Here is a 72089-nt window from a genome sequence, read left to right as displayed (position 1 = left end):
ATTACCATACATCAAAGACATCTCTGAAATTACTACCAGACTACTCCAACCCCTGGAAGCCCGCAAACCTACCAACACACTTAAACAACAGCAGATGAACCTAAAAAACCCAATGCAAACAACCAGCAAAAAGAATGTCATTTACAAAATGCCATGCAAGGACTGTAACAAGTACGACATCGGACAGACAGGCAGAAAACTAGCCACCAAGATACATGAACACCAACTAGCCACCAAAAGACCGAACTGGTTATCACTAATATCCTTACATACTGCGCTGTAATGTTAAATGTTCGATGTTCTATATATGTGCGCACGCGAAGAAGGACACCACTTCAATTGGGACAACACATCCATCCTAAGACAGACTAAACAGAGAAATGTATGAGAATCCCCAGAGGCCTGGCACTCAAACTAGAGGTCTATCAATAAATACATCAATTTGGAGGCCATTTAACAACCTCTATGAAAAGAACCGGAAATATATCAGCCACCTTAAGAAACCAAGATACATAAATAGAAAGTGGGATGTAACAGCAGCACTTCACCAGAGGCTCACTGATGTTGCTACCTAGCATGATGAAGAAATGTCTGAGATCAAACCTACAGCTCAGCGAGCAAACTTAAAACCTGTTTTGTTCTTTGATTAGGATTTCTGTAGACTATGCATAACCATTTTTATTTCAAGTAGAATTAATCATGTTATATTCTGTACATGCCAGCTCTTTGATATAACTGCAATCATGTACAAACATTTTTCAAGATTGTTAACATCTGTAAGGTTGGATCTGCTGTTGCTTTAAGATGAGGCTAGTTTTAATTGTAAAAATGTTTCGACTGCGCACATTGAAAAATATGGATATACTAAAAAATATTGTATTAAGCAGTACTTTGATATGAGTGCTGCATGCAAACCTCATGAAAGTTGAAAATATTGTTTATCCATTCTACCTAAGTGGCCCAAAGTGATCATATGGATGACCTGTCTAAATGATACTTGATCATTTGGCCAAAGCTGCATTTTTTTTGCCTATGGGCATCATTGCATATAACTCTGCATCTGTAAACAATTAGTGACTACCATTTCCCACCCATTTTGACCGTCTTCTATTTTCTGTCCAAATGGAGTGCATGGTTCTTGACTTTGGTATATTGTCATGTATCATCTCTTTGGGTTGTAAAATCTTAACTCTTGGTTCATTTTGTATAACAATAAATTTACTGTTGTGATACGTGAGCATTTTCAAATCAATTTGTTCACTGATGTTATTATGCAACTCTGGAGAAGGTGGGACTTGAACTAAGGTCTTCTTGGTTCAGAGATCGGTCGCTACCACTGCACAAGGGCCCCTACTCTTATGAGAAATGTGCTATCTCATATTTTGTGAAATGTGTTATGAGATTTATGGTAAACAGTTATTTACAAAGTAAAATTTAGTCAGTGGAGACCATAGGCCAGACTATTAAATTGAACTACGGTCAAAATATTTTCATTTGTTGCACACAAGAGCAAAACATTGCAGATGATGAAAACCTTTGACGTCTGAAATCATCACTTTTCTTAAATCATGAAATAAAGTGTAAGACAATGTGTCGCTGCTCAACTTTGGGTTCTTCACAGACATACTGTCAAAATTAAACAAACTGAACTGTAGTGAAAGGACAGAAACGTAGTATATACGATCATTTCTTCAAATGTATTTAAATTGAAATTGTTTTGTGAAATTTCCAGCTACAATAAAAACACTGCAACACTTTTAAGTCTGGAGAAAATATTAGAAAAAAAATTAAAGGCACACACACCCAAGAACCCCACTGCCATGTGGCTGACCACTTCAACTCTCGCTCCCACTCAACCAAGGACATGCAAGTCCGGGGACTCCTCCACCACCAAACGCAAGCCACCCAACGCCTCAAGGAAGGACACTTCATCTGCCACTTTGGGACCTTCCAACCACACGGCATCACTGTCAATTTCATCAGTTTCCTCATCTTCCCTCTCTGCACCTTATCCCAGATCCAACCTTCCAACTCAGCACTGGCCTCTTGAATTGTCCTACCAGTCCATCTTAATTCCCACCTATCCGCTCCACTCTCACCTATCACATCATGTCCCACCTTCATGTACCTATCGCCTTCCAAGCTATCTTCACCCCAGCCCCACCCCTTCTATTAATCTCTCAGCCCCCTTGGCACCCACCTACACATTCCTGATGAAGAGCTTCTGCCTGAAATATTGACTTTCTTGCTCCTCAGATTCTGAGAGTGCTATGAGTGTTCCCAACCTAGAAATATTAAATCAGTCTTTCTCTGAAAGTGGTACTGTTATCATTGAGAGTTCTGCAGCCTGCCTGTGACAATTGACTGATCAAATTATATATGAAAACAGTGAATTAATCTACAGCAGCCAAAATCAAATTACACATTCCACCCAATCTGTTGGTTATGTCTTGTCCTCCAAGGTAGCCAATTAGAAATCTAATGCAACTAACTAAGTATTTGCAATCAAGAATGAAGAATGGCAGCTATCAACACTGCTTTCAACAATAACTTGCACTTATAGAATGCTTTGTATGAAGGGATCTTGGGGTCTATGTTCATAGATCTTTGAAAGTTGCCACTCAGGTGGATAGAGCTTGTAAGAAGGCCTCTGGTGTATTAGCGTTCATTAGCAGAGGGATTGAATTCAAGAGTCGTGAAGTGATGTTGCAACTGTACAGGACTTTGGTTAGGCCACATTTGGAGTACTGTGTGCAGTTCTGGTCGCCTCACTTTAGGAAAGATGTGGAAGCTTTGGAGAGGGTGCAGAGAAGATTTACCAGGATGTTGCCTGGAATGGAGAATAGCTCGTACGAGGATAGGTTGAGAGTGCTAGGCCTTTTCTCATTCGAACGGCGAAGGATGAGGGGTGACTTGATAGAGGTTTATAAGATGATCAGAGGAATAGATAGAGTAGACAGTCAGAAACTTTTTCCCCGGGTACAACAGAGTGTTACAAGGGGAGATAAATTTAAGGTGAAGGGTGGAAGGTATAGGGGAGATGTCAGGGATGGGTTCTTTACCCAGAGAGTGGTGGGGGCATGGAATGCGCTGCCTGTGGGAGTGGTAGAGTCAGAATCATTGGCGACCTTTAAGCGGCAATTGGATAGGTACATGGATGGGTGCTTAAGCTAGGACAAATGTTCGGCACAACATCGTGGGCCGAAGGGCCTGTTCTGTGCTGTATTGTTCTATTGTTCTATAAATTAGACATCTCAAGACACTCCGCAACAACATTTTAAAACAAATTTATACTGTGTCAGATAATACAAGATTAGGGGTAAATTATTTGTTCCTAAAGGAGAGGAGAGATGAAGAAGAGCGGTTTAGAATTGAAATTTCAGACCCTGAAGCTCAAGCAAGTAACAATGCCATCAGCTGTGGTGGAGTGACAAAAATCAAGGATTCTCAAGAAGCTACAATTGAGGAGCCAGCTTTCTCAGAGGTAGAATCAATAACTCAAAGAGAAAATATCAGGAAATCCTTTGGCATGGGGGAGAAGTCATACAATAGGTCAGAAGGGACTCTCCAAAGAGAGTTACTCTACAAAGGGATGCCTGAATATATGAATGCAGATAACTAGGAAGACAGCACAAAGAATATATTCATGAATCAATGATGAAAAGTGCAAGTCAAATTTCAGACAATTGAGGATGTAGGGTCACTGCCTCAAATCCTGTTGGGCTGGAGAAGAATACTGAGATAGGGAGGGGTATGGCCAATTGGAGAAAAGAAAAGAGTATGAAAATTTTAAAATCAGGTTATTGGTTATCTGGGAGCTAGTGAGCACAGGTGTGATCGGAGAATGGGACATAATACAAATTAGGGCATGGATTTTCATTGCAGCTAGAGCTAAAATCTATGGCTTTACTTTGCTGGCTGCATCTTTAGAATTCCCCTTTTCAAAAGGCAGTGGATACAGATTCCTGAAACATTTTTAAATAAGGGGTAGATAGGTTCTTGATCACAAAAGGGAAAGATTATTGATGTTATCCAGGAATATAGAATTGAGATTAAAATCAGATGCACTTACAATGATCTTAATGAATGGTAGAGTGAGCTTGAAGGGGCAAGTGGCCTACTCCTGTTTTCCGTTCATTTGTTTTACAAAAATGTAGAGGGAAGACTGCAAAGGAAGACAATAGTGATATTGTATTCTTTAATTTGGGAATTAATAGTTGTTATTGCAGCCACAAGAGTGACTCAATGATAACACGCTGCTGCTATAAATTTCTATAAGGTCATTCCTTACTCTACAATGCTCCAGGGAAAATAGCCCCATCTATTCAGTCTTTCCCTATAGCTCAAACCCTCCAGTCCTGGCAACATCCTTGCAAATCTTTTCTAAACCCTTTTAATTTTCACAACATCCTTCATATAGCAGGGAGACCAAAATTGCACACAGTATTCCAATAGTGGCCTAACTAATGTCCGGTACAGTTGCAAGTGACCTCCCAAGTCCTACATTTAATGCACTGACCAATAAAGGCAAGTATACCAAATGTCTTCTTTACTATCCTATGTACCTATGACTCAACTTTCAAGGAATTATGAACCTGCACTCCAAAGTCCCTTTGTTCATTAACACTACCCAGGACCTGACCATTAAGTGCATGAGTCTGCCCTGATTTGCCTCACCTCACATTTATCTAAATTAAAATCCATCTGCCACTCCTTGGCCCATTGGCCCACCTGATCAAGATCCCATTGTACTCTGAGGTAACTTTCTTCGCTGTCCACTACACCTCCAGTTTTGGGGTCCCAGCAGGTCAGGCAGCATCCGAGAAGCAGGAGAATCGATGTTTTGGGTATACGGCCTCATCAGGAATTCCTGATGAAGGTTTTATGCCCAAACCGTCAATTCTCCTGATCCTCTGATGCTGCCTGACTTGATGCGCTTTTCCAGTGCCACACTCTTGACTCTGACCTCCACCACCAGCCTCTGTTTTCTACCTTCGAACCAGTTCAGTATCCAAATGTCTAATTCTCCCTGTATTCATGTGGTCTAACCTTGCTAACCAGTCTACCATGAGGAAACTTGTCAAGTCTGAAGTCTACATAGATCATGTCCACCATTCTGGCCTCATCAACCCTCTTTATTACTTCAAAACACTGAATCAGGTTAGTGAGACATGATTTCCCACACACACAAAGTCATATTGACTACCCTTAATCAGTCTTTGCCTTCCTAAATATATCTGAACCCTGTCTCTTTGGTTTCCCTCCAATAACTTGCCCACCACTGATGTCAGGCTCAGCAATCTATGGTTCCCTGACGTTTCCTTACCACCTTTCTTAAATAGTGGCACCACGTTAGCCAATCTCCATTCTTCTGGTATCTTATCTGTGGATATGAATGTTACAAGCATCTCAGCAAGAGGCCCAGCAATCCCTAGCTTCCCACAGAGGCCTAGGGTACACTTGATCAGGTTCGGGGGTGTTATCCAACTTTATGCATTTTAAGATATCCAGCACCTCCTCCCCTGTAATATGGACATTTTTCAAGAGATCATTATTTATTTCCCAGGTTGTTGGTCTTCCGTTATCTTTCTCCACAGTAAACATTGATGCGAAATAGTCATTCAGTATCTCCCCCATCTCCTTTGGTTCCTCACATAAGTAGCCTTGCTGTTCTTTAATGGGCCTATTGTCTCCTTAGTTACCCTTTTGTCCTCAATATGTAGAACCCCTTTGGATTCTCCTTAACCCTATTTACCAAAGCTATCTTCCGTCTCCTTTTTGCCCTCCTGATTTCATTCTTAAATCTACTCCTACTGCCTTTATACTCTTTTAGGAATTCACCCAATCTCTGCTGTCTATACCTGACATGCTCAACTGAGCTCACATTAACAGACTTTATTAAATGTAACTGTGAAAGTGATGATGAAAGAAAGGCTGTCTGAGACCCTGCATACTCAGATCCTAGCTTCATCCTGTCTTGATATCATGATGACATGATTTCCTTTTGCATATGCTCAGCAGCTGTTCTATGAATTAAGGTGTAATTAACCCTTTTCTCCATAATGGAAAAATAGCACAGGATTGAGACTGAATATAATAATATTATCACTACAGTGTGGAAGGAGGCCATTTGGCAAGTACATATCAACCCTCCCAAAAAGTATACTACTCTATCCATGTAGTCTTGCATCTCTCATGACTAATCCACCAGGCCCAAGGGTGGAATTGAATTCAGGACTCCGGTGTTGTGAGGCAGCAGTGCTAATCACTGAGCCACCATACAGCTTTTTCACAGATTTAGCACGAGCTCAATGTCTCATGTTCTGTTGTATAATCTTATGATTTTAAAACAAGGTGAACCCATATGAAGAAGTAACATGACAAACAATTCACTAGTTTACTCCCACTACACAAAATTAAGAATTAGAATTAGCCTTTGTTGTCACATATACTCAATGACTATTGTGGGATTGTATTCAAATGATGACTGAAATCAGTGAGTGGCAAAAATAGCATCTTTATTCAGAAATCACAGGACAATTTTGAGGTGGCAATTGAATCCTAAAATACAGTTCTTACAACAGCCCCTTTATACACTATTCTTAAATGTCATTACTATAGTGTTACATTTTTCATCTTTAGTACTGGTCTGTGTAGCTAGCCTTTGAGGGGTTGGACATGGTCCATAACAGATTAGCGGTTCTTTGCAGGATTTAAAAAGCGAGCGGTAGGCGTTAATGTCTTTTATTTCGGGTGTTGATTTGGTTGATTAAACATAGCTTTGGATACCAATGGCTCTTTCAGTCACCAAGGAGGTTCTGGAGGTGGAAGAAGTGACCTTAGGGGTTTTACAAAAGGCAAATAAGACCAAGCTGTGGGAATTAGTAGACAAGCTGGAGTTGAAGTTACCTCCTAACATGAGGAAAGATGATTGCAGCAGTAGCTCAGCATTTAAATTTGCTGGAAACCCCAACATGATCTGTACAGATAGCTAAACTTCAATTGCAAATGAAGAAGCTTGAGTTAGAAGCAGAAATGAAACAGTTTGAGTTACAATTAAAATTAGAAGAGAAAAAAGAATGAAGTGCGTTAGCAGAAGAGAAAGAAAAAGAGAGAGTTTGAACTGCAGAATTGACACTGAGAAAGCCAGCTTAAAAGGATAGAGATGATGGCTGAAGGTAGGCTTAGTGAGGAACAGAGTGAGGATAAGCAAGCTCCTGGTAGTCAGAAGCCTAGTGAGAAACTGTTAAAGTATGTTCAAACATTGCGTAAATTAAATGAAAAGGATGTGTATGTCTTTTTCATCTCATTTGAAAAGGTGGCTAAACAAATGCAGTGGCCAGTGACCATGCAGGTTTTGTTGATCCAGACAAAACTTGTAGGTAGGGCTAGTGAGGTATTTGCATCACTATCAGAGGAGGTATCTAAGGTATATATGGAGGTGAAAAAGCTATCTTAAGCGCATATGAGTTTGTACCAGAAGCCGACAGACAATGTTTCAAGAATCTATGGAGGGACTCTGGTTAAACCTATACTGAGTTTGAAAGGATCAAACAAAGTAATTTTGATTGGTGGATAAGGGCATTAAAAATAGAACAAACTTATGATGCTCTTAGAGAGACAATTATTTTGGAGGAGTTCAAAAATTCACTGCCTGAAGTAATGTGAACTCGTGGAAAAGTAGAGAGTTATGGCACCACTGTGTCTCAGTGGTTAGCATTGCTGCCTCACAGCGCCAGGGTCCCGGCTTCAATTCCAGCCTCGGGCGATCGTCTGTGTGGAGTTTGCACATTCTGCCCGTGCCTGCGTGGGTTTCGTCCGGGTGCTCTGGTTTCCTCCCATAGTCCAAAAGATGTGCAGGTTATATGATTTGGCCATGCTAAATTGCCCCATAGTGTTAGGTGCATGAGTCAGAGGGAAATGGGTCTGGATGGGTTACTCTTTGAAGGGTCGGTGTGGACTGGTTGGGCTGAAGGGCCTGTTTCCACACTGTAGGGAATCTAATCTAAAAAAAAGGGAAGGTTGGCAGCTGAAGTGTTTGATGTTGATGAGTTGGTCCAGAATCAATTTTAGTCCATGAGGGATAGAAACTGGGGAAAAGAGAAATCCTCACATGGAACAAGAAAGGTGGATCTCGGTGAAGATCATAAGGATAGCTTACCACACGGTAAAAAGGAAACCTTTGAAGGGGACAAAGAAGTTAAAAAGCTGCAGTGTTTTCATTTAATAAAGTGGGCCACACAAAATCATAGTGCTGGTGGGCTAGGAAAAAAGCCACAGGTAGGAAAAACGAATAAGCCTGGGAGTTTTGTTGGAATGGTAAGAGATAACATAGTGGAAGCTAGAATGCTGCATCACAGTGGAGAAGCTGATCAGAGGTTGGTTAAGGAGGGAGTGCCAGATCTGCTTAGAAAATATACATGCAAGGGTAAAGTTTATTTACATTGGTCAGGAATAGCAGGTAAAAAGGTTGCAATATTAAGGGACACAGGACCCTCTCAGTCTGTGATGGTGAACAATGAGGAGATATGTACTCCTGAGGGACTATTGCCAGAAAAGGGAACAGGAATTTATGATGAGACAAAAAGTGCTCAATTATGTAAAGTGAGGTTAGAGAGTCCAGAAAAGAGTGGATAATTTGTGGTAGGAGTACTGGACAAACTCTCAGCGCCAGGCATACAATTTGTCCTTCGAATAATATTCACTGATTCACCGAAAGGCACACCACCTACTGTAGTTGAAAAGCCAATGCAGACTCAGGCAACTGAAGCTCTGCAGGATTTTATCTTGGAACCTTCACCGATTGTGTAGTAACGAGGTCACAGAGTCACCAGTTATAGAGTCATAGTCATAGAAATGTACAGCATGGAAACAGACCCTTCGGTCCAACCCGTCCATGCCAACCAGACATCCTAACCCAATCTAGTCCCACCTGCCTGCACCCGGCCCATATCCCTCCAAACCCTTCCTATTCATATACCCATCCAAATGCCTCTTAAATGTTGCAATTGTACCAATCTCCACCACATCCTCTGGCAGCTCATTCCATACACGTACCACCCTCTGCGTGAAAAAGCTGCCCCTTAGATCTCTTTTATATCTTTCCCCTCTCACCCTAAACCTACGCCCTCTAGTTCTGGACTCCCCGACACCAGGGAAAAGACTTTGTCTATTTATTCTATCCATGCCCATCATAATTTTGTAAACCTCTGTAAGGTCACCCTCAGCCTCCGACACTCCAGGGAAAGCAGCCCCAGCCTGTTTAGCCTCTCCCTGTAGCTCAGATCCTCCAACCCTGGCAACATCCTTGTAAATCTTTTCTGAACCCTTTCAAGTTTCAACAGTTGAAACAGGAGAGATCAAAAGATATAGATAAGTAAGCTGAACTGGCATTAGCAGAGACTATGTTTGATCAGATAGTTGAGACACAACAGGAGCAAATAGATAATCATGCAAATATCTTTAGCTCTGCTAAATTCATTGAGTTGCAGCAGAAAGATGAAAATAGTTGTATCAAAAGACATATAACAGAGATGGAATCTGAATGTATCCCTGAGTGGTATTACCTGAAAAATGATGTCTTAGTGAGTAAATGGAGGCCATCACATATTCAGTTAGATGAGAAATTCATCAAGTTGTCTTGCCAGTAGGGTATAGAAGGGAGGTGTTGCAAGTGGCGCATGAGCTACCACTTGGAGGTCATTTCAGAGTGAGGAAAACACAGGCTAAAATACAAAAACGTTTTTACTGGCCTGGACTGCACAAGGATGTAGTTGAATTTTGCCAGACGTCATGCATGTCAGGTAATTGGAAAACCACAGGCGTTAATAAAACCCGCACCTTCAATACCTATTCCAGCATTTGAGGATCATTTTCCAAGAGTCTTAATTGATTTTGTAGGTCCCCTAACTCACACAGAAAGTAGGAATCAGTATTTGTTAACAATAATGGATGTATCGATTAGATTTCCAGAGGCCATCCCATTGCCTAATATCACCACTAAAAGGACTGAAGAGGAATTATTCAAATTTTTTACTTGAAACGGATCAAGGGTCAAACTTCACATCCAAAGTATTCAGGGGAATTATGGACGGCTTTGGCATAAAACAATTCAAATCTACTGCATACCTAGAAAGGTGGCATCTAACACTAAAGACCATGCTTTTTTTAGATTCGATTCTCTACAGTGTGGAAACAGATCCTTCGAACCATGAAGTCCACATTGACCTTCCAAAGAGTTACCCTCCCCTCTGATTAATGCATCTATTTTAGAATTGGCAATTTAGTATGGCCAATTCACCTGACCTGCACATCTTTGGACTGTGGGAGGAAACCAGAGTACTCAGAGGAAACCCATGCAGACATGGGGAGAATGTGCAAACTCCACACAGACAGTTGCCCAAGGCTGGAATCGAACCTGGGATCTTGATGCTGTGAGGCAGCAGTGCTATCCACTGAGACAGTGTGCCAGCAATGAGGGCTTATAGTCAGGATTATCCAGATGACTGGAATAGGGGGTAACGTTTGTGCTTTTTGTGATCAGAGATGCACCAAATGAATCGACTAAACTTGAATTAGTTTTTGAGCATGATGTGAGAGGACCATTAAAATTGATTAAGGAGAAGTTAATAAGTCAGAATTCAGAGACCACACATTTGGACTATATGTCACATTTTAGAGAATGATTAAATAGAGCTGGAGAGTTGGCTTGACAGCATTTAAAAGTATCACAGTATACAATGAAACAGGAAGCAAACACAAAATCAAAATTGAAAATCGGGAATAAGGTGTCAGTGTTACTTCCACTGATAGGTGAACCTTTCGTGAAGCAAGGTTTCGTGGACCTTATTAAATCAAGAGGAAATTGAGTGAGGTCAACGATTTGATAGGGACTGCAGACAGGAGGAAATCTCAACCTATTTAGATGGAGCCTGTCGTTACAGCCATTCAATTTGACAAATGTGCATGTGGTAGGTCAAGAAAATGTGACTGCTAACACATTGTTAAGACTCGAATGAGATGCAGAAGCATTCGATGGTGGGAGTGCCACAGACTGAATCCGAGTGTCATTGTGCATGTTTGTGTGATTATAGTCAGTGAATGTATATGTGTGTTTTAGGATACTAACCACTATATTTGGGGTTTTCAAAAGTAAGGCCATCTTTGCTACACACATTGGGACATGGTTCACCCTCACTCTGCTCCCCACTCCGGGACATGGCTCACTCTCACTCTGCTCCACACTCTGGGACACGGCTCACTCTCGCTCTGCTCACCACTCCAGAAAGAAGTTCCAGCTTCTTTCTTTTCCAGTCCTTTATCAGTACAAAATCCCCTGACTCGGCAATGGGTTAGTCCCCTTCTAGTAGATCGTTGCTCCCTCTTGGTGTAGCTTGGTGTACCTGCAAATGCAAACTTTGGAGAATTGTGATTTGCCTCTGTAGGTATGTTCCCACCTCCTCCCCCAGATTGTTCACATCTCATCTTTCAGGGAAGGGAAGCCAGTCTATCCCAGGTCCCCATGGGGTCCTCATGTGCTTCATGTAAATGACCTCAGCGGGAGACAAACCTCTTTTACCTGAGGTGTTAAAGCTCATATGGAACAGAGCCAAGGTTCTGTTCAACCAGTTTAGGCCTGTCTCCTGTGATAGCTTGGCGAACTTGTTTATTAAGGTGCTATTTGCTCAGTCCACCACCCCTGCTGCCTTTGGGTGATGAGTGCAGTGGAATTGTTGTTTTATCGCCAGTTCCTTGCAGATCCCCTGGTTAATTTCACCCAGAAAGTGTGGCCCATCGTCTGACCTTATTGTCTCTGGGAGTCCATAATCAGGAATTATTTCTCTCAACAGTATTTGTACCCTGTTTGTAGCCGTGTTGTCTGTCGTCGGGATTGCCTCAATCCATCCGCTGAAGACACCTACCATTACCAAACAATACTTATAGCACTGTACTCTTGGTAATTCTATGAAATCTAGTTGTAGACAAATGAAACCTCCCCCCCCCCCCCCACCCAACACAAAGGGGCAATCCCAGAGCCGCAAGACATCCTTTTCCAGCATTTGTCTTTTTGCGGATTTAGCAGGATTTTGCTCGTTTCTCAGCCATTGTTTTGGGAATCAGGGTGCCATTTGGGAATCAGGGTGCCACCAGGTTTGGAGCAAAGTGCTGACTATTCCCTCCTTGCCTAGGTGTGTACAGTTATGGATATAATCTACCAAGATTGGTTAAAGCAAAGAAGGAACACAGACCTGTCCCACAGTTTGGAGTGAACATCAAGGGAGCACCCCATCTGAGACCCACAGTCTGTGCTCCTCTGCAGGGGTGTCCCCCTGTAAGTGATGTATCCCACACAGGTCTGGCATACCCGTCCTCATACCCCTTGTAACGAGGTGTTGCTGTGAGCCCAATGGGACCAGAAAAGTGGGGTGTGAGTGGTGGCGGCATTTACTTGCGTGTTGCCCTTGGAAATTCTGTCAGCGGCTCCAGTGTGAGCTGAACATTTGATCACCGCTAGGCTGGACAATTACTGTGAGGCCTCTAAGAGATTATGCAAAAAAGCTTTGTTACAAATTGGTTGCCCCATGGGGGTTAAAAGTCCCCTATCGTCCCATCATGGGCAACGCTGAAAGCATAGCGAAAGTCTGTATAAATATTGGCAGGTTTCCCTTCCTCCAAAGTGCAAACCCGAATGAGGGCAAACACTTCAGCCTTCTGTGCTGACAGTGGAGATTCAAACACTATGTGTTCAGCTATGTGTTGATGGGCGGCACGGTGGCACAGCAGTTAGCACTGCTGCCTCACAGCGCCAGAGACCCGGGTTCAATTCCTGCCTCAGTCAATTGTCTGTGTGGAGTTTGCACATTCTCCCTGTGTCTGCGTGGGCTCCCTCCGGTTTCCTCCCACAGTCCAAAAATGTGCAGTTTAGGCTAAATTGCCCGTAGTGTTAGGGGAATGGGTCTGGGTGGGTTGCTCTTTGGAGGGTCGGTGTGGACTTGTTGGACTGAAGGGCCTGTTTCAACACTGTAAGTAATCTATACTACTTCAGAATCTGTTGAATCGTGTACCTGGAACATCGCTGACTTGTAGGTGAAACATCCACATAAACAATGAAGTCGGCATGTTCAAGTGGCAGGCCAGGTGTGAGAAGAGGTGGAAAGGTGATTCTGTAATAGGCAGTCATGGTCAGGAGAGGAAGGTGCTGCAGGGGTTCTGTCAAGAATGTAGCAGGATTCAAGATGGTGCAGTGGGAGAAGCTCAGTAGCAAATTGTTAAGTAGGGCTGTCTTGGATTTGTTTTAGTGTGCCTGGGTTAGATGTGGTGTCTGCCTCATAGCTGGGCAAGCTGCTACATATTGGATGACTGCCAATCCCTGCGGGAGGTCCAGAGTCCATAACTGATCATGGAGGGCCCACAAGAATAGACTGGGCGAGTAGATAAAATCTTGGGGCAGGCGGGTCCAAGTGTATGCAGGCCCTGGTAGATCAAGGCAAACAATATTGAGAAACCAGACGCAGTGAAATGGCAAGAAATGGGTGCTATTCGTCAACAATGGTAAAAATGCAGGCATCAGCAGGTAGGTTTGGGACAAGGGGGTGTCAGGGCACAACAATATTATTCATCTTCCTCAGGTCCTGACCTCGTCACCAGCCCTGTCAACCTGGTCTGGGGACTGGAAACATTTGGGTGTTACAAAGTGACTTGTACGAGACCAGAATACCTTATGCCAGGAAAGAGTTAATAAGGGTGTGGATTCTTTGTCCTGCCTCTGGCTTAATAGGATGCTGTGGGATTGAGGGCAGAGTCTGATTATCTTTTAATTTTATCTGTACCAGAGCACAAGAGGTATGGCCAACCTAGTGGCTAGAGACAGGCCACAACCAGAGTTCAATTTCTCTGGTTGGGTCCACAGAGTATGTGTGGCGGGTCAGAGTGCTGATTTTCTGTTGTGGGGATTCCAGTATTTCAAATGGCCCCCTGTAAAGTGTAGCCACACTTGGTGTCTGCCCAGAGGCCAAATCTTGTTCTTGTCCCCTATGTAATGCTGCACTTAATTTTCACAAATCATTTTCCTGATCAGGTCATTTCTCGCACATGTTCTGAAATTGTTGGCGGGGGGGGGGGGGGGGGCGGGGGGGGGGGGGCGGGGGGGCTTCCCAGCCACATCAAGTAATTGTCCCATTATACCTCCCTGCTCTGATATGAGCAAATTTCCACCGGCTGTATGAGTACAGTGGGGTGAGAAAGTAACCGAGCCTGTCCTCTTTCCTTATTATGTATAAATTTCCACTGGCCATATCTGAATGAGGCAGCTCCCCAAAACTGAATCTGTCAGGTAGTGACGATCACTTCCCTGACCGAGGTCCCCAGTCCCAACCTTTTTCCTACAGGAACCATATAGAGCAATACAATGTCACCCCACAGCAATTTAGAGCAATCGGACATAACTGTTCCGACCTTAAATTCTGGCTTGGGGTAGTTCGTTTCATCTCTTCAAAGTACGTTCCACTGGCGAGGGTCAAAATGTCAGGCCGATCACAAGGAGTGGTCTGGGGTAAGATACCCAGGCGACCTTACCACTCTGTTCCATTCAATTCAGACTTCTGGGCCACTTACTCAGCCCAGAGAGACATTCCATATGTTGAGGTCCGAGTCACAGCACCACATGTTGACTCTTCACTCCGGACGACAAAAGTTTCAGTTCAAAGGTAAACACTTTATTACTGAACAGCCAGCGAGAGATTCTGTATGATATAAAGGAGTCTTGCAGCCTTCTTGTGATGACACCCCTCGATGAATCTCTGAACATTACACGCAAGCAGTATTTTTATATCTTGTCAGGTGTGACTCATGTAAAGGTCTTAATGTCACATGGCTGATTGCTATTAAAACAGGTACAGTAAAAACAAGTACTATATTTCTCAACCTTACAACCTTATTGGAAAAGTGTTTGGGAGCAGAATAAGTAGCGAGGTTTTTTCTCGAGAGGCATTGGTGAGTAGCAGGTTAGGAAAAGGTACAGGTGAGGTCAGATAAAGTCTTTTTAAGCTTTCCTGTTTAGCTGGAGAGCAGTTGAGACAGCAGTTAGGAAAGTGGCATGCTCCTGCAGGATGTGGAAGGTCAGGGAGATTTCCTTAGTCCCTGACAATTACACCTATGGGAAGTGCAATAACTGCAGCTTCTCGGAGGCCATGTTAGGGAGATAGATGCACTCAGGATTATCCGAGATTGAATTGAATTTATACTCATGTGTACTGAGACACAGTGAAAAGCTTTGTCTTGTGAGTAATAGAGGCAGATCACAGAGTTAAGTAGCATAGATAAGTAAATAATAGGTAAACAGAGGCAAAAACCAAGACACAGGTACGGGTGAATGTTAAGAGTTTGTGTGCCCATTCAATATTCTTAAAACAGTAGGGTAGAAACTGTTGCAAAATCGGCTGGTGCGTGTGTTCAGGCTTCTGTACACCTCCGCGATGGTAGAGGTTGTAGAAAAACATTACCAGGGTGGGTTGGATCTTTGTGAATGCTGGTTGCCTTTCCTTGACAGCGGGCCTGGTTGATGGATTCTATAGATGGGAGGTTGGCCTTTGTGATTGCCCGGGCCGAGTTCACCACTCTTCGTAACCGTCTCTGATCTTGAATGGTACAGTTGCCATACCAGGTAGTGATACATCCAGGAGAAAGTGAGGTCTGCAGATGCTGGAGATCAAAGTTGAAACTTTATTGCTGGAACAGCACAGCGGGTCAGGCAGCATCCAGGGAACAGGAGATTCGACGTTTCGGGCACAGGCCCTTCTTCAGTGATACATCCAGACAGTATGCGCACCTATAAAAGACAACAAGGGTATTCACCGTCATGCCAAATTTCTTCAGCTGCCTGAGGAAGAAGAGACGTTGTTGGACCTTTGTAACGAGTGCATCCACATGAAGAATCCAACAAAGCTTGTTGTGGATGATCACTCCCAGGAGCTTGACACTCTCCACTCTCCACTCGTACCACCTCTGTGATGTTAATGTATGGGGAGGGCATGAGTAACATCCTGCTGAAAGTCAATAATGAGTTCCTTGGTTTTGCTGTCATTGAGAGCTGGATTATAGAGAGTGGTGAACTTGGCCTGGACATTCACAAACCCCTTTCGGGTTCTCCTTTATTCTATTTGCTAAAGACTGCTCGTGTCCTCTCTTTGCTCTTCTTAACTCTCTCTTTAAATCCTTCCTAGCTGATCTGTAACTCTCCATCACTTCATCTGAACCATCTTGCCTCATCAACACGTAAGCCCCCTTCTTCTGCTCAACAAGAGATGTAATTTCTGTAGTAAACCATGGTTCCCTTACACTATTGCTTCCTCCCTGCCTGACAGGGACATACCTATCAAAGACACGCAATATCTGTTCCTGAAACCAGCTCCACATTTCCATTGTCTGTATCCCCTGCATTTTGCTACCCCATTCTATGCATCCTAATTCTTGCCTAATCGCATTATAATTGCCCTTGCCCCATCGTTAACTCTTGACCTGTGGCATGCACCTATCCCTTTCCATCACTAAACTAATCATAACTGAACTATGGTCACTCTCTCCAAAGTGCTCACCTACAACTCAATCAAACACCTGGCCTGGTTCATTACCAAGCACCAGATCCATTGTGGCCTTCCCTCTTGTCAGCCCTTCGACAAACTGTGACAGGAAACCCTCCTGTACACATTGGACAAAAACTGATCCATTTGACGTACTAGAGTTATCGATTTCCAGTCAATGTTGGAGAAATTAAAGTCCCCCATAATGACCACCCTGTTGCTTTCACTCCTACCCCAGAATAATTTTGCTAATTCTCTCATCCACATCCTTGGAACTCTGCAGAGGCCTATAAAAAACTCCAAGCTGTGTGACCTTTCCTCTCCTGTTTCTAACCTCAGCCCACACTTCCTCAGTAGACAAGTCCTTGTCAAAAGTTCTTTCAGCCACCATTATACTATCCTTGACTAACAAGGCCATGCCTCCCCATCTTTTACTGCCTTGCTTGTTCTTAATGAAAGATCTAAACCCTGGAACCTGCAACATCCATTCCTCACCCTGCTCTATCCATGTCTCCGAAATGGCCACAACATCGAAGTCCCACGTACCTATCCGTGCTGCAATCTCACCTACCTTATTTTGAATACTTATGGCATTGAAGCAGACACACTTCAAACCAGCTCGCTGTCTGCCAGCACATTCCTGTGACCGTGAAATCCTGTCCCTGTCCTTCCTACTCTCATCCTCTTGTGCACTGCAACTACACCTCCGGTTCCCACTCCCCTGCTGAGCTACTTTAAACCCACCCGAATAGCACCAGCAAATTTCCCACCCAGAATATTAGTATCCCTCTGGTTCAAGTGAAGACTGTCCTGTTTGTACAAGTCCCACCTTCCCCAGAATGAGCCCCAATTATCCAAGAACTTGAAACCTTCCCTCCTGCACCATCCTTGCAGCCACATGTTCAGCTGATATCTCTCCCTATTCCTTGCCTCACTATCACGTGGCACGGGTAACAAACCAGAGATAACAACTCTGTTTGTTGTAGCTCTCAGCTTCCACCCTGGCTTCCTGAAATCCTGCCTTACATCCCTATCCCTCTTTCTACCTGTGTCGTTGGTACCTACGTGGACAAGGACTTGAGGCTGGTCACCCTCTCCCTTCAGGACGATCTGAGACATCACAGACCCTGGCACCTGGGTGGTAACACACCAACCGTGAATCTCGTTCGCTCCCAACAAACCTATCTGAGCCTCTAACTATTGAGTTCCCAATGACTAACACTCTCCTCCTTTCTCTCCTTCACTTCTGTGCAACAGGGATTGGCTCTGTGCCAGAGACCTGGGCCCCACTGCATACCCCTGGTAAGTCATCCCCCTCAACAGTATCCAAAACGGTATACGTGTTTTTCCGGGGTACGACCACAGGGGATCCCTCCACTGACTGTTTTTCCCCTGACGCACAATCACTCTTGCATCTATTTCAATGCAAGAGGGCTGACAGGTAAGGTCGATGAACTCAGGGCGTGGATACCTCTGTGGGACTGGGATATTATAGCCATTACAGAAACATGGCTAAGGGAGTGACAGGACTGTCAGCTGAATGTGCCAGGGTACAGGAACTTTGAGGGGAACAGAGTTAGAGGAAAGGGGGAGGTGTTGCATTTGTGACTAAGCATCATAGAAGTAGTCAGAGATGAAATAACTGAGGAATCATTCAGTGAAGCTTTGTGGGTGGAGCTAAGAAAAGAGAAGAGGATTGTGATGTTATTGGGTTTGTACCATAGACCCCCAAATAGCCAACGGGAATGAGAGGCACAAATATGCAGAGAGAGTCGAGAGACTAGCAGGAGCAACAGAGTTTGCACAGTAGGGAATTTTAAAATGGGGCTGAGTCTGTTTCTCTTCAGTTCTGTTTTTTCAACACCAAGACAAGCAACAATATAGTTCACTCTGCTGCTTGGCAATTTTTAATGAGCACATTTATTATTAACAAATTGAAATTGTAATCCAGGAAATAACCAGCTGAGCCGTTGGTTCCATTGTTACTTAGATGGTGCTTTCTTTAAGATACAGAGAAGGCTGTGAGAGCCAACGATTCTCGATTGAGAGCTGAGGGCTATTGGCTATAATGGATGGCAGCTAGCTCTGGGGTCTTTGTCCAACTGCTCCCTTATTTTATATCCCTTTTAATACATCAACATTTCTTACAATACAATTGGTCCTATTTTGTCAAAACCATCAGACAAACACTTAAGAGGTTTTTGGTATCTAAGTACCTGTTTCAAACTGATTGGATAAATTCAAAATCCTATTGTCCTGGTAGAACAGTTACTTCTTGGTCTGTGAATTGACCAGCTTTTCAATACAAATGTTTCAATCCAAGTGCCTTCTGTGTACTTGCAAATATTCAAGCTGCTGCTCTTAGACATCCATTTTAAATTTCTCTGCATAGGAAATGCACATAATCATTTTAAGGGACCAAACAATGCTCTCCCCCAAGCACATCACAAATACCAAATTCTAACTTGCTGCTTTCCAATCAAAACGTACTCTGCCAAACTTATTGGTCCCTCTCACAATCTTATAAACTTCTGTTAGGTCACCTCTCACCATCCTACACGTTATCTGTATACTGGATTCAAAAACAGGCATTTAAAAATAAGCACTGCAAATTTCAAACAATGTTAAAAGCGACAGGTAAACAACACTCAGACCAAAGCTTCCTACTGTTATTGTTATTCTCCATATTACAGCACACTACAATGTTAAACTCTTACCAATGTCAATCAGAAATCAACTATCTGAATTTGTTTGCCTAAATGACATGATGAAATATATAACAAAAAAGTATCTCTGGACAGATTCATATAAAAAGGGGAAGGGTTGGTTCATAAGTTTGCCAATGACGCAGAGGTTGGTGGACTACACCTCCTTCTACCCTGCCTCCTCTAAAAATGCTATCCATTATTCCCAATTCCTTTGCCCCATCACATCTGCTCCCAGGAGGAGCAATTCCACCATAGAACATTCTAGACAGCCTCCTTCTTCAATGACTGCAATTTCCCCTCCCATGTGCTCCATGATGTCCTCCAGCACATTTCCTCCACTTCCTTCGCCTATACCCTTGAACCCCATCCCTCCAATCCCAACAAGGACAGAACCCTCCTGGCCCTCACCTTTCACTCCACCAACCTCCAGATACAATTGCATCATCCTCTGCCACTTCTGCCACCTACAAATGGACCCCACTACCAGAGATGCATTTCCCTCCCCACCCCTATCAGCATTCCGGAGACCCATTCCTTCCACGACTCCGTCAGGTCCACGCTCCCCAACAACCCACCGTCCTCTCCCAGCACCTTCCCCTGCCACCACAGGAACCTCAAAACCTGCATCCACACCTCCCCCCTCACCCCCATCCAAGGCCCCAAAAGAGCCTTCCACATCCATCAAAGTTTCACCTGCACTTCCACACGTCGTTTACTGTGTCTGTTGCTCCCGATACAGTCTCCTCTACATTGGGGAGACAGGACCCTACTCACAGAGCACTTCAGAGAACATCTCCAGGACACCAACCAACCCCAACGTCCCGTGGCTGAACACTTCAACTCCCGTGGCTGAACACTTCAACTCCCCCTCCCCCCCACTCTGCCAAGGACATGCAGGTGCTGGGCCTTTTCCATCGCCAAATCCTAACCACCCGATGCCTGAAGGAAGAAAGCCTCATCTGCCGCCTCGGGACCCTTCAACCACACACCATCAATGTGGATTTCCCCAGTTTCCTCATCTCGCCTCCCCATACCTTACCCCAGATCCAACCTTCCAACTCGCCACCGACCTCATGACCTGTGCTACCTATTTTCCTTCCCACCTGTCTGCTCCACCCTCCTCTCTGACCTATCATCTTCTCCCCCACTTTCATCTGTCTATCTCACTGTCAACTATCTTGCCTGTAACCCCACACCCTCCCATTTCTCTGTCCACCCCCTCGGCTCACAAACTTCATTCCTGATGAAGGGCTTTTGCCTGAAACGTCAATTCTCCTGCTCCTCGGATGCTGCCTGACCTGTTGTGGTTTTCCAGCACCGCACTCTCAACTCTTCATGGTACATTACCCATCAGGTCTGATTCTGTGGACATGATGATTTCAGACTATTTTTTAAACAGCCAAAATAAAAGCAACAATGGAACAGGGAATAATGTTCAAAACCTGAATGAAAGGATCGCTACCTGAATGTGTGTGGTATTCTCAAAAGAAATTGAGGAATTCACTGCATACATTGAGGGAAATGGATATGATCCAATGACATTAGAGAGACATGTCAGCAGAGTGACCAATATTAAGAATAGAATATCAGGAACATATTGCATTGAGCAGTGTTGAGCAAAAATGAAATGGTTTTGGGGGGGGGGGGAAGATCTCCAAATAAGAAATGATATCTCTTTGATTATTACAGAGGATCTGACATCAAATGATCAAGGTATTGGCTTAATCTTATTGTTTTCGTCTACAAAGCGACAAGTAAGTCGAGATGGGGAGACGTTCCCACTGTGAGGCGGTGTTGGTCTTACCAGACTTAATGGACTTAAGGGCCATGTGATGTTGATATTTATGACTGTCACATTCAATAATCTATATCCTCCGTACCATTCGATAATTGACATTCTCCAGAATGTTCTATAGCTGGCATCGCCTGGAACATTCCATGACCAACATTATTTGTGAGTGGCTGGTTGTCAGTTAATTGAACAAAAGCTAAGATATCGAGGGAAGACATCCCATTCCAGTCAGGGGGAGACACTGTTTGGAACTTCCCTCAGACAGTTAAAGATATGAATGCATTTTCCTGCACTTACATTTCTTCACGACAGAGATTTGACCATAATTTCCACTAAATAGCAGAAACTTCCAAGCTACTTGTCTTCAAGGAACTGGGAGAGAATCTTTCAGAATGGCAATGTTTTTACCCTTCGTGTTAGGGGGGAACTGTAAATAAGTGACCTGCTTCTGCAATCATGCAATTGAGTGTGTGGGAATGTTCTCGAAATCAGATTTTGCTTATCTGACTGCAATGTCTATCTTTTTAACAGTCATGTTTCTAACTAATACTATGAATCACTGTAAAATAATGCAACTACTCTCCTTTTCTAGTCCTCTTTTCGATGTAAGAGTTGTGCCTAGGTATTTTATATCTCAGATGGTTCCATGCAGGAATGACATTGTAAACTTTTCATTGTACTCCTGTTCTGGTGTATTTGGAGTACATGTGACAATAAAGGATTTTCTAATAAAGGACATTCTAATTTTAACAAGCTGTAAAGGTTGAATGGCTTCCTCCTGTCCCTTTGTAACAAGCTTGAGACATTAAATGACACAGAAAACTCTGGATCCTATGAGCCCTTCTTAAATGGTACTTTACGGAGATCCATCCCTTTTCAATTACAGAAACTCAAGCAAGGCTATGTACTGCAGGTGTCCTCTCAGTGAGACCTCATGCAGCTACATTAACGGTCAACCCCTTTGCAAAATGTACCAACATTCTGGCTTTACACCTCTTCAAGTGGTAGTAGGCTAGAGTGAGCTGAATGGTCAACTCCTATCCTTTTGTAGCAGTCACATGGGGACCGGATTGCTGCCCCTGTTCCTGAGCAGTTTCAATTCTTTGAACGATATCTCAAAGTTCTGAAAGTATTTAACTACAGGATTATGAGCAATAAATATTGTTATCCTGGTTTGTGGTCGCTAGAAATTTCCCCAGCCGCCATTTTCTGTAGCTGGTCTGTCGCTTTAGGAGTAGTGTTCTGGCACTACTCCTACATATAAGGAAGAATGATTAAAATATTTATGGTCCATGCCTCAGCATTATTATTCATTCCATTTGGACCGAGTAAATGTTCCCTGAAATGTGATATGAAAAGTGAGGTAAGAAAGGGGTTAATTGAATCTGTTTGGTTCGGTAACTGTAATTAACATCAGTCTCTATGGATTCTAATTAACCTACTGGAGGTTTTGCAACTTTGAATGATAAATGGGCCCTGGCAATGTGTTATCTATAGTATGTACTGAGCAGCTACAGGATGTGAGGGGGAGGAGAGATCAGAATCTGAAAATGTGAGCCTGGAATGTTCCAATAATGGATAAGAATCTAGAAACAATAGAGTGCAATGTTATAACAATGGATCGGAGTTTATCTGGACATGTTTGGTACCTTTCTACATATTATGATAGAATGCCATTATTACGGCGGATCGAATATGCTCTTACGATTATTCAATATTTTTATTATCCTCTCCTGGCTATCATTGGTGTCCCTGGTAAGTCTTACTATTCATTTATTTCTGTAACATATATGACTGTAATACTGTTCTTTTCATGCACTCTGCACTGCATGCCACTGTTATAGTTCCTTCTGAGAGCCTGAATCCAGATGTTCAGTCCACAAACCACTATGAACTGCATCATTGAACTTGTTAATTCAGTCTCTGATTCTGAGAGTGTCCCGTCTAGGTCTCTATGTTGACCTAGGAGAAAGTGAGGACTGCAGATGCTGGAGATCAGAGCTGAAAATGTGTTGCTGGAAAAGCACAGCAGGTCAGGCAGCATTCAAGGAACAGGAGAATCGACGTTTCGGGCATAAGCCCTTCTTCAGGAAGGGCTGAAGAAGGGCTTATGCCCGAAACGTCGATTCTCCTGTTCCTTGGATGCTGCCTGACCTGCTGCGCTTTTCCAGCAACACATTTTCAGCTCTATGTTGACCTACTCAGTTTCAGCTGGGAAACTCAGTTTAATTGTATCACTGCCCTTCTTATTTAAATATTGAGAGCATGAAGGTTACTGCCTTCTGTCCTGGTTACAAACTCCATTCCCTTCCCAAGCCAATGACTGAAGCTGAAACAGATGAGTCACAACTATAGTGATCCCTTGGCCATACCCTGACCATTTCTACTTTTATTAATTAACATATCTAGATATACTTCATGGGCTTATTCCATCTGCTACTTCAACCTTGAACTGTGACATACAGTCTTGTATGCCAATGATCTGACACTTCCAATTTCAGACTGGCATAAGAAACTCTGAGTCAATACTCCACGGTGTGTCTCCAACCTCACACCAAAATTCCATCTACTCAAGTATAGTAGCAATATACTGCCAAGGTTTGCAAAGCTCCCCATGCGGGCAGATTGTCCAGTTTCCTGAGCAGCACACAAGCATCATCTGCAAAACTGTCCATGATGGGCTGTCATCTTGTCTCAGATTTTAGTATCTGGGCTGGTTCTCTGCAGCAGATTCAGAATTTGATGTAATGCACCATTTCAACTGATCTGGTAATGCCTCTATTCCATGTTCTTGTGATTTGGACCCTTTAATATGACAGTCCTCCAGTAAGTCTCACTTTATGGTCTTTTTGTCCCCAGTGTTTCCGCAACATGTCCTCAGTTAATTGTTTGTTTGCAACTTAACGTGAATCTTTCTGTACCTCTGTGTCTTTCCCTAGCCTTGGCTTTTAGGTTACCTTGTACCACCAACAAACCCACTTCAAAACATTCTGTGTGTCCTGACAGCAAAAGAGCCACTGCGAACATCAGGGAGCAGACAATCAGGGAGATGTTGTAACACTTCCAATGTCTGAATGGTTCAAAGTGGACCCTCCAGTACACACTGTACCACTTAGTCCTGAAATCTGTCCCCATTTGAGTAACATATTGCTTTCCATTCTTCCTGAAAATAATAGACAGGTTATATTTCAGGATTAGTGGTGCTGGAAGAGCACAGCAGTTCAGGCAGCATCCGAGGAGCAGTAAAATCGACGTTTCGGGCAAAAGCCCTTCATCAGGAATAAAGGCAGGGAGCCTGAAGGGTGGAGAGATAAGTGAGAGGAGGGTGAGGGTGGGGAGAAAGTAGCATAGAGTACAATAGGTGAGTGGGGGAGGGGATGAAGGTGATAGATCGGGGGCGGGGGAAGGGTGGAGTGGATAGGTGGAAAAGAAGATAGGCAGGTAGGACAACTCATGGGGACAGTGCTGAGCTGGAAGTTTGGAACTGGGGTGAGGTGGGGGAAGGGGAAATGAGGAAACTGTTGAAGTCCACATTGATGCCCTGGGGTTGAAGTGTTCCGAGGCGGAAGATGAGGCGTTCTTCCTCCAGGCGTCTGGTGGTGAGGGAGCGGCGATGAAGGAGGCCCAGGACCTCCATGTCCTCGGCAGAGGGGAGGGGGAGTTGAAATGTTGGGCCACAGGGCGGTGTAGTTGATTGGTGCGGGTGTCCCAGAGATGTTCCTTAAAGCGCTCTGCTAGGAGGCGTCCAGTCTTCCCAATGTAGAGGAGACCGTATCGGGAGCAACGGATACAATAAATGATATTAGTGGATGTGCAGGTAAAACTTTGATGGATGTGGAAGGCTCCTTTAGGGTCTTGGATGGAGGTGAGGGAGGAGGTGTGGGTGCAGGTTTTGCTGTTCCTGCGGTGGCAGGGGAAGGTTCCAGGATGGGAGGGTGGTTTATAGGGGGGCGTGGACCTGACCAGGTAGTCACGGAGGAAGCGGTCTTTGCGGAAGGTGGAAAGGGGTGGGGAGGGAAATACATCACGAGTGAGGGTCGTGTGAGGGAACCTTGGTTGACGAGGGAGGTTGAATGTCTTGTAAAGAGGAAGAAGAAGGCTTACAAAAGGTTGAGGAAACAAGGTTCAGACAGAGCATTGGAGGGATACAGGATAGCCAGAAGGGAGCTGAAGAAAGGGATTAGGAGAGCTAAGAGAGGGCATGAAAAATCTTTGGCGGATAGGATCAAGGATAACCCCAAGGCATTTTATGCATATGTGAGAAACATGAGAATGACGAGAACGAGGGTAGGTCCGATCAAGGACAGTAGTAGGAGACTGTGTATTGAGTCGGAAGAGAAAGGAGAGGTCTTGAATGAGTACTTTTCTTCAGTATTTACAAACGAGAGGGACCGTACTGTTGAAGAGGAAAGTGTGAAATGGACTGGTAAGCTAGAAGAGATACTTGTTAGGACATTTTGAACAACTTGAGGATAGACAAGTCCCCCGGGCCTGACGGGATATATCCTAGGATTATGTGGGAAGCAAGAGAGGAAATTGCAGAACCGTTGGCAATGATCTTTTCGTCTTCACTGTCAACGGGGGTGGTACCAGGGGACTGGAGAGTGGCGAATGTTGTGCCCCTGTTCAAAAAAGGGAATAGGGATAACCCTGGGAATTACAGGCCAGTTAGTCTTACTTCGGTGGTAGGCAAAGTAATGGAAAGGGTACTGAGGGATAGGATTTATGAGTATCTGGAAAGACACTGCTTGATTAGGGACAGCCAGCATGGATTTGTGAGGGGTAGGCCTTGCCTTACAAGTCTTATTGAATTCTTTGAGGAGGTAACCAAGCATGTGCATGAGGGTAGAGCAGTGGATGTAGTGTACATGGATTTTGCTGCTTGTTGGATGCTGCCTGAATGTCGCTGCTCATCGGATGCTGCCTGAATTGCTGTGCTCTTCCAGCACCACTGATCCAGAATCTGGATTCCAGCATCTGTAATCATTGTTTTTACCTCATGGATTTTAGTAAGGCATTTAATAAGGTTCCCCATGGTAAGCTTATGCGGAAAGTCAGGAGGCATGGGATAGAGGGAAATTTGGCCAGTTGGATAGAAAACTGGCTAACCAGTCGAAGTCAGAGAGTGGTGGTAGATGGTAAATATTCAGCCTGGAGCCCAGTTACAAGTAGAGTTCCGCAGGGATCAGTTCTGGGTCCTCTGCTGTTTGTAATTTTTATTAATGACTTGGAAGAGAGAGTCGAAGGGTGGGCCAGTAAATTTGCAGATGATACGAAGATTGGTGGAGTTGTGGATAGTGAGGAGGGCTGTTGTCGGCTGCAAAGGGACTAAGATATGATGCAGAGCTGGGCTGAGGAGTGGCAGATGGAGTTCAACCCTGTCAAGTGTGAGGTTGTCCATTTTAGAAGGACAAATAAGAATGCGAAATACAGGGTAAACGGTAGGGTTCTTAGTAAGGTGGAGGAGCAGAGGGATCTTGGGTTCTATGTTCATAGCTCTTTGAAAGTTTCCACTGAGGTGGATAGGAGAAAGTGAGGTCTGCAGATGCTGGAGATCAAAGTTGAAACTTTATTGCTGGAACAGCACAGCAGGTCAGGCAGCATCCAGGGAACAGGAGATTCGACGTTTCGGGCACAGGCCCTTCTTCAGGAATTCCTGAAGAAGGGCCTGTGCCCGAAACGTCGAATCTCCTGTTCCCTGGATGCTGCCTGACCTGCTGTGCTGTTCCAGCAATAAAGTTTCAACTGAGGTGGATAGAGCTTGTAAGAAGGCCTATGGTGTATTAGCGTCCATTAGCAGAGGGATTGAATTCAAGAGTCGTGAAGTGATGTTGCAGCTGTACAGGACCTTGGTTAGGCCACATTTGGAGTACTGTGTGCAGTTCTGGTCGCCTTACGTTAGGAAAGATGTGGAAGCTTTGGAGAGGGTGCAGAGAAGATTTACCAGGATGTTGCCTGGAATGGAGAATAGGTTGTACGAGGATAGGTTGAGAGTGCTAGGCCTTTTCTCATTGGAACAGCGAAGGATGAGGGGTGACTTGACAGAAGTTCATAAGATGATCAGAGGAATAGATAGAGTAGACAGTCAGAAACTTTTTCCCCGGGTACAGCAGAGTGTTACAAGGGGACATAAATTTAAGGTGAAGGGTGGAAGGTATAGGTGGGATGTCAATTGTAGGTTCTTTACCCAGAGAGTGGTGGGGGCATGGAATGCACTGCCTGTGGGAGTGGCAGAGTCAGAATCATTGGCGACCTTTAAGCAGCAATTGGATAGGTACATGGATGGGTGCTTAAGCTAGGACAAATGTTCAGCACAACATCGTGGGCTGAAGGGCCTGTTCTGTGCTGTGTTGTACTATGTTCTATGGTGGTGGGGTCTTTTTGGAGGTAGCGGAAATGTCTGCGGATGATTTGGTTTATGCGAAGGTTGGTAGGGTGGAAGGTGAGCACCAGGGGCATTCTGTCCTTGTTACGGTTGGAGGGTGGAGTATGAGGGCGGAGGTGCGGGATGTGGACGAGATGCGTTGAAGGGCATCTTTAACCACGTGGGAAGGGAAATTGTGGTCTCTAAAGAAGGAGGCCATCTGGTGTGTTCTGTGGTGGAACTGGTCCTCCTGGGAGCAGATACGGCGGAGGCAGAGGAATTGGGAATATGAGATGGCATTTTTGCAAGAGGTAGGTTGGGAAGAGGTGTAATCCAGGTAGCTGTGGGAGTCGGTGGGTTTGTAAAAATGTCAGTGTCAAGTCGGTTGTCATTAATGGAGATGGAGAGGTCCAGGATGGGGAGGGAGGTGTCAGAGATGGTCCAGGTAAATTTAAGGTCAGGGTGGAATGTGTTGGTGAAGTTGATGAATTGCTCAACCTCCTCGCGGGAGCACGAGGTGGTGCCAATGCAGTCATCAATGTAGTGGAGGAAGAGGTGGGGAGGGGTGCCGGTGTAATTACGGAAGATCGACTGTTCTACGTAGCCAACAAAGAGACAGGCATAGCTGGGGCCCATCTGTGTGCCCATGGCTCCCATTTGGTCTGGAGGAAGTGGGAGGATTCGAAGGAGAAATTGTTAAGGGTGAGGACCAGTTTGGCCAAACGAATGAGAGTGTCGGTGGAAGGGTACTGTTGGGAGAGGAAAAAATGGAGGGCTTGGAGGCCCTGGTCATGCCGGATGGAAGTGTAGAGGGATTGGATATCCATGGTGAAGATGAGGCGTTGGGGGCCGGGGAAACGGAGGTTTGGAGTAGGTGGAGGGCGTGGGTGGTGTCTCGAACGTATGTGGGGAGTTCCTGGACTAGGGGGGATAGGACAGTGTTGAGGTAGGTAGAGATGAGTTCAGTGGGGCAGGAGCATGTTGAGACAATGGGTTGGCCAGGGTGGTCAGGCTTGTGGATCTTGGTAAGGAGGTAGAACCAGCCAGTGCGGGGTTCCTGGACTATGAGGTTGGAAGCTGTGGGTGGGAGATCTCCTGAGGTGATGAGGTTCTTATGGTCTGGGAGATGGTGATTTGGTGATGAGGTGGGGGGTCATGGTCGAGGGGGCGGTAGGAAGAGGTGTCCTCGAGTTGGCGTTTGGCTTCAGCGGTGCAGAGGTCAGTGCGCCAGACTACCACTGCACCCCATTTATCTGCAGGCTTGATGGTGAGGTTGGGATTGGAGGGCTGCGCGTTGTGAGGGTGAGAGGTTGGAGTGTATATTTCATGCTATTTTCCATCTTCCAAATTATTATCCTTTGATGTTGTAGTTCTGTTCGCCGAGCTGGAAATTTTTGTTGCAAACGTTTTGTCCCCTGTCTAGGTGACATCCTCAGTGAAGCGCTTCTGTGGTGTTTCCTCCGGCATTTATAGTGGCCTGTCCCTGCCGCTATCCTTTGACTTTACCTGACTATATCCACTTGCAGACTCTCCACCTTCTCTTGATAATTTAACTTCCTCCTTATCTTAGTACAATTAGCAAATGTAGTGACAAAGCATTTGCTCCACTCCTCCAAATCATTGACATTAATTGTAAATAGTTGAGGACCCAGCACTGTGTGAGTCCATTGGTTACATTCTGTCAAACTGTCAAGACTGATTTATCCTGAGTATCTGCTTGCTGTTTGATCACCAGCCCTCCTTCATTCCTCTGTAGCACTTTTGAAAGGCTGAATGGAATGAGGAACATCAATTGACAATTCAGGCCCTTCTGCCCGCTTTGCCATTTAATACAATCATGGCCCACTGCATGCTGGGTTAGAGAATTACACAGATTCATACTCTTTCGAGAGGGGTAAATTCTCTTCACGCCGTTTTAAATCTGCCTTGCGTTCTACTGAAGCTACATTGCCCCAGCTGAAGAAATGTCCATCTAAACAATGTATTGTCAATCACGTTTGGGATCTTACATATCTCAATGAGAACTCCTCTCATTTTTTTCTAAACTGCAAAAAGTACAAGCCTGAACTACTCAAACTCTCTCCATACAACAAGCTTCTGATCTCTGGAATCATTCTTGTGAACCTCTTCTGAACTGCCTCAATGCAACTCCATCCTTCCTCAAGACAGGACACCAAAACTGTACACAGTACTCCAGTTATGGTCTCACTAACTTCTTGCAACGTTGCAGCTACACTTCCCCACTTCTCCGCACTATTCCTTTTGAAATAAACTCTGAAATTGCACTCACCTTTCTCATTACCTGCTGTACCTGCATGTGAGTTTTCTGCAATTTGCATGAGGGCACCCATATGCTCTGCACTTAAGCACTCTCAAGTTTCTGTTCATTTAAATATTAAAGTGTGTTTCTATTTCTCTGATCAAATGGGCAAACTCATATTTATTTATGTTACATTTCATCGACCAAATGTTAGTCCACTCACCTAAAGGTGTATATATATATATATATATATATATATATATATATATATATACATAATTCAGATAAATGTGAGGTGCTGCATTTTGGGAAAGCAAATCTTAGCAGGACTTAATGGTAAACTCCTAGGGAGTGTTGCTCAACAAAGAGACCTTGGAGTGCAGGTTCATAGATCCTTGAAAGTGGAGTCGCAGGTTGACAGGTTAGTGAAGAAGGCATTTGGTCTGCTTTCCTTTATTGGTCAGAGTATTGAGTACAGGAGTTGGGAGGTAATGTTGCGGCTGTACATGACATTGGTTAGGCCACTGTTGGAATATTGCGTGCAATTCTGGTCTCCTTCCTATCAGAAAGATGTTGTGAAACTTGAAAAGATTTACAAGACTGTTGCCAGGGTTGGAGGATTTGAACTATAGGGAGTGGCTGAACAGGCTGGGGCTGTTTTCCCTGGAGCGTCGGAGGCTGAGGGGTGACCTTATAGAGGTTTACAAAATTATGCAGGGCATGGGTAGGGTAAATAGGCAAAGTCTTTTCCCTGGGGTGGGGGAGTCCAGAACTAGAGGGCATGGGTTTAGGGTGAGAGGGGAAAGATATAAAAGAGGCCTAAGGGGCAACTTTTTCATGCAGAGGGTGGTACTGGTATGGAATGAGCTGCCAGAGGAAGTGGTGGAGGCTAGTACAATTGCAACATTTAAGAGGCATTTGGATGGGTATATGAATAGGAAGGGTTTGAAGGGATATGAGCCGGGTGCTGGCAGATGGGACTAGATTGGGTTGGGATACCTGGTCGGCATGGACGGGTTGTACTGAAGAGTCTGTTTCCATGCTGTACATCTCTACGACTCTATGACTCTATATATTTAGATTAGATTCCCTACAGTGTGGAAACAGGCCCTTTAGCCCAACAAATCCACACCGACCCTTTGAAGAGCAACCCACCTAGACCCAACTCCCTCTGACTAATGCACCTAACATTATGGGCAATTTAGCATGGCCAATCCACCTGACCTGCACATCTTTGAATTGTGGCAGGCACAGGGAGAATGTGCAAACTCCACACAGTCACCCAAGGCTGGAATCAAACCTGGGTCCCAGGTGCTGAGGAGCTATAGTGTTAACCACTGAGCCACCATCACTGTGTATGGAGCATGAATGGATGAATAGGCTCATTCTATTCCTGGTTTACCAACTCGATGGGCTGAATGTCCTCCTAATGTTATTACATTATGGTTTCAATGGCCTGGACGTCTTGCTCCTGTTCCTGAACAAGTTGCTCAGAATCTACTGGCTGATCTCCAGTTGATGTGTATGAAGTTTGAGGGCTTTTGTAATCCTTTTGGTGCTGTGTACCAATTGATGGGCTGAAGAGTCTCCTCATATTCCTCCATAACAGGCTCGAGTTGCTGAATGGACTGCAGTGGCATCCATGAATGTGATTGAGGGAGTGATTGGTCTTCTCCTGTTCCCATACAACAGACATGTGGGCTGAATTACTTCTTCCTTTCCTGTAAAACATCTCCTTCTCCCATTCCTGTGCAACAGGCCCAATGGTCTGAATGGCCTCCCTTTATTCCAGTGTAACTGTCTCTCGTCACTTTACGTCCTCTCACAATTCGAGTTTTACAGATTTGACACAACTGAATGGACTATTTCTATTGCTGTATAACAGCATCTAGCGATTGCATGGCCTCCTCTTATTCCTTTATTGTAAGCTAGAGGAGCCGATCAGTCTTTTGTGAAGCTGTATATCAGGTTTGAGGAACTGAATAGTCTCCTCCTCTTCTGGTGTAATTGTTTCGAAGGCCTGAATATGCTTCTGCTCTTCCTGTGTAACATGCTGGCGAAGTGGAATGGACATGACTGTTGTGTAACCGACTCCAATGCCTAATCAGTTGTGTAACATCCTCACGTATGTACAGCACTCCCCATTCTGTAACCACCTGAACCCCTTACACAGCTCCCGACCTCTGCAACCTCCAGATTCTAAATCCCTCATTATCTTTGGAAAGACTTCCAGGCCTCCCTATCTCTATAATCTCTACCAGATGACAAAACCCTCCATATATCTATCACTTTCCTTAACCTCTACAAATCCCCCAATCCTTAAACCCTCCTCCAGCTACTGCAATCTTTTCTATCTCCATAAAATCCTCCAAGAAAACTCACAACCTTTTCGGTACAAATTCCTCGTATCATTCTCCTGCAGCACCAATGCAATAGTTTAATTTCTACAAGTTCTCAGTTTCAAACACTTTCGCCCTAAGTGTCCTAGTTACCACTGACTTCAAAAACTCGTACTCCCATATTTCTGTAATCTTTTTCCTGAACAGGAAGGGATTTTTGAGATGGCCAGTTTTGTAGCATTCGTAGGATGTTACAGAAGTAAGAATGTTTGTGGAAACTAGTTGATTTACAGAGGTAGAAAGATTAGAGAACATAAGGGATGTCACAGAGACTTGCAATTTGTAGGCACAAAGGGAAGAATCTGGGACTTGTCTGGTTCACGGTGGGTTTCAAGAGAAAAACTGCTCTTGAGCTGCAAATACATAGGCCCAGTGTTGTGAAAATAAAATCACCTTTCGTTCTTATGAACTCCAACGAATACTGGATCAGTCTGACTCATCTCTTGCTCAGACGTTAACTCCTTCATTGAAGTAAATGTTTGAGTACCTGTCTCTGAGTTGCTTGTAGTACATTATTATTTGTTCTTATGTAAAAAGTAAACTTGTATAACACAATGCAGATGTTACCTCACTAAGATCTTGGATAGTGGCAGAAAGGACTTTCCAGTAAGCTCCATGTTTTCCATCAAGCTGAGAGTAATCTCAACTGTCTGGAGGAATAGAGCTGAAAATGTGTTGCTGGAAAAGCGCAGCAGGTCAGGCAGCATCCAAGGAACAGGAGAATCGACGTTTCGGGCATAAGCCCTTCTTCAGGGATTCTCCTGTTCCTTGGATGCTGCCTGACCTGCTGCGCTTTTCCAACAACACAATTTCAGCTCTGATCTCCAGCATCTGCAGACCTCACTTTCTCCTGTCTGGAGGAACACACAATATTATTCTTCTCAACTGCAGCAGCATAATAGGACATTTGGTGAATATGTCACAATGATGCTTGAGAAGAACAAACAAGACGCAGCGAGATAATTTCAATGTCAAGACAAGCATTGACAAAATTCTCACCTGAATCTAATATTAATATCCCTGGAGCCCACATCATTCAAATTTGAATGAATTTGGTAAGGTGGAGCTTAGAAACAGGAAGGAAAAGCAAATATTGATGGGATTTATATATCAAAGTCAAAGCAGCAGGACAAACGTTGGACATGTTATAAATCACAAAATTATATTATGATAATTCCAAAAGTGGCCGAAATAATAGGAAGAGTTCCAAACTGGGGGACACATATTTAAAAGAAGGGACTGTCATTTAAAACTCTCAGATGAAAATACATTTCATTTCTCAGAAGGTAGTACACATCTGGAACATATAGAATTGAGGACACTCGATCATTGAAAATGTTAATTGATGAGGTGAAAGTATTTTTAGCACATTGCTGAGTTGAGGGATGCAAGCAGCTGGCACAAAAATTGAGTTGAGTCCGGGAGCAAATAACCATGTTCATATGGAATGACAGGGCAGACTTGAAGGTCAGAATGGCCTACTTCTGTCTTCTTTGTGATGTTCTGTTCTTAAAAAGAAACTGGTTATTTTCCTGGAAGTCATGTTGTGCAATGAAACATGCAGAGAGAGCTGAGAGTAATCTCAACTGTCTGGAGGAATACACAATATTGTTCTTCTCTACTGCAGCAGCATAATAGGACATTCAGTGAATATGTCACAATGATGCTTGAAAAGAACAAACAAGATACAGTGAGATAATTTCAATCGCAAGATAGGCATTGACAAAAATCTCACGTGAATCCAACATTAATCTCAATGGAGCCTACATTGTTAAAATTTGACAGAGTTTGAGTAAACGCTGTGTGGGATATGGGGTCTGTATTCACAATGAGTCTGAGTCTGAGCTGACCCTGGATGGAGTATGGGGGATGTATTCACAGTGAGTCTGAGCCTGAGCTAACCATCAGTGGGTTGTGGGGGATGTAATCACAATGAATCTGGGTCAGAGCTGACGCTGGGTAGGGTATGGGGGCAGTAATCCCAGTGAACCTGTGTCTAAGCTGACCCTGGGTGGGGGTATGTGGCTGCATTCACTGTGAATCTAGGTCTGGACTGATCCTGGTGGGGCATGGGGGCTGTATTCACAATAAATCTGGGTCTGAGCTGATATTTAGTGGGTTGGGGGGGGTGAATTCTCAGTGACTCTTGGGGATGGAGGGAAAGGGGGCTGTACTCACAGTGAATCTGGGTCTGAGCTAACCCTGGGTGGGGTATGGGGGCAGTAATCCCAGTGAATCTGTGTCTAAGGTAAACCTGGGTGGGGAATGTGGCTGCATTCACTGTGAATCTAGGTCTGGGCTGACCGTCGGTTGGGAATGTGGGATGTGCACAGTGAATCTGGGTCTGAGCTGATCCTGGTGTGACATGGGGGCTGTATTCACAATAAACCTGGGTCTGAGCTGACATTTAGTGGGTTGGGGAGGGGTGAATTCTCAGTGAATCTTGGCCTGAGTTAACCCTGGATGGGGTATGGGGTCTGTATTCATAGTGAAATGGGTCTGAGCTGACCTGGCATGCGGTATTGGGGGGGGGGGGGGTTGCATTCACAGTGAATCTGGGTCTATGCTGGGTGGGGTATGGCGGTTGTATTCACAGGGAATCTGTGTGTGTCCAAGCTGACACTGAATGGAGTATGGGGGCAGTATTTAGAGTGTCTGTGTCTGAGCTGACCCTGGGTGTGATATGGGGGCTGTATTCACAGTGAGTCTGGGTCTGAGCTGACCCCAGATGGGGTGTGGGGGATGTATTCACAGTGAATCTGGGACTGAGCTACCCTTGGGTGAACATAGATAGAACATAGAACATAGAACAATACAGCACAGAACAGGCCCTTTGGCCCACGATGTTGTGCCGAACATTTGTCCTAGCTTAAGCACCCATCCATGTACCTATCCAATTGCCACTTAAAGGTCACCAATGATTCTGACTCTGCCACTCCCACAAGCAGCGCATTCCATGCCCCCACCACTCTCTGGGTAAAGAACCCACCCCTGACATCCCTCCTATACCTTCCACCCTTCACCTTAAATTTATGTCCCCTGGTAACACTCTGTTGTACCCGGGGAAAAAGTTTCTGACTGTCTACTCTATCTATTCCTCTGATCATCTTATGAACTTCTGTCAAGTCACCCCTCATCCTTCGCTGTTCCAATGAGAAAAGGCCTAGCACTCTCAACCTATCCTCGTACGACCTATTCTCCATTCCAGGCAACATCCTGGTAAATCTTCTCTGCACCCTCTCCAAAGCTTCCACATCTTTCCTAAAGTGAGGCGACCAGAACTGCACACAGTACTCCAAATGTGGTCTAACCAAGGTCCTGTACAGCTGCAACATCACTTCACGACTCTTGAATTCAATCCCTCTGCTAATGGACGCTAATACACCATAGGCCTTCTTACAAGCTCTATCCACCTCAGTGGCAACTTTCAAAGAGCTATGAACATAGAACCCAAGATCCCTCTGCTCCTCCACCTGACTAAGAACCCTACCGTTTACTCTGTCTTCCGCATTCTTATTTGTCCTTCTAAAATGGACAACCTCACACTTGACAGGGTTGAACTCCATCTGCCACTCCTCAGCCCAGCTCTGCATCATATCTAAGTCCCTTTGCAGCCGATAACAGCCCTCCTCACTATCCACAACTCCACCAATCTTCGTATTGTCTGCAAATTTACTGACCCACCCTTCAACTCCCTCTTCCAAGTCATTAATAAAAATTACAAACAGTAATTACAAACAGTGGAGTCTGGGGTTGTATTCACAGTGTCTCTAGATCTAAACCGACTCTTGGTGGGGTTTTTGGGGGCTGAATTCATTGTTAATTTGGGTCTGAGCTGACCCTGGATTGGGTAGAGAGGCCTAATTCACAGTGAATCTGCGTCTGAGGAACCTTGGGCTGCTTATGGGGGGCGGGGTGGGGGGGTGGGGTGTTCACAGTGACTCTGAGTCTGAGCTGACTGTGGGTGAGGTATGGGGTTGTATTCAAAGTGAATTTGGGTGTGAGCTGATTCTGCTGGGGTATGGGGGCTGTATTCACACTGAGTCTTGGTCTGAGCTAACCCTGGGTGGTGTATAGAGGCTGTATTCACAGTGAATCTGGGTCTCACCTAACCCTGGGTGGTGTATGGGGGTCTATGTTCACAGTGAATCTGGGTCTGAGCTGACCCTGGGTGTGGTATGAGGTGTGTATTCACAGGGAATCTGTGTCTGAGCTGACCCTGCGTGCTGTATGAGGGCTGTATTCACATTGATTTCTTGGTCTCACCTAACCCTGGGTGGTGTATGGGGGTCTATGTTCACAGTGAATCTGCGTCTGAGCTGACCCTGGGTGTGGTATGAGGTATATATTCACAGGGAATCTGTGTCTGAGCTGACCCTGCGTGCTGTATGAGGGCTGTATTCACATTGATGTCTTGGTCTCACCTAACACTGGGTGGTGTATGGGGGTCTATGTTCACAGGGAATCTGGGTCTGAGCTGACCCTGGCTGTGGTATGGGGTATGTATTCACAGGGAATCTGTGTCTGAGCTGATCCTGCATGGTGTATGGGGTCTGAATTCACAGTGAATCTGGGTCTCACCTAACCCTGGGTGGTGTATGGGGGTCTATGTTCACTGGGAATCCGTGTCTGAGCTGACCCTGTGTGGTGTATGGAGGCTGTATTCACAGTGAATCTGGGTCTCACCTAACCCTGGGTGGGTACGGGAGCTGTACTCCCAGTGAATCTGGGGCTAAGCTGACAATGGGTAGGGTATGGGGGATGCATTCACTTAGAATCTAGGTCTGGGCTGACCTTGGGTGGGGTCTGGGTGCTGTATTCACAGTGAATCTGAGTCTGAGCTAACCCTGTGTGTGGTATGAGGACTGTATTCAAATTGAATCTGGGTCTGACCTATACCTGGTGGGGTAAGGGGGGCTGTATTCGCAGTGAGTCTGTATCTGAACTGACCCTGGGTGGGGAATGGGGCTGTATTTGCAGGGAATCTGGGTCAGAGCTAACCCTGCATGGCATGTGTGTGATGTATTCACAGTAAATCTATTTCTGAGCTGATCCTGGGTGGGAGAGAGGAGCTGTATTCACAGTGACTCTGTGTCTGAGCTGACACTGGTTGTGGTATGGGGGCTGTGTTCACAGTGAACCTGGGTCTCAGCTGACCCTGGGTTGGGTGTGGTGGCTGTATTCTCATTGAGTCAGGTCTGAGCTGACCCTGGGTGGGGTATGGAGGCTGTATTCACAGAGAATCTGGATTTAGCTGCCCCTGAGTTGGGTATAAGGTTTTATTCACAGTAAATCTGTTTCTGTGCTGACCCTGGGTGGTATATCGGAGCTATGTTCATAATGAGTCTGAGTCCCAGCTGACGCTGGTTGGGGTATGGGTGCTGTACTCACAGTGGATCTGGGTCTGAGCTCACCCTGGGTTTGTGAAGGTTAGTAGCTCAGGTTGAGGTTTAGGGTGGACGTTTGCTCGCTGAGCTGTGGGTTTGATATCCAAACACATCTCGATCAATGTGTTTGTTTATGGCGTTGTGGTTGGAGTGCCAGGCCTCGAGGAATTCTCTGGCATGTTTTTGCTTAGCCTATCCCAGGATATATGTGTTGTCCCAGTCAAAATGGTGGTTTTTTTCATCCGTGTGTAGGGCTACGAGGGAGAGAGGGTCGTGTTTTTTTGTGGCTAGCTGGTGTTCATGTATCCTGGTGGCTAACTTTCTTCCTGTTTGTCCTACGTAGTGTTTGTGGCTGTCCTTGCATGGAATTTTGTAGATGACGTTGGTTTTGTCCATGGGTTGTACTGGGTCTTTTAAGTTTGTTAGTTTTTGTTTGAGAGTGTTGGTGAGTTTGTGTGCTACTAGGGTTCTGAGGGGTCTCAGTAGTCTGGCTGTCATTTCTGAAAACTCTTTGATATATGGTAAGGTGGTTAGGGTTTCTGGCTGTGTTTGGTCTGCTTGTCGTGGTTTGTTCTTGAGGAGTCTGCGGACTGTATTTTTTGAGTATCCGTTCTTCTTGAATACGTTGTTTAGGTGGTTCTCCTCTGTTTTCCGAAGTTTGTCTGTGCTGCAGCGTGTGGTGGCTTGTTGGAATAGCGTTCTGATACAGCTTCGTTTGTGTGTGTTGGGATGGTTGCTGTTGTAGTTAAGTATTTGGTTAGTGTTTGTCGGTTTTCTGTTTACGCAGGTTTGTAGTTCTCCCTTGTCCTTTCTTTCGACTGTGACGTCCAGGAATGCGAGTTTGTTGTCAGTTTCTTCCTCCTTGGTGAACTTTATGCCTGTGAGGGTGTTGTTGATGATGTTAAATGTCTCTTCTATCTTGTTTCGTTTTGTGATGACAAATGTGTCATCTATGTAGCGGACCCAGATTTTTGGTTTGATGGTAGGGCCTTTGCATTACTGCTTCTGGAGATCCCATGGGTGTGCCGTTGGTTTGTTTGTAGACTATGTTGTTGAAAGTGAAGTGGGTGGTGAGGCACAGGACCACTAGCTTCATGATGTTTTCGTTGGTAATGTGATTGATGGTGGTTGGTGTGTGTGTGTGATGGTCTCTTCTAAAAGTGTGGCGAGTGTTTCCTTTGCCAGGTCGATGTTGATGGAGGTGAACAGTGCTGTTACATCGAATGAGATCATTGCTTCGTCTTCCTCTATTTTGGTGTTTTTGATGATTTTTAGGAATTCCTGGGTGGAGTGGATGGAGTGCTGTGACTCTTCTACTAGGTACTTCAGTATTGCGTGTAGTTCTTTGGCCAGTCTGTAAGTTGGTGTTCTGGGTAGTGAGACTATAGGTCTGAGGGAGGCTCCTAGTTTATGGATTTTTGGTAGTCCGTAGAATCGTTGGGTGTTGGTCCCGTCGGGTTTCATTTTCTGGAATTCTGTCTTGTTTAATTGTCCGGAATTGTGTAATTTTCTTAGGAGATATGTCATTTTGTTTCCTAGTTGTGGGGGTAGGTCTAGCGCCACCTCTTGGTAGGTGTTGGTGTCTGCGAGTAGTGCATTGGCTTTCTCGATGTCGTCCCTTCTGTTCAGGATGACTGTGAGCTGACCTTTGTCTGCAGGTAATATAACGATGGTTTTGTCTTTTTTGAGGTTGTCTAGGGCTTTCTTTTCTTGTGTGTTCAGATTGTTTCCTTCCCTCTTTCGGCTCAGAGTAGGTGCAACTGTCTGTCTGATAGTTTGTTGTGTTTGTTTCATGAGATTGTTGTCCTTCAATGTGGTTTCTAATGCCACTAGGAAATCCTTCTTGTCAGCGTCTCGGTCATTGAAATTTAGTCCATTTACTAGTACCGCTTCTTCTGTGTCTGATAGGGTCCGGTCTGATAAGTTTTTTAATTGCCCGTGTTATCGGTTTTGTCTTTGTTTGTGAGTTGGTCCAGTTTTTCTTCAGGTCCCGATTTTTCTTTATCTGTGTTTGTTGTTGTTTGGTGTTTATGGCTCGTTCTACCGCGTCTGTCCATTCTTGATTTGTTGCTTGTTTGAATAACGGTTAGCCACCAGGATACATGAACACCAGCTCGCCACAAAAAGACACGACCCTCTCTCCCTTGTAGCCCTACACACGGATGAAAAAAAACCACCATTTCAACTGGGACAACACATCTATCCTGGGACAGGCTAAGCAAAGACATGCCAGAGAATTCCTAGAGGCCTGGCACTCCAACCACAACGCCATAAACAAACACATAGATCAAGATACCATCTATCAACCCCTCAGAAAACGAACAGGAAATGACATCACCACAAACCCCAGGAACCCCATCCAGGAGAAAGATATAAATGGAAAGCCGGAGACAACAGCTTTGTTTCACTTGGAGGTCGTCACTGATGATGTTACCTAGCCAGGTAATGAAACATCTGGATATCAAATCTACAACTCAGCGAGCAAACCTACACCCCCACCCCTCACCCTGGGTGTAGAACGGGGGCTATATTCACTGTGAATCTGGGATTGAGCTAACCCTGGGTGCGTTATGGGAGGTGTATTAACAGTGAATGTCGGTCTGAGCTAACCGTCGGTGGAGAATGGGGGATGTAATCACAGTAAATCTATTTGTGAGCTGACCCTGGGTGCGATGCAGGTGATATATTCATAATGAGTCTGTGTAGGAGCTGACCCTGTTTGGGGTATGGGGGCTGTATTCACAGTGAATCTGGGTCTGAGCTGACCCTGGGTGGGGATTTGGGGTTTGTATTCACAGTGAATCGGGGTCTGAGCTGACCCTGGGTGGCTTATGAAAGCTGTATACACAGTATTCTGGGTCTGAGCTGACCCTGGGTGGGGATTTGGGGTTTGTATTCACAGTGAATCTGGCTTTGAGCTGACCCTGGGTGGGGATTTGGGGTTTGTATTCACAGTGAATCTGGCTCTGAGCTGACCCTGGGTGAGGAATGAAGGTTGTATTCACAGTGAATCTGGGTATGAGCTAACTGTCGGTGGAGAATGGGGGATATAATCATCGTAAATGTATTTGTGAGCTGACCCTGGGTGCGATTCAGCTGCTGTATTCGCAGTGACTCTGTATCTGAGCTGACCCTGTTTGGGGTATGGGGGCTGTATTCACAGTGTATCTGGGTCTGAGCTGACCCTGGGTTGGGTAAGGTGGATGTATTCACAGTGAATCTGCGTCTGAGCTGATCCTGAGTAGTGTACGGTGTCTGTATTCATCGTGAAACTGGGTCAGAGCTTACCCTGGGTGGGTACAGGGGCTGTATTCGGAGTGACTGTGTCTGAGTTGACCCTGGATGGGGTATGTTGGATGTATGTACAGTGAATCTGTATCTGAGCTGACCCTGTGTGATGTATGGGGGTTGTATTCACAGTGCATCTGGGTCTCAGTTGACTCTGGGTGTGTATGGGGACTGTACTCACGTTGAATTTGGGACTGAGCTGACCCTGGGGACTGTAATCCAGTGAACCTGGGTCTGTGCTGACCCTGGGTTGAATATGGAGGCTGTATTCACAGTGAATCTGGGTCTAAGCTGACCCTAGTTAGGTTATGGGGGATGTGTTCACAGTGAATCCGTGTCTAAGCTGACCCATGGTAGGGTATGAAAGTTGTACTCACAGTGAATCTGGGTCTGAGCTGGCCCTGAGTCAGATATGGGGGCTGTATTTACCGTGAATCTGAGTCTGATCTGACCATGGGTGGGACATAGGAGCTGTATTCACATTTAGTCTGAGTCTCAGCTGATGCTGGTTGGGGTATGGGTCCTGTGCTCACAGTGAATCTGGGATTGAGCTGACCCTGGGAGCAGTATGGGGGATGTATTCACAGTAAATCTGGAACTGAGCTAACTGTCGGTGGAGTATGGGGGAAGTAATGACAGTAAATCTATTTGTGAACTGACCCTGGGGGAAGGGTGGATGTATTCACAGTCAATCTGGTTTTGAGCTGACGCTGGATGAGGTTTTGGTGGATGTATTCACACTGAATCTGGGTCTCAGCTGACTCTGGCTAGGGTATGGGGCAGCATTCACTGTGATTCTGGGGCTGAGCAGACCCTCCGTGGGTATGAAGGCTGTATTCACAGTGAATCTGGGTCTGAGCTGACCCTGGTAGGGTAGGGGGGTTTTATTCACAGTAAATCTGTTTCTGTGCTGAACCTGGGTGGGATATCGGAGTTGTATTCACATTGAGTCTGGGTCTCAGCTGACGCTGGTTGGGGTATGGGTGCTGTGTTCACAGTGAATCAGGGTCTGAACTGACCTTGGGTGTGGTATGGGGGCTGTATTCACAGTGAATCTGGGTCTGAGCTGACCCTGATTGAGGATGGGGGCTGTATTCACAGTCAATCTGGGTTTGTCCTAACCCTGTCTGTTGTATGGGGGCTGTATCCATAGTGAATCTGAGACTGAACTGACCCAGAATGGGTATGAGGACGGTATACAAAGTGACTCTGGGTCTGACCTACCCCTGGTAGGGTATGGGGGCTGTATTCGCAGAGAATCTGGCTCTGAGCTAACCCTGGGTGGGAAATATGGGCTGTATTCACAGTGAGTCTGGATTTGAGCTATCCCTGGGTGGGGTATGTGAGATGTATTCACAGTTAATCTCAGTCTGAGCTGACCCTGAGTGTAGTATGGGGTATATTCACAGTGAATGTGGGGCTCAGCTGATCCTAGTTAGGGATTGGCTCTGTATTGACAGTGAATTTGAGTCTGAGCTGGCCCTGAGTGTAGTATGGGGGATGTATTCATAGCGAATCTGGGTCTGAGCTGACCCTGGGTGGGAAATATGGCTGTATACACAGTGAGTCTGGGTTTGAGCTGTCCCTGGGTGGGGTAAATGAGATGTATTCACAATGAGTCTGGGTTTGAGCTGTCCCTGGGTGGGGTAAATGAGATGTATTCACAGTGAATCTTGTTCTGAGCTAATCATCGGTGGGGTTTGTGAGATGTCGTCTTAGTAAATCTGTTTCTGAACTGACCTTTTGATAGGGTGTGGGGGCTTTATTCACAGTGAATCTGAGTCTGAGCTGACCCTGGGTGAGGTAAAGGGGATGTATTCACAGTGAATCTGGGTCTGAGTTGACCCTGGATGGGGTATGGCGGATGCATTCACAGTGTACCTGTATCTGATGTATGGGGGCTGTATTCACAATGAATCTGAGTGTGAGCTGTCCCTGGGTGGGGTAAGGGGGATGTATTCACAGTTAATTTGGTTCTGAGCTGACCCTGCATTGGGTGTGTTGGTTGTATTCACACTGAATTTTGGTCTGAGCTGACCCTGGGTGTGGCATGGGGGCTATATTCACAGTGAATGTGGGTCTGAGCTGACCCTGATTGGGATATTGGGGCTGTATTCACAGTCAATCTGAGTTTGACCTAACCATGCCTGTGATTTGATGGCTGTATTCACAGTGAATCTGGGACTGAGCTGAATCTGAATGGGTATGGGGACTGTATACAAAGTAACTCTGGATCTGATCCAAGACTGTTGGGGTACGGGGGCTGTATTCACAATGAATCTGTTTCTGTGCTGACCCTGAGTGGGGTAAGTGGGATGTATACATAGTGACGAAAATGTGTTGCTGGAAAAGTGCAGCAGGTCAGGCAGCATCCAAGGAACAGGAGAATCGATGTTTCGCGCATAAGCCCTTCTTCAGGAATGAGAAAAGTGTGTCCCTTGTAGAGGGAGGAAGAGAGCTTCTTCAAGGAAGGCATCCTTGTAAGAGGATTCGCAGTAGGTTAAAATCTTCGAGGAGAAAGTGAGGGCTGCAGATGCTGGAGATCAGAGCTGAAAATGTGTTGCTGGAAAAGCACAGCAGGTCAGGCAGCATCCAAGGAACAGGAGAATCGACAGTGAATCTTGTTCTGAACTAACCATCGGTATTCTGAACTAACCATGGGGTATTGGGGCTTTATTCACAGTGAATCTGGGTCTGAGCAGACCCTGCAGAGTGTGTGGGGACTGTATTGACATGCATCTTGTTCTGAGCGAATCCTGGATTGGGTAAGGGGGAAGTATTCGCAGTGAATCTGGGTCCGAGCTAACCCTGGGTGTGGTATGGGGAATTTGTTCACACTGAACTGCATCTGAGCTGACCCTGGGTGTGCTACAGGGGTGCATTCACAGTGAATCTGGGACTCAGCTGACATTGGGTTGAGTATGAGTCTGGGTAAAAACAATGACTGCAGATGCTGGAAATCAGATTCTGGATTTAGTGGTGCTGGAAGAGCACAGCAGTTCAGGCAGCATCCGAGGAGCAGTAAAATTGACGTTTCGGGCAAAAGCCCTTCATCAGGAATAAAGGCAGAGAGCCTGAAGTGTGAAGCTAGAGGAGGGTGGGGGTGGGGAGAAAGTAGCATAGAGTACAATAGGTGAGTTGGGGAGGGGATGAAGGTGATATCTCCGCAAAGACCGTTCCCTCCGTGACTACTTGGTCAGGTCCACGCCCCCTTACAACTCACCCTCCCATCCTGGCACCTTCCCCTGCCACTGCAGGAACAGTAAAACCTGCCACTGCAGGAACAGTAAAACCTGCGCCCACACCTCCTCCCTCACCTCCATCCAAGGCCCTAAAGGAGCCTTCCACATCCAAAGTTTTACCTGCACATCCACTAATATCATTTATTTATCCATTGTTCCCGATGCGGTCTCCTCTACATTGGGGAGACTGGATGCCTCCTAGCAGAGCACTTTAGGGAACATCTCCGGGACACCCGCATCAATCAACCACACCACCCTGTGGCCCAACATTTCAACTCCCCCTCCCACTCTGCCGAGGACATGGAGGTCCTGGGCCTCCTTCACCACCGCTCCCTCACCACCAGATGCCTGGAGGAAGAACGCCTCATCTTCCGCCTTGGAACACTTCAACCCCAGGGCATCAATGTGGACTTCAGCAGTTTCCTCATTTCCCCTTCCCCCACCTCACCCTATTTCCAAACGTCCAGCTCAGCATTGTCCCCATGAGTTGTCCTACCTGCCTATCTTCTTTTCCATCTATCCACTCCACCCTCCTCCCTGACCTATCACCTTCATCCCCTCCCCCACTCACCTATTGTATTCTATGCCACTTTCTCCCCACCCCCACCCTCCTCTAGCTTATCTCTCCACGCTTCAGGCTCTCTGCCTTTATTCCTGATGAAGGGCTTTTGCCCGAAACGTCGATTTTACTGCTCCTCGGGTGCAGCCTGAACTGCTGTGCTCTTCCAGCACCACTAATCCAGAAAATGAGTATGAGTCTGTATTCACAATGAATCTGGGATTGAGCTATCCCTGAGTGCGGTATGGGGGCTGTATTCACAGCGAATCGGAGTGTGAGCTATCCCAGGTGGGGTAAGGGGGATGTATTCACGGTGAAGGTGAGGACTACAGATGCTGGGGATCAGAGCTTAAAAATGTGTTGTTGGAAAAGCGCAGCAGGTCAGGCAGCATCAAAGGAGAAGGAGAATCAACGTTTCGGGCATAAGCCCTTCTTCAGGAATTCTCTTGCAAGGATGCCTTCCTTGAAGAAGCTCTCCCCCACAAGGACATCTTAGCCTGACCTGCTGCGCTTTTCAAGCAACACGTTTTTAAGCTCTGATCCCCAGCATCTGCAGTCCTCACTTTCTCCTATGTATTCACGGTGACTCTGGGTCTGAGCTGACCCTGGATGGGGTAGGGGGGCTGTATTCACAGTGAATCTGAGTGTGAGCTATCCCTAGGTGGGGTAAGGGGGATGTATTCACGGTGACTCTGGGTCTGAGCTGACCCTGCGTGGGGTATGTTGGCTGTATTCACACTGAATCTAGGTCTTAGCTGACCTTGAGTGTGTATGGGGACTGTATTCATGTTGAATCTGGGACTGAGCTGACCTTGGGTGGGATATGGGGCAGTATTCACAGTGATTCTGAGGTTGAGCTGACTCTTGGTGGGGTATGTTGGCTGTAATCCCAGTGAATCTGGGTCTGGGCTGACCCCAGTTAGGTTATGGGGGATGTATTCACAGTGAATCTGGGTCTGAGGTAACCGTCGGTGGAGTATGGGGGATATAATCACAGTAAGGAGAAAATGAGGACTGCAGATGCTGGAGATCAGAGCTGAAAATGTGTTGCTGGAAAAGCACAGCAGGTCAAGCAGCATCCAAGGAGCAGGAGAATCAGGAAGGGCTCATGCCCGAAACGTCGATTCCCCTGCTCCTTGGATGCTGCCTGATCTGCTGCTCTTTTCCAGCAACACATTTTCAGATATAATCACAGTAAATCAATTTGCGAGCTGACCCTGGGTACAATATAAGCGCTGTATTCATAATGAGCCTGTGTTGGGCTGACCCTGTTTGGGGTATGGGGGCTGTATTCGCAGTGAATCTGGGTCTGAGCTCTCCCTGGGTGGGGTATGGAAGCTATATTCACAGTGAATCTGGGTCTGAGCTGACCCTGATTGGGGAATGGTGGCTGTATTCACAGTCAATCTGGGTTTGACCTAAATCTGCCTGTGATATGGGGGCTGTATTCACAGTGAATCTTGGACTGAGCTGACACTGAATGGGTATGGGGATTGTATACAAAGTGACTCTGGGTCTGACCTAACCCTCGTGGGTTATGGGGGCTGTATTCTCAGTGAGTCTGTTTCTGAGCTGATCCTGGGTGGGGGTGGGGTATGACATTTGTATTCACAGTGAATATGGGTCTGAGCTTACCCTGGGTGGGGTAAGGGAGTTTTATTCACAGTAAAGCTGTTTATGTGCTGACCCTGAGTCGGATATTGGAGCTGCATTCACATTGAGTCTGAGTCTCAGCTGACGCTGGTTGGGGTATGGTTGCTGTACTCACAGTGAATGTGGGTCTGATCTGACCCTGGGTGTGGAATGGCGGCTATATTCACAGTATATCTGGGATTGAGCTGACCCTGGGTGTGGTATGGGGGATGTATTAACAGTGAATCTGTGTCTGAGCTAACCGTCGGTGGAGTATGGGGGATGTAATCACAGTAAATCTATTTGTGAGCTGACCCTGGGTGCGATACAGGTCCTGTATTCATAATGAGTCTGTGTGGGAGCTGACCCTGGATGGGGTATGGAGGATGCATTCACAGTGAATCTGGGTAAGAGCTTACCCTGGGTGTGTACGGAGCATGTATTCACAGTGATTCTGAGTGTGAGCTATTCCTGGTGGGGTGAGGGGTATGTATTCACTGTCAATCTGGTTCTGAGCTGACCCTGGGTGAGGTTTTATGGTGGAGGAGAAAGTGAGGTCTGCAGATGCTGGAGATCAGAGCTGGAAATGTGTTGCTGGAAAAGTGCAGCAGGTCAGGCAGCATCCAGGGAACAGAGAATCGACGTTTTGGGCATAAGCCCTTCTTCAGGAAAGGTTTTATGGTATGTATTTACAGTGACTCTGGGTCTGCGCTGACGCTACGTGGTGTATGTTGGCTGTATTCACACTGAATCTGAGTTTCAGCTGACCCTGGGCGTGTATGGGGGCTGTATTCACATTGAATCTGGGACTGCGCTGACCATGGGTGAGGTGTGGTGCAGTATTCACAGTGAATCTGGATCTGAGCTGACCATGGGTTGTGGTATGGGGGCTGTATTCACAGTCAATCTGGGTTTGACATAACCATGCCTGTGGTTTGGGGGCTGTATTCACAGTGAATCTGCTTCTGAGCTGTCCCTGGGTGGGGTTAGTGGGATGTATACACAGTGAATCTGGTTCTGAGCTTGCCATCGATGGGGTATGTGTGATGTATTCACAGTAAATCGTTTCTGAGCTGACCCTTGATGGGGGCTGGGGGCTGGGGGCTTTATTTACAGTGAATCTGGGTCTGAGCTGACCCACGGTGGGGAATGTGGGCTATATTCACAGTGAATCTGGGTCTGAGCTGACCCTGGGTGGGCTATGAGGGCTGTATTCACAGTGAATCTTGGATTGAGCTGACCCAGGGTGGGGAATGGAGGCTGTATTCACAGTGAATCTTGGATTGAGCTGACCCAGGGTGGGGAATGGAGGCTGTATTCACAGTGAATCTGGGTCTTAACTGACCCTGGGTGGAGAATGGGCGCTACATTCACTGTGAGTCAGTGTTTGAGCTGACCCTGGTTGCAGTATGGGGGATGCATTCATAGTGAATCTGTGTCTGAGGTAACCCTGGGTGGGGAATGGGCGCTACATTCACAGTGAGTCTGTGTCTGAGCTGACCATGGCTGCAGTATGGGACCTGTTTTCACAGCTCGGTCTGAGCTGATCCTGCGTGGGGTATGGGGGCTGTATTCACAGTGAATCTGGATCTGAGCTGACCCTGTGTGATGTATGGGGGCTGTATTCAGAGTGAATCTGTGTCTGAGCTGACCCTGGGTGTGGTTTGGGCCTGTATTCACATGGAATCTGTTTCTGTGCTGACCTGGGTGGGATATAGGAGCTGGTGAATACATCAGTAAATCTGGGACTGAGGTGACCCTGGTTCGGGTATGGTGTCTGTTTTCACAGTGAATCTCGGTCTGAGCTGATCCTGCGTGGGGTATGGGGGCTGTATTCACAGTGAATCTGGATCTGAGCTGACCCTGTGTGATGTATGGGGCTGTATTCAGAGTGAATCTGTGTCTGAGCTGAACCTGGATGTGGTAGGGGGATGATTTCACAGTGAATCTAGTCTGAACTGACCCTGAGTGGAGTATGGGGGCTGTATTCACAGAGATTCTGCGACTGAGCTGACCCAGGGTGGGGAATGGAGGCTGTATTCAGTGAATCTGAGTCTTAACTGACCCAGGGTGGGGAACGGGTACTGTATGCACAGTGTGTCTGTATCTGAGCCGACCCTGATTGGAGTATACAGGCTGTATTCACAGTGAATCTGGGTCAGAGCAGACCCTTCATGGGGTATGGGGACTGTATTCACAGTGAATCTGGGTCTGAGCTAACCGTCGGTGGTTTATGTGTGATGTATTCACAGTAAACCTGTTTCTAATCTGAACCTGGGTGGGAAATACGGGCTGTATTCACCTTGAGTCTGTGTCTGAGCTTTTCCCTCGTAGTCGTATGATGGCTGTATTTACAGTGAATCTGGGTCTGAGCTGACACTTGGTGGGGTGTGGGGGATGTAACCCAGTGAATCTGGGTCTGAACTGACCTTGGGTGTGGTAGAGGGATGATTTCACAGCGAATCTGGGACTGAGCTGACCCTGTGTAGTGTAAGGGGGTTGTATTCACAGTAAATCTGGGACTGAGCTGACCCTCAGTGGATATGGGACTGTATTCAAAGTGAATCTGTGTCTGATATGACCCTCAGTATGTATGGGTATTGTATTCACAGTGAATCTGGGTCGGAGCTGACCCTGAGTGGGGTTTGGGGGCTGTTTTCACAGTGAATCTGGGTCCGAGCTGACCCAGGGTAAAGAATGTGGGCTATATTCACAGTGAATCTGGATTTAAGCTGACACTGGGTGGGGTATTGAGGCTATATTCACAGTGAATCTGGGTCTCAGCTGACGCTGGGTGGGGTAAGGGGGATGTATTCACAATGAACCTTCGTCTGAGATGACCGTAGCTTGGGTAAAGGGGCTGTATTCGCAGTGAATCTGGGCATGAGCCGACCCTGGATGGGGTATGGGGGCTGAACACATAGAGAATCTGGGTCTGAGCTAACCATCGGTGATTTATGGGGAATGTATTCACATTAAACCTGTTTCTTAGCTGATCCTGGGTGGAATATGGGAGCTGTATTCACAGTGAATCGGCGACTGAGCTGAGCCAGGGTGGGGATTGGGGGCTGCATTCGCAGTGAAGGTTTGACCTAGCTGACCCAGGATAGGGTATGGGGGATGTATTCACAGTGACTTGGGTCTGAACTGACCCTGGGTGTGGTATGGGGATGTATTCACAGGGAATATGGGTCTGAGCTGACGCTGGGTGGGATACGGAGGCTATATTTCCTGTGAATCTGGGTCTTAGCTGACCGTGGGTGGGGTAAGGGGTATTCGCGGTGAATCTGGGTCTGTGATGACCGTAGGTTGGGTATAGGGACTGTATTCACAGTGAATCTGTGTCTGAGCTGACCCTGGATTGGGTATGGGGGCTGAACACACAGGGAATCTTGGTCTGAGCTAACCATCGGTGGGTTATGGGGGATGTATTCAAAGTAAACCTGTTTCTTAGCTGACACTGGGTGCAAAATACAGGCTGTATTCACGTTGAGTACAGGTCTGAGCTTTCCCATGGCTGACGTATGATGGCTGTATTTACAGTGAATGTGGGTCTGGTGCTGACGCTAGGTGGGGTATAGGGTCTGTATTCACGGTGAATCTGGGTCCAAGCTGACCGAGTGGGGTATGGAGGCTGTATTCGCAGTGAATCTGGGTCTGAGCATGACCCTTGGTGTTGTAAGGTGGATGTATACCCCGTGAATCTGGGTCTAACCTAACCCTGGATAGGGTATGTGGGCTGTATTCACAGGGAATCTGGATCTGAGCTGTCCCTGCGTGGTGTATGGGGGCTGTATTAACAGTAAATCTGGGTCTGGCCAATTTTGGCTGTGGTATGGGGGTTTTATTCACAGTGAATCCGGGACTGAGCAAACTCTCAGTGGGTATGGAGGCTGTATTCACAGTGAATCTGGGTCTTAGCTGACCCTGGCTGGGGTAACGCGGACGTATTCACAATGAACCTTCGTCTGAAATGACCGTAGCTTGAGTATAGAGGCTGTATTCGCCATGAATCTGGGCCAGGGCTGACCCTGGATGGGGTATGGGGGCTGAACACACAGAGAATCTGGGTCTGAGCTAACCATCGGTGGTTTATGGGAAATGTATTCACATTAAAACTGTTTCGTAGCTGATCCTGGGTGGAATATGGGAGCTGTATTCACAGTGAATCGGCGACTGAGCTGACCCAGGGTGGGGATTGGGGGCTGCATTTGCAGTGAATGTTTGACCTAGCTGACCCAGGATGGGGTATGGGGGATGTATTCACATTGAACTGGGTCTGAACTGACCCTGGGTGTGGTAGGGGGTGATTTCACAGTGAACCTGGGTCTGAGCTGACCCTGGGTGGGGTATGGAGGATGTATTCCAGTGAATCTGGGTCTGTGCTGACGCTAGGTGGGGTATGGGGTCTGTATTCGCAGTGAATCTGGGTCTGAGCTGACCGAGTGGGGTATGGAGGCTGTATTCACAGTAAACTGGGTCTGAGCATGACCCTCGGTGTCGTAAGGTGGATGTATACTCTGTGAATCTGGGTCTAACCTAACCCTGGATAGGGTATGGGGGCTGTATTCACAGGGAATGGGGGCTGTATTAACAGGAAATCTGAGTCTGGCCTATTCTGGCTGGGGTATGGGGGTTTTATTCACAGTGAATCCGGGACTGAGCAAACCCTCAGTGGGTATGGTGGCTGTATTCACAGTGAATTTGGGTATGAGCTGACCCTGGCTGGTGTAAGGGGGATGTATTCACAATGAATCTTGGTCTGAGATGACCGTAATTTGGGTATAGGGGCTGTATTCGCAGTGAATCAGTGGCTGAGCTGACCCTGAGTGGGGTTTGGGGGCTGTTTTCACAGTGAATATGGGTCCAAGCAGACCCAGGGTAGAGCATGTCGGCTATATTCACAGTGAGTCTGGGTTTAAGCTGACACTGGGTGGGGTATGGGGGCTGAACACACAGAGAATCTGGGTCTGAGCTAACCGTCGGTGGGTTATGGGGGATGTATTCACAGTAAACCTGTTTCTTAGCTGACTATGGGTTGGGTATGAAGGGTGTATTCACAGTGAATCTGGGTTTGAGCTGACTCAGGTTGGGGAATGGTGGCTATACTCACAGTGAATCTGGGTCTGAGCTGACGGTAGGTGGGTTATGGGGGCTGTATTCGTGGTGAATCTGGGTCTGAGCTGACCCTGGATGGGGTATGGGGGCTGTATTCGCAGTGAATCTGTGTCTGACCTCACCCTGGATGGGGAATGGGGGCTGTACACACAGGGAATCTGGGTCTGAGCTAACCGTTGGTGGGTTATAGTCATAGAGATGTACAGCATGTAAACAGACCCTTCGGTCCAACCCGTCCATGCCGAACAGATATCCCAACCCAATCTAGCCCCACATGCCAGCGCCTGGCCCATATCCCTCCAAACCCTTCCTATTCATTTACCCATCCAAATGCCTCTTAAATGTTGCAATTGTACCAGCCTCCACCACATCCTCTGGCAGCTCATTCCATACACGTACCACCCTCTGCGTGAAAAAGTTGCCCTTTAGGTCTCTTTTATATCTTTCCCCTCTCAGCCTAAACCTATGCCCTCTCGTTCTGGACTCCCCGACCTCAGGGAAAAGACTTTGTCTATTTATCCTATCCATGCCCCTTATAATTTTGTAAACCTCTATAAGGTCACCCCTCAGCCTCCGACGCTCCAGGGAAAACAGCCCCAGCCTGTTCAGTCTCTCCCTGAAGCTCAGATCCTCCAACCCTGGCAACACCCTTGTAAATCTTTTCTGAACCCTTTCAAGTTTCGCAACATCTTTCCGATAGGAAGGAGACCAGAATTGCATGCAATATTCCAACAGTGGCCGAACCAATGTATAGCCACAACATGACCTCCCAACTCCTGTACTCAATACTCTGATCAACAAAGGAAAGCATGCCAAGTGCCTTCTTCACTATACTATCTACCTGCGACTCCACGTTCAAGGAGCAATGAACCTGCACTCCAAGGTGTCTTTGTTCAGCAGCACTCCCTAGGACCTTCCCATTATGTATAAATCCTGTTAAGATTTGCTTTCCCAAAATGCAGCACCTTGCATTTATCTGAATTAAACTCCATCTGCCACTTCTCAGCCCATTGGCCCATCTGGTCCAGATTCTGTTGTAATCTGAGGTAACCCTCTTCGCTGTCCACTACACCTCCAATTTTGGTGTCATCTGCAGATTTACTAACTGTACCTTTTATGCTCGCATCCAAATCATTTATGTAAATGACAAAAAGTAGAGGGCCCAGCACCGATCCTTGTGGCACTCCACTGGTCACAGGCCTCCAGTCTGAAAAACAACCCTCCACCACCACCCTCTGTCTTCTACCTTTGAGCCAGTTCTATACCAAATGGTTAGTTCTCCCTGTATTCCATGAGATCTAACCTTGCCAATCAGTCTCCCATGGGGAACATTGTCGAACACCTTACTGAAGACCATATAGATCACATCTACTGCTCTGCCCTCATCAATCTTCTTTGTTACTTCTTCAAAAAACTCAATCAAGTTTGTGAGACATCATTTCCCACGCACAAAGCCATGTTGACTATCCCGAATCAGTCCTTGCCTTTCCAAATACATGTACATCCTGTCCCTCAAGATTCCCTCCAACAACTTGCCCACCACCGAGGTCAGGCTCACCGGTCTATAGTTTCCTGGCTTGTCTTTACCGCCCTTCTTAAACAGTGGCACCACATTTGCCAACCTCCAATCTTCCAACAACTCACCTGTGCTACCGATGATACAAATATTTCAGCAAGAGGCCCAGCAATCACTTTTCTAGCTTCCCGCAGAGTTCTTGAGTGCACCTGATCAGGTCCTGGGGATTTATCCATCTTTAACCATTTCAAGACATCCAGCACTTCCTTCTCTGTAATCTGGACATTTTGCAAGATGTCACCATCTATTTCCCTGCAGTCTATATCTTCCATATCCTTTTCCACAGTAAATACTGATGCAAAATATCCGTTTAGTGTCTTCCCCATTTTCTGTGGCTCCACACAAAGGTTGCCTTGCTGATCTTTGAGGGGCCCTATTCTCTCCCTAGTTACCCTTTTGTCCTTAATATATTTGTAAAACCCCTTTGGATTCTCCTTCATTCTATTTGCCAAAGCTATGTCATGTCCCTCCTGATTTCCCTCTTAAGTATATTCCTACCTCTTTTATACTCTTCTAAGGATTCACTCGATCTGTCCTGTCTGTACCTGACATATGCTTCCTTCTTTTTCTTAACCAAACCCTCAATTTCTGTAGTCATTCAGCATTCCCTATAACTACCAGTCTTCCCTTTTACCCTGACAGGAATATACTTTCTCTGGATTTTTGTTACCTCATTTCTGAAGGCTTCCCATTTTCCAGCTGTCCCTATAGCTGCGAACATCTGCCTCCAATCAGCTTTTGAAAGTTCTTGCCTAATACCGTCAAAATTGGCCTTTCTCCAATTTAGAACTTCAACTTTTAGATCTGGTCTATCGTTTTCCATCACTATTTTAAAACGAATAGAATTATGATCGCTGGCCCCAAAGTGCTCCCCCACTGACACCTCAGTCACCTGCCCTCCCTTATTTCCCAAGACTAGCTCAAGTTTTGCACCTTCTCTAGTAGGTACATCCACATACAGAATCAGAAAATTGTCTTGAACATACTTAAGAAATTCCTCTCCATCTAAACCTTTAACTCTATGGCAGTCCCAGTCGATGTTTGGAAAGTTAAAATCCCCTACCATAACTACCTTATTATTCTTACTGAGATCTCCTTACAAGTTTGTTTCTCAATTTCCCTCTGATTGTTGGGGGATCTGTAATACAATCCCAATAAGGTGATCATCCCTTTCTTATTTCTCAGTTCCACCCAAATAACTTTTCTGGATGTATTTCTGGGAATATCCTCCCTCAGCACAGCTGTAATGCTATCCCTTATCAAAAATGACACTCCCCCTCCTTACTTGCCTCCCTTTCTATCCTTCCTGTAGCATTTGTATCCTGGAACATTCAGCTGCCAGTCCTGCTCATCCCTGAGTCATGTTTCTGTAATTGCTATGATGTCCAAGTCCCATGTTCCTAACCATGCCCTGAGTTCATCTGCCTACCCTGTTAGACCCCTTGCATTGAAATAAGTGCAGTTTAGTTTACAAGTCTTACCTTGTCCCTGCCTGCCCTGACTGTTTGACTCACTTCTGTTCTCAGCTGTACCCGTCTCAGATCGATCTCTTTCCTTATGGTAGATGTATTCACAGTAAACGTGTTTCTTTGCTGACCCTGCGTGGGAAATACGGGCTGTACTCACCTTGAGTTTGGGTCTGAGCTTTCCCCTGGGGGGCATACGGTGGCTGAATTCACAGTGAATCTGGGTATGAGGTGATGTTAGGTGGCGTATGGGGTCTGTATTCGCGGTGAATCTGGTTCTGAGCTGACCCTGGGTGTGATAGGGGGATGTATACTCTGTGAATCTGAGTCAGACCTACCCCTGGATGGGATATGGGGGCTGTATTCACAGGGAATCTGGGTCTAAGCTGGCTCTGCGTGGTGTATGATGGCTGTATTCAGAGTAAATTTGGGTCTGACCAATCCTGGCTGGGTATGGGGGTTGTTTTCACAGTGAATCTGGGACTGAACTAACCCTCAGTGGGTATGGGGACTGTATTCACAGCGAATCTGGGTCTGAGCTGACCCTGAGTGGGGTATGGGGGCTGTTTTCACAGTGAATGAGGATCTGAGCTGACACTGGGTGGGGTATGGAAGCTGTATTCACTGTGAATCTAGGTCTCAGCTGATGCTGGTTGGGATAAGGGGGATGTATTCACAATTAATCTTGGTCTGAGATGACTGTAGGTTGGGTATAGGGGCTGTATTTGCAGTGAATCTGTGACTGTACTGACCCTGGATGGGGTATGGGGGCTGAACATACATGGAAACTGGGTCTGAGCTAACCATCGGTGGGTTGTGGAGGATGTATTCACAGTAAACCTGTTTCTTAGCTAACTCTGGGTTGAGTGTGAAGGCTGTATTCACAGTGAATCTGGGTCAGAGATGATCCTGAGTGGGATTTGGTGTCTGTATGCACAGAGAATCTGGATCTCAGCTGACCCAGGATGGGGTAGGGAGGCTGAATTCACAGTGAATCTGGGTCTGAGCTGAACCTGGCTGGGGTATGGGGGATGTATTCGCAGTGAATCTGTGGCTGAGCTGACCCTGGATTGGGTATGGGGGCTGAACACACAGGGAATCTGGGTCTGAGCTAACCGTCGGTGGGTTATGGGGGATGTATTTACAGTAAACCTGTTTCTTAGCTGACCCTGGGTAAGAAATACGGGCTGTATTCACGTTGAGTCTGGGTCTGAGCTTTCCCCTGGTAGTCGTATGATCGCTGTAATTGCAGTGAATATGGGTCTGAGCTGACGGTAGGTGGGGTATGGGGTCTGTATCCACAGTGAATCTGGGTCTGAGCTAAGCGTCAGTGGGTTATGGTGGATGTATTCACAGTAAACCTGTTTCTTAGCTGACCCATGGTAAGAAATACGGGCTGTATTCACGTTGAGTCTGGGTCTAAGCTTTCCTATGGCTGGTGTATGATGGCTGTATTTACAGTGAATCTAGGTCTGTGCTGACGCTAGGTGGGATATGGGGTCTGTTTTCGCGGTGAATCTGGGTCTGAGCTGACCCTGTGTGGGGTATGAGGGCTGTGTTCACAGTAAATCTGGGTCTGAGCATAACCCTTGGTGTCCTAGGTGGATGTATATCCCATGAATCTGGGTCTGACATAACCCTGGATGGGGTTTGGGGGCTGTATTCACTGGGAATCTGGATCTGAGTTGACCCTGTGTGGTGTATGGGGTTTGTATTCACAGTAAATCTGGGTCTGACCAATCCTGGCTAGTGTATGGGGGCTGTATTCACAGTGAATCCAGGACTGAGATGACCCTCAGTGGTAATGGGGACTGTATTCACAGTGAATCTGGGTCTGAGCTGATCCTGAGCGGGGTATGGGGTCTGTTTTCGCGGTGAATTGGGGTCTGAGCTGATCCTGAGTGGGGTATGGAGGCTGTATTCACAGTGAATCCGGGACTGAGCTGACCTTCAGTGGTAATAGGGGCTGCATTCACAGGGAATCTGGGTCTGAGCTGACCCTCAGTGGTAATGGGGGCTGTATTCACAGTGAATCTGGGTCTGAGCTGATCCTGAGTAGGGTATGGAGGCTGTATTCACAGTGAGTCTGGGTCTATGCTGACACTGGGAGGGGTATGGAAGCTGTATTCACTGTGAATCTGGGTCTCAGCTGACGCTGGTCGGGGTAAGGGGGATGTATTCACAATGAATCTTTGTCTGAGATGACCGTAGGTTGGGTATAGGGGCTGTATTCGCAGTGAATCTGTGACTGAGCTGACCCTGAATGGAGAATGGGGGCTGAACACACAGAGAATCTGGGTCTGAGCTAACCGTCGGTGGGTTATGGGGGCTGTATTCACAGAAAACCTGTTTCTTAGCTTTCTCTGGGTTGGGTATGAAGGCTGAATTCACAGTGAGTCTGGGTCTGAGCTGACCCTGAGTGTGGTATGGGGACTGTATTCGCAGTGAATCTGGGTCTGAGCTGACCCTGGGTGGGGATTGGGTGGGGTGTAATCACAGTGAATCTGAGACTGAGCTGATCCTGAGTGGGGTAAGGTGTCTGTATTCAAAGAGAATCTGGATCTGAGCTGACCCAGGGTGAGGTTTTGGGGAATGTATTCATCCTGAAACTGGGTCCCAGCTGACCCTGGGCGTGTATGGTGACTGTATTCACATTGAATCTGGGTCTGACCTAACCCTTTGTCGGGTATGGGGGCTGTATTCCCAGTGAATCTGTGGCTGAGCTGACTCTTGCTGGGGCGAGGGAGCTGTATTCCAGTGGAACTGTGTCTGATCTGACCCTGGGTGTGGTAGGGGGATGATTGCACAGTGAATCTGGTTCTGAGCTGACCTTGCGTGGTGTATGGGGGCTGTATTCCCAGTGAATCTGTGTCTGAGCTAACGCTGGGTTGGGGTATGGGGCTAAACTCACAGGGAATCTGGGTCTGAGCTAACCGTTGGTGGGTTATGGTGAATGTATTCATAGTAAATCTGTTTCTTTGCTAAAAATGTGTTGCTGGAAAAGCGCAGCACGTCAGGCAGCATCCAAGGAGCAGGAGAATCGATGTTTTGGGCATGAGCCCTTCTTCAGGAATGAGGAAAGTGTGTCCAGCAGGCTAAGATAAAAGGTAGGGAGGAGAGACTTGGGGGAGGGGCGTTGGAAATGCGATAGGTGGAAGGAGGTCAAGGTGAGGGTGATAGGCCGGAGTGGGGGTGGGGGCGGAGAGGTCAGGAAGAAGATTGCAGGTTAGGAAGGTGGTGCTGAGTTCGAGGGTTGGGACTGAGACAAGGTGGGGGGAGGGGAAATGAGGAAACTGGAGAAATCTGAGTTCATTCCTTGTGGTTGGAGGGTTCCTTGGCGGAAGATGAGGCGCTCTTCCTCCAGCCGTCGTGTTGCTATGGTGTGGCGATGAAGGAGTCCAAGGACCTGCATGTCCTGCCTCTTCGTAGGATATGTGGAACAGTCCATCTTTCGCAGCTACACTGGCACCACACCCCACCTTTTCCTCCGCTACATCGATGACTGTATCGGCGCTGCCTTGTGCTCCCACGAGGAGGTTGAACAGTTCATTCACTTTACCAACATCTTCCACCCCGACCTCACATTTACCTGGACCGTCTCAAACTCCTCCCTCCTGTTCCTAGACCTCTCCATTTCTATCTCGGGCGACCAAATCAACACAGACATTTACTATAAACCAACTGACTCCCACAGCTACCTAGACTACACCTCCTCCCACCCTGCGCCCAGTAAAAATGCTATCCCATATTCCCAATTCCTTCGTCTCTGCCGCATCTGCTCCCAGGAGGACCAGTTCCAATACCGTACAACCCAGATAGCCTCTTTCTTCAAGGACCGCAATTTCCCCTCCAGACATGATCAACGATGCTCTCCATTGCATCTCCCCCACTTCCCGCTCCTCCGCCCTTGAGCCTCGCCCCTCCAATCGCCACCAGGACAGAACCCCACTGGTCCTCACCTACCACCCCACCAACCAATTCTCTGTTGTCATTTCCGCCACCTCCAAACGGACCCACCACCACGGATATATTTTCCTTCCCTCCCCTATCAGCATTCCGAAATGACCACTCCCTCCGTGACTCCCTCGTCAGGTCCACACCCCCCACCAACCCAACCTCCACACCCGGCACCTTCCCCTGCAATCGCAAGAAATGCAAAACTTGCGCCCACACCTTCCCCTTACTTCCCTCCAAGGCCCCAAGGGATCCTTCCATATCTGCCACAAATTCACCTGCACCTCCACACACATCATTTATTGCATCCGCTGCACCTGATGTGGCCTCCTCTATATTGGGGAGACAGACCGCCGACTTGCGGAACGTTTCAGAGAACACCTCTGGGACACCCGGACCAACCAACCCAACCAGCCGGCCACCTCCAAACGGACCCCACACCTCCACACACATCATTTATTGCATCCGCTGCACCCGATGTGGCCTCCTCTATATTGGAGAGACAGGCCGCCTACTTGTGGAACACCTCTGGGACACCCGGACCAACCAACTCAACCACCCCGTGGCTCAACACTTCAACTCCCCCTCCTACTCCACCAAGGACATGCAGGTCCTTGGACTCCTCCATCGCCAGACCATAGCAACACGACGGTTGGAGGAAGAACGCCTCAGCTTCCGCCTAGGAACCCTCCAACACAAGGGATGAACTCAGATTTCTCCAGTTTCCTCATTTCCCCTCCCCCCACCTTGTCTCAGTCAAATCCCTCGAACTCAGCACCACCTTCCTAACCTGCAATCTTCTTCCTGACCTCTCCGCCCCCACCCCACTCCAGCCTATCACCCTCACCTTGACCTCCTTCCACCTATCGCATTTCCAACGCCCCTCCCCCAAGTCCCTCCTTTTATCTTAGCCTGCTGGACACACTTTCCTCATTCCTGAAGAAGGGCTCATGCCCGAAACATCGATTCTCCTGCTCCTTGGATGCTGCCTGACGTGCTGCGCTTTTCCAGCAACACATTTTCAGCTGCATGGGAATGTTGTAGTAATTATCTGTTCTTATGGATGTGTGCCTGTGTGTTTGGGGAGCAAGCGTTTCTTGTGTTTTATATTGCATTTTTGTAAGTGATTCGGAACATATCATCTGTCATTTCAGTTTCAATTATTTCAATAAATCTCTGATTACAGGGACACATCTGAAATGAGACTCTATCCTCAGTCAAACTGGTAACTTTGCCTTAAGGCTGATGTGTAATTGGTTTGTTTTCCTTCCTCACAGTTAACGTAGTGACGATCTACGTCCTGCTTTATAAAGATTGTGGATTATCTCCGTGTGTCAGACGTTACCTGGGGGCCATGGCACTGGCGGATCTACTGGTCATTATCCTCGACCTGATATTGAGACATATTCCAATTATTTATCTGGAACAATTTTATTTCCTATTCTCTATCCCTGTGTGTAACATCCACGCTGTTCTGCTTTATGCAGCCACTGACTGTTCTGTCTGGTTCACTGTCACTTTCACCTTTGATCGATTTGTGGCCATTTGTTGCCAGAATCTGAAAAGTAAATATTGCAGTGAGAAAACGGCGGCTGTGGTTCTGGGAACAGTGACTGTGCTGAGCTGTTTAAAGAACATTTTCTGGTATTTTATGCTCAAAGGTCGGTATACACTCAGGAATGTCCCCTGGTTCTGTGACATAACAGTGGGCGCTCGTTCCTCTCTTGTCTGGGCCATTATCGAATTCCTCCACTACATTCTAACTCCGGCTCTCCCATTTCTCCTGATTCTGCTGCTCAATATTTGCAGCATCAGACACATTTTAGTGACCAGCAGAGTCCGCAGGAGACTCCAGGCTCACACCAATGGGAAAAATCCGTGTGACACAGAAGTGCAAAATCGAAAAAAATCTGTCATTTTATTATTTGTTATCTCGGCGAATTTCATCCTGTTATGGTCAATGTTCATGGTATATTCTATATGGTACCGGATGACATGGATCGGGTATTACACTGTGCATCTACGTATGTTGGTGCGGCAATCGGGCTTTGTGCTGCAGCTCCTCAGTTGCTGCACAAACACCGCGATTTATGTAATAACCCAGACTAAGTTCAGACAGCAGCTGAAGAATGTGCTAAAATATCCCTTTACTCAAATTCATCAATCAATCAAATTCACTCATTAATCAATCTATTCAGGATTTTCTCATTTCAGTTCATTTGCTTTAGCCAACATAGTAACAGACTGGGAGTAGTGCTGGCCTGTCTGTCCTTATCCCATAGGTAATGGGGCACATTCCAATGCTTTGGACAGCTCAGGCACCATTCCACTTCCTGTGTAATCTGTGTAATGGAATCTGGAACTTCAATTTGTAAACAATAAAAATGTTCATTAAAAAATGTCAAGCATCTGAACTAACTGTATATTGTTTGTCTTTATGTGGAAGAAACTGAGCTGGAGAGAGACAGACCTGATCCTCAGGGAAGGAAAGGAGACTGGGCCGAGGTCAGCAATTGGGGTTAAGTCACTTTGCTTTCAGCTCTGGGTCACCACTCAGGCCTGGCCACGACAGAATTCATCTCTATTCCTTTCTTCCTCACCATAACTCCCTAGGACTCTCAAAATGTCCCTCTGAAGTTATTGCACCGAGGCCAGTATCCCATTACCAAGCGACTCCTGATTTCCATGTGCATAGTACCATGGCTGTGGCCAGCCAGCTCAGAGTCAGTCCCCGAACTGAGCAGATTCTAAATCCCCTGTTTAAGTAGAAATATTTTTCTCAAAGTGCAGGGACTCAGTGAGCCTATTGTGCAAATAATTTTACTCAATACTTACACCACCAGGAAAAACAGCCATGTGACCAAAGAACCAATAACAAGCAAAAGCCAGTAATTGCAAAGCTGATATGAAAAAAAACTGAAGTGGATGATAGGGATTAAACCAAAATAGAATTGGAGGGGAAAATAAAGCACACCACTATCCGCGGTGCCCACCTCTCCCTAAAGGCATTCAGAGCATTAGTGGTCACTACCTGCTCCTTCTTCAGGGAAACCTGCAGTCATTTGAAATGATTCCCCTCCATGGCCGGCTGCCTGGACCTGTTTATACCCGGCCTGGCCAGGTCCAAGAGCACACTCACAAGGAGACCTTCTGACCTGCCCTCATTTCTCCGCAGTGGATGCCCAACGTTCAGGAGTATGGGGCTGAAGTGCAAACACAAACAAAGCAAAGGTTGTTCAGGTAACTGAAAAGGGAGTGCAAACATCCACAACCAATATACACAGGGTCCACAACGCTGCAGAACAAACAGGTGGGCTGAGAGTCCGTGGACTACCACAACCTACAGTTGTATAGGACTGCGATGCAGAACACTATCAACTCCAGGTCCCCAGTGAAAGAGGGAGAACTCCGGTGGAGAGAGCCCTCTGCTGCCCGAAATGTCTATTTTCCTGCTCCTCGGATGCTGCCTGACCTTCTGTGTTTTTCTAGCACTGCTCTAATCTTGACTGGGGACCATACTGTCCAGCAGCAAATGGGCTGCCAAGGCATGTCCGGCTGATGAAGGAAGGAGCAGAGGCAGTCTGTACATAGCCCGCTATTTTGCCTCCCCAAAAGAAATACAACAGATATTTCAGAGGAGGCTCAGTGTTACTAAGTGGAGGTTGACACCCCTCTGATAATTAAAACTGAAACTCCCAGAGAAGATCACCTGATAAAAGAAGTGGATTAAGTGGTATAAGCTACCTCTCAGACCCCAATCTGTTGTAAGGGAATTGTTAATCAAAACAAAATCCTTTCACCACTCTGCACTGAACAAATATCAATGTATTTATCTAACACCAAAAGTGAACAGATGAACAGAATTTATAACAAAATGAACAACCCTCCCTAACTACCTATTCCTGAATAAAACAAGATTCTAATAGTATACTGCTCCAATAACACAGGCCCCACTTATATAAGCTCAAATAACTAGAAAATAATAAATTAAAACTTGGTCTGTCAATGTTCACACAAAATGTGGCAGTCAGAACTGGACACAATATTCCAAGTGTGGTCTCACCAGGGACTTATAGAGCTGCAGCAAAATCTCGTGGCTCTTAAACTCGATTTCCCCTGTTAATGAAACCCAAAACATCGTATGCTTTCTTATCAACCCTATCCACTTGGGTGGCAACTTTGAGGGATCTATGTACTTGCACACCCATATCCCTCTGTTCCTCCACACTGCCAAGAATCTTGTCTTTAATCCTATATTCAGCATTTGAGTTCAACCTTCCAAAATACATCACTTTGCAGTTATCCAGGTTGAACTCCATCTGCCATTTCTCAGCCCAACTCTGCATTCTGTCTGTGTCGCGCTGCAGCCTGCAGTAGTCCTCTATACTATCAACAACAGTTGTCATCTGCAAATTTACAAACCCATCCCATAACCTCCTCATCCAAGTCATTTATAAAAACTACAAAGAGCAGAGGCCCAAGAACAGAGCCCTGCAGGACCCCACTCAACACTGACCTCCAGGCAGAACACTTTCCATCTACAACCACTTTCTGCCTCCTGTCAGCCAGCCAATTCTGAATCCAAATAGCCAAATCTCCCTGTATCCCATCATTCCTGACTTTATGAATGAGCCTACCTTGGGGAACCTTATCAAATGCCTTGCTGAAGTCCATTTACACCACATCCACTGCTCGACCTTTGTTGACCTGTCTCGTCATTTCCTCAAAGAACTCAATAAGATTTGTGAGGCATGACCTGCCCCTCACAAAGCCATGCTGACTGCCTTTAATCACACTATCCTTTGTCAAATTGTCATAAATCCTGACCCTCAGAATTCTTTCCACAACGCTGCTGACCACAAACGTAAGACTGCCAGATGGTCCGAATGGTCTCCTGGTGGAGGGGCCCAGGCAGCAACAGTCCCAGGATCTGGCAGTGGCAGTGACAGCAAGACCATAGGGCCTTGTAACAACACAAGTTTGTGGATTGGATCCAGGCAACAACAACAGTCCCAGTTCTTAAATGGGCCCATGGCAACAGCAGGAGGAGAACTAGGGAGGATCAGGCAGCAATAGATCAACAGGAGCTCAGGCCGGAGCAGCAGCAGATCCAGAAGGGGCCAAGTGGCAGCAGCAGGTCCTGGTGAGGGGTGGCTCCCTCTGAGAGCAGCAGGTCCGGAGGGAGTTGTTTGGGGGGGGGGGGGGCTCCATCTGACAGCAGCAGATCCGGGGGGGGGGGGGGGGGGGGAGGGGGGGGAGGGGGAGGGATCCAGGCAATAAACGCTGTAGTAACAATAATCATGGCAAAACACTCACAACAGAGTCAGTGTCTCTGTGCAACAGGCAACTTCCTCACAGGATACTGGCCATGCCCAGATTGCACTTAGTCCCCTGAACTAAGGAGATTGTAAATCTCCTGCTTATGTACATTGTTTTTTCTGTAAGCAACATTATTAAACCTCTACCACCAGGAAAATCACCCATCTGGCCATGGAACCAGTAACAGGCAGAGCCCCATCGGGGCATTGCTCACATGAAAGAAAGTGTAAGGGGAAGGGTAGGGACTGAATCAAAATGGAATTGAAAGTAAAAATAATGCAGTGCAATACCAGTGCCCCCACCCCACACCCCAGCATTGCCCACCTCTCCCTAAAGGCATTGAGGGTGTTGGTGGACACTGCGTGCTCTTTCACCAGGGACACCCGGGCTTGAACATGGCTGTGGAAGAGAGGCAGACAGTTGGAAATAATGCTCCCCTCCATGGCCCACTGCCTGGACCTGTTAATGGCTACCCTGGCCAGGCCCAGGAGCAGACTGATGAGGAGATCCTCTATCCTGTCTGCACTCCTCTGCACTGTATGCCCAAAGGTCAGGAGCGTGGGGCTGAAGTGCAACCAAACGCCGAGGAGAAGGTCTTTGAGACAACTGAGAAGGGAGTGCAGATGCCAACACCCAATATATGCACGGTTTACAAACTCCACAACACAGCTAAAAGAAATGTTCGGTTGGGAGGCTGGGAACCAGCGCAATCTGTGGTGATATGGGAAAGCTGTGTACATTTCCATGGCACAAGATTGTTATTTTAATTCATTTTTGGTGTATCAAAAACACAAAAAAACCTTTTAAAAAAGTGTGTGGTTTTATTTTTCAGAGTTCTGTTAATGGATCTTTTGGAGATGCTCAGTTAGTTTGTTCAAATTATACTTGTAGAAGGAGAGATATTCTAATTTTCTCTAAAATGGGAGGGGGGGGGACACGATGACCTAATGGCATTCTCGCTAGATGAGTGATCTGGAGACCTGGGTACTGCTCTGGGGACCTGCCATCGAATCCCACCCCATCAGTATTTGAATTCAATGAAATTTGGAATGAAGAGTCTAATGATAACTGTGAAATGATTGTCAGCATAAGGTTCATTAATGTCAGATGGGAAGGAAACTGCCATCCTTACCTGTTCTGGTCTGCCTATGGCTCCCAACTCACAGCAATGTGGTTGACTCTCAACTGACCTCTGGGCAATGAATGCTGACCTACCAGTGATGCTCAAATATTATGAATGAATAAACAAAAAAACATTTTATTAAAATTGCAGAGAAGAGTTCTTTTTAAATAAAGTTGCGTTTACAGAGTTTTTCAAATCAAAAAGGATTGATCGCTTTGAACAAAGAACAAAGAAAATTTACAGCCCAGGAACAGGCCGTTGGGCCTCCAAGCCTGAGCCGATCCAAATTTACTGTCTAAACCTGTCGCCCAATTCCTAGGCATCTGTATCCCTCTGCCCCCCATCTACTCACACATCTGTCAAGATGCATCTTAAATGAATCTACCGTGCCTGCCTCTACCACCTCTGCTGGCATCACGTTCCAGGCACCTACCACCCTCTGTGAAAAGTACTTGCCGTGTATATCCCCCTTAAACTTCCTATGGCTCACCTTGAAAGCGTGACCTCTCCTTCACCCTTGGAAAAAGCTTATTTCTATCTACCCTGTCTGTACCCTTCATGATTTTGTAAACCTCAATCAGGTTCCCCCTCAATCTCCTTTTTTCTACTGAAAATAAACTTAACCTACTCAACCTCTCTTCATAGCTAGCACCTTCCATATCAGGCAACATCCTCGTAAATCTCTCCATAGCGTCCACATCCTTTTGGTAATGTGGTGAACAGAACTGTAGTCAGTATTCCAAATGCGGCCGAACCAATGTCTTGTACAATTTTAATATGACCTGCCAGCCTTTATACTCAATATCCCGTCCGATGAAGGCAAGCATACTATATGCCTTCTTGATCACTCTATCCACCTGTGCAGCAACCTTCAGGGTACAATGGACCTGCACTCCCGGATCTCTCTGCTCATCAACTTTTCCCAAGGCTCTTCCTTTTACAGTATAATTCGCTCGAGAATTAGACTCACTTAAATGCATCACCTCACATTTGTCTGGATTGAACTCCATCTGCCACTTTTCTGCCCAACTCTCCAGTCTAGCTATATCCTCCTGTATTCTTTGACAGTCCCTTATGCTTTCTGCTACTCCACCAATCTTTGTGTCATCTGCAAACTTGCTGATCATACCAACAGTGCCCTCTTCCAGATCATTTATGTATATCACAAACAACAGTGGCCCCCTGTGGAACACCACTGATCAACTTCCTCCATTTTGAGAAACTCCCTTCAACGACTACTCTCTGTCTCTTATTGCTCAACCAGTTCTTTATCCACCTAGCTAGAACACCCTACACACCACGTGACTTCACTTTCTGTAGTAGTTTACCATGGGGAACCTTATCAAATGCCTTACTAAAGTCCATGTATATGACATCAACAGCCCTTCCTTCATCCATCAACTTGGTCACTTCCTCAAAGAACTCTGTTAAGTTGGTAAGGCACGATCTCCCCCGCACAAAACCATGTTGCCTATCACTGATAAGCCCATTCTTTTCTCAATATAAATAGATCCTATCCCTCAGTACCCTCTCCAGCAACCATTGACGTCAGGCTCACTAGTCTGCAGTTACCTGGAACATCCTTACTACCCTTCTTGTACAGGGGGACAACATGAGCAACCTTCCAGTCCTCCGGTACGTCAACTGTGTTTCAGGATGCCACAAAAATATCTGTCAGGGCCCCAGCTATTTCGTCTCTCACCTCCCTCAAGAACCTGGGATAGATGTCATCTGGTCCTGGGGATTTGTCCACCTTAATAACCTCTAGCCTACCCAACCCATCTTCTCTACCTATGTCAACATGAAACAGACTAATGAAACTTCTATCTCTAATCTCAACATTCATCATGTTCCTCTCCTCAGTGAAGATTGATACAAAGTAATCATTCAGAATCTCACCCTTTCTCAGATTCGACACATAGCTTCCTTCATTATCTTTTAGTGGACCAATCCTTTCTCTAGTTACGTCTTGCTTCTTATATAAGAATGCTTTGGGATTCTCCTTAATTCTGCTCAGTGAAGCTATTTCATGACCCCTTTTAGCCCGCTTGATTCCTTGTTTAAGACTGGTTCTACTCTTCCGATATTCCTCCAGGGCCCATTCTGTTCTTAGTTGCCTGGACCTTATGTAAGTTTCCATTTTCCTCTTGGCTAGTTGTATGATTTCTCCTGCCATCCATGGTTCATGAATCTTGCCTTTCCGTGGGCGGCACGGTGGCACAGTGGTTAGCACTGCTGCCTCACAGCGCCTGAGACCCGGGTTCAATTCCCGACTCAGGCGACTGACTGTGTGGAGTTTGCACGTTCTCCCCGTGTCTGCGTGGGTTTCCTCCGGGTGCTCCGGTTTCCTCCCACAGTCCAAATATGTGCAGGTCAGGTGAATTGGCCACGCTAAATTGCCCGTAGTGTTAGGTAAGGGGTAAATGTAGGGGTATGGGTGGGTTGCGCTTCGGCGGGTCGGTGTGGACTTGTTGGGCCGAAGGGCCTGTCTCCACACTGTAAGTAATCTAATCTAATCTATTCTTTGCCTTCAAAGGGACATGCCTATTCTGCACTATCTTTAACCTATCTTTGAACGCGTTCCACATATCAAATGTGGACTTCCCTTCAAATAGCTGTGTCCAATCCACATTTCCCAGCTCCTGCCTAATTATGATATAATTGGCCTTGGCCCAGTTCAGTACTCTTAGGACCACTCTCATCTTTGTCTACGAGTATTCTAAAACTTACAGAATTGTGGTCACTGTTCCCAAAGAAATCTCCCACGTAGATTCTACCACCTGGCCTAGCTCATTCCCCAATACCAGGTCCAATATGGCCTCTTCCCTTGTCGGACTATTGGCATACTGCTCTAGAAAACTCTCCTGGATGCTTCTTACAAATTCTACTCTATCCAGACCTCTGACGCTAAGTGTATTCCAGTCAAAGTTGGGAAAATTAAAATCTCCCATCACCACTACTCTATTGCCTCTACATCTTTCCATAATCTGTTTACCTATTTGTTCTTCTACCTCACGTTGACTGTTGGGAGGTCTGTAATTCAGCCCCAACAATGTAACTGCACCCTTCTTATATCTCAGCTCCACCCATAATGTCTCACTACTCAAGCCCTCCATAGTGTCCTCCTTTAGCACAGCTGTGATATCATCCCTGACAAGCAATGCAACACCCCCCCCCCCCTCTTTTACTTCCCTCCCTATCCCGTCTGCATTGATGGAATTGTACAGTTGGCCCCACAGTCATCAGAGGGAAACTGAGGACCAAATGTGAAGAAAGATCTCAGATAGATGTCAGAATAAAAAAGTTGTGACAGGAGGTAATTTTAAGTTTCCAAACTACCATAGTGTTAAATGGATGATGAAGAATTTATTTAAATGAATACCAGAAATCTTTCTTTACCTGCATGTAAATATTCCTCCTGGAACAGATGGACAAAAGTGTGACCATCTCTTGGGAAATAACTCAGGGGAAGTGACTGAGGGGACAGGAGGGGAATGGTTTGTGTTGGTCATCAAAATTCTACTTGTGTTGGAACAGTTGTGGACAAGAATAAGCTTTCCATAAAACTGAGGTTTTTAATTGGAATAAGGCAAATTTTAATAGTATGAGACGTGAACATTCAAAGGTTGAATCGAGTCGATGGTTTGCAGGTATGTGATAACTAGGAAGCTTTCAAAGTGTGATAATAAGATTTCAGAGTCAATATGTTCTTGTTTGAGTGAAAGGTAAGGCTGGTAGGATTAGAGAATGCTTTGATGAATAAAGATATTGAGATTCTAGACAAGTATAACAAAGTATATATTAGTTATAGACAACTGGGTGCAAATACATCTCTTGGACAGTATAAGGAGTGCAGGGGCATTCTTAACAGGGTGAACAGGAAGGCAAAGAGAGGCTATGAGATAGCTTTGGCAAATAGGTTTACAAATAATCCAAAGAGACTCTACAAGCACATAAGAGAAAAAGAGCAAATGGAGAGAAAGTTGGGCACTTTAAAGATCAAATTGGCTGTATTTGTGTTGAATCTCAGGAGATGAGAGAAATATTAAATATTAAATAAATATTTCACATTATTTTACAGTATAGAGGCCAGAGAACTCAGGGAAATAAATGTTGATGTTTTGAAAACAGTTCATCGTACAGAAGAGGAAGTGCTGGAGGTCTTAGAAAATGTAAAGCTGGATAAACCTCCAGGACGTGATCTCGTGCATCGGAGGATGTTATGGGAAGTGTGAGAGGAAATTGTGGGGCCCCCTTGTGGAAGTACTTATAACTACAGGTGCCTGATGACTGGAGAGTGGCTAATGTTGCATCTTTCATATTAGATTAGATTACATTACAGTGTGGAAACAGGCCCTTCGGCCCAACAAGTCCACACCGACCCACAACCCACCCATACCCCTACATTTACACCTTACCTAACACTACGGGCAATTTAGCATGGCCAATTCACCTGACCTGCACATCTTTGACTATGGGAGGAAACCAGAGCAGCCGGAGGAAACCGACGCAGACACGAGGAGAACGTGCAATCTCCACACAGTCAGTCGCCCGAGGCTGGAATTGAACCCGAGTCTCTGGCGCTGTGAGGCAGCAGTGCTAACCACTGTGCCACCGTGCCGCATCTTTGTTTAAAAAGGGATACAAAGAAAAATCTGGGAACTATAGATTTTTGAGTCTGACTTTGGTGCTGCATAAGTTGTTGAATGGGTTTCTGAATGATTGGAAATGTATGTGTTTGGGGAGGTATGGAATGATTAGGGAGAGTCAGCATTTTTTTCTGAGACGGTGTCTCACCAACATGATTGAGTATTTTTAAGGTCGTAACCAAGAGTGATGAGGCTGGAGCAGTAAACCCTATTTATTTGGACTTTAGTAAAGCCTTTGACAATGTTCCACATGATAAAATAATTAGTAAATTTTGATCATATGGGATTCAGGGTGAGCTTGCCAGTTGGATGTAAAATAACAGGAGGCAGAGAGTAATGGTCGAGGATTGTTATTCAGACTGAAGGCTCTCCATTTGCTCTTTTTCTCTTATGTGCTCTTTGGATTATTTGTAACCAGAGGGTCTTCCACAGGGATTACTTTTGGTTGTCATTTCAATAAATAGTTGAGATCAGAATATAAAAGGCATGGTTAATAAGTTTGGGGGTGACAGTAAAGAAGGTTATCTCAAATTACAAAGAGATTAGATGGAGTTTAATTTAGATAAATGTGAGATATGCGTACCCGTAAAACACACAGTGGCAGGACTTACACAATTAAAATTACGGCCTTTGGTAGTGTTATAAAACAGAGAGACCGCAGGGTTCAAGACTTTAATGTTTGTTTCATATAAAAAAAGGATAGTTAAAAAGGTCTACAGCATGCTTGCCTTCATTGCTCAGACCACTCAGTACTGGCATTGGGATGTAGCTGAGATTGTACAGGATGTTGGTGGAACCTCTTTGGAATACTGGGTGCAATTCTGGTTATCGTGTTATAGGAAGGAGATTATTAAATTGGAGAGGGTTCAGAAGAGATTTACAAGGATGCTGCCAGGAATGGAGGGTTTGCAGGAGAGGCTGGACAGGATGGAATATTCTCAAAAGAGCATAGGACATTGAGGAGTTAGATTAGATTAGAGTAGATTACTTACAGTGTGGAAACAGGCCCTTCAGCCCAACAAGTCCACAATGACCCGCCAACCACCCAGACCCATTCCCTACATTTACCCCTTCACCTAACACTACGGGCAATTTAGCTTGGCCAATTCATCTAACCTGCACATTTTTGGACTGTGGGAGGAAACCAGAGCACCCGGAGGAAACCCACGCAGACACGGGGAGAACGTGCAATCTCCACACAATCAGTTGCCTGAGGCGGGAATTGAACCTGGGTCTCTGGCGCTGTGAGGCAGCAGTGCTAACCACTGTGCCAAAGTATTTCAAATCAGGAAGATTATAGATAAGGTGAATGTCAGATATATTTTCTCTCTGATGGGGTATTTCAAGAATGGGGGGGCAGTGCATTTAAGCTGAGAGGAGGAAAATTTAAAAAAGACATTTTGAGCATTTTAAAAAATTCCTGTGTGGAATGAACTTACACAGGAAGTGGTGGATGTGATGACATTTACAATGTTTAAAAGGCATTTGGGGAAGTATATGAATATGAAATGTTTGGAGGGATATGGGCCAAGTGCAGGAAAATAGGACTGGTTTAGTTTGGGATTATGATTGGCATGGACTGGTTGGATAGAAGGTCTGTTGCTGTGCTGCATAACTCTGACTCTAACTCACGCAATGTCAGTAAATACCTCCAGCGGCTGTCACTGTCATCTCATTCAGACTCACAACGCTATCTCTGGTAGCACACACATCTCTATCCTTCAATCTCACAATTCTCCATATCTCTGTAACCTCCTCCAGCCACATAACCCTCCCTGTCTCTAATCTCCTCCAGTGACACAAATCTCTGACAAATGTGTTTTCCTCTAATGTAGATATGTCAAAAGTAATCCCTGTGGAAGACCCTTTGGTTACAAATAATCCAAAGAGATTCTACAAGCACATAAGAGAAAAAGAGCAAGGGTAGGTGAGTCCAACAGTAGAGGGCATAGGTTTAAGGTGAGAGGGGAAAGATATAAAAGGGATCTAAGAGGCAATCTTTTCATGCAGAAGGTGGTATGTAATGTTGTGAAGAGAAGGTCAATGCTCCTCTGATAATTGAAACCAAAACACCCAGAGAGTTCACCTCACCTCATAATCTGATAAAGAAGTATAACAAGTGGTATAATCTACCACTCATCCCCCAGCGTGTTATAAAGGAGGGATTAAATGAAATGAAATGGTCAGTAATCTAAGTTCCACATTTCATAATAATTCTATGTACCATTTTTCTTTTAAACCCATGATAAAGCATCTGCAATAACATTTTTACGACCCACAACATGCACAATCTGTAAATTAAAAGCCTGTAATATAAAACACCAATGAAATACTCTTGTATGTTTGTCCTTATTTTTTTCCAAAATGATGAGAGGGTTATGGGCCGTGCACATAACTGTCTCTGATACATTGTTCATAACAGAACCGTTAAAATGTTGGAAGGCCAGTAACAAATTCAATAACTCTTTTTTGATTATGGAGTATTTTCTCTGGTGCATATTGAGTTTTATTGACAAAAAAAAATCCACCATCTTCTTTCTGCATCAACTCACCTCCAACCACTACATTGTTTTCATCCATCGTGACTAAATGGTTTCCAGAAATTTGGTGTGGCTAAAAGTTCTCAAATGCCTTCTGGCATGTCATGTTCTTCTTCAATGAATCCCTCAGCAGTGC

The 72089-nt window shown here is 46.0% G+C and overlaps 1 protein-coding gene across 1 annotated transcript; it reads left to right on the top strand.

Moving 5' to 3' along the window:
- Positions 1 to 59595: 59595 nt before the first annotated feature.
- On the top strand, positions 59596 to 60728 carry LOC148146263 (neuropeptides capa receptor-like; the record flags this gene model as incomplete). The annotated part of the gene is made up of 1 exon (XM_087998621.1): positions 59596 to 60728. A coding segment is annotated over one exon (912 nt), but the record flags the coding sequence as incomplete, so codon positions are not given.
- Positions 60729 to 72089: the final 11361 nt, after the last annotated feature.

Source organism: Chiloscyllium plagiosum, unplaced genomic scaffold (assembly GCF_037043375.1).
Source record: "Chiloscyllium plagiosum isolate Xiang-an unplaced genomic scaffold, Cpla_swu_hap1 HiC_scaffold_21, whole genome shotgun sequence".
Lineage (NCBI taxonomy): Eukaryota > Metazoa > Chordata > Chondrichthyes > Orectolobiformes > Hemiscylliidae > Chiloscyllium > Chiloscyllium plagiosum.
The sequence above is the reverse complement of the archived record's forward strand: the minus strand, read 5'-3'. Positions and strand labels throughout refer to the sequence as shown.